Consider the following 72,089-nt stretch of genomic DNA (forward strand, 5'->3'; position numbering starts at 1 on the left):
AAGTGCAAAAAAAAGTATGTTATCCAAAACGTGTGCAGGTAGCCTAAAGGGGACTTGTTTTCTCTTTACAGGTGGAATAACGTGATTGTTATTTTATGGGGAATTCAGCAGTGTCTTTCTGTCTTCATGCACTGTTTAATGAGCAGCTGGCAGAAAAGTAATATATCCTGTCTAGGTAACGTAATTATAACCAAACTTTCAATAGTTTGAAATCTCAAACTAGATTCCAGATTAGGCCTCTTTCACACCAGTGTTATCAATTTCTGTTGTTCTGCTCCGTTAAAGGAGCAGAACAACTAAAATAGAGGAAGTGCCAGATTTGATACATGACTGATGTGAACTAAGCCAAACAGATCCCATTGACTATTATGGGGTCTGTTTGGTTTCTGTCCGGGAGTCCATTTTTTTAGTGGAGAAAAAAGTCTTGCATATAGGACTTTTCTTTCCACTGCTTTTGACGGAATCTATGTCAGAGGCCCTGAACTGAGGCTTGGATGTAGATGCAGGACCGTCTTTAATATTGATTGGACCCTGGGCAAAAATTTACTTGGGCCCCCCTGGATCCCGCCTTCCCACACTCTAGCATGCAATCACGCCCTACACCACAACACACACACACACAACCCCCCCCGCCCCCAAGTAATATATATAATATAGCTTACAGTGAAGTACTGTGAATACTTACAGTTCTGAAGACTCCAGCAGGCTCAGAATCAGTGCTCTCGACAGCTGGGCTCAGGGCTCACCCTAGCTTTGCAGTGCCTCCGTGTGACGTCATGGCACGTGGCGTATGCAAAGTGGAAGGGGAGGTCGGGAGGAGGAGCAAGCAAGTAGCGTATTTTTCGCCCTATAAGACACACCGGCCCATAAGACGCACCTAGGTTTTAGAGGAGAATAAGAAAAAAATATTTTCCATTACACCTCACGTCAGACCACCAATCAGACCCCCAATGTTAATAAGACCCTCAATCAGACCTCATATCAGCCCCCCAATGCCATATATCAGCCCCCAGCCTCATATATAAGCCCCCCAATGCCATATATCAGCCCCCCCAGCCTCATGTATCAGCCCCCCAGCCTCATACATCATCCCCCCAGCCTCATATCTCAGCCCCCCAGCCATCAGCGCAGGGGCAACTGGGCCCGGGGAAGCTACCCCTTTTGCCCCTCGTTAAAGATGGCCCTGTGTAGATGTCCACCAGCCCTTATTGGAATGCTATTGTGTGTATGGAGATATACAGCGTAGGGGTGCACAAAGGGCCCTTGTGTGGGAAGTCCCTCACTGGACTGGTGCACCAATTTGCCAGTAATGGACGTCCATGGAAATAACAGTGTAGTGTCTTGCATGTGTCTAATAAGCAGTTATTTTACTGTTTGAGTGGGCCCGAATACCAACTGGACAGCTTTATGTCTCAAATACTGTATATGGTACTGTATGCCTGCCCATGATACTGTATCTAAGATATATACCGTACAGTCCTTGTACTTCTCACAGGTACAGGTTTGCTACAATTGAAATCAGGGTAAACCACTTCAAATCTCTCTCTTGTCCTGATAATTTGTTACAATGTGATTATTAGGCTTCATTCACATCTGCATTGCTTATTTCGGTTGTTTATCTCACTCATAGGAGCAGAACCACGCAGATATTGGCAGTCCCAGATCAGTCTTATAAGGGACACCAATAGCGCCTGAAAGACCCCATTAACTACGATGTGGTTCCCTCATTGTTTCCGACAAAATAACGCAGCATGCCTAGCATTTTTATGGAATCTGACAGAAGTTCCTAATGGAGCCTCCAACACAGATGTCAATGAGGCCTTAGCTGTGAGATGTATTAGGTCCAGGCATGGGATTCAGCCAGTTCCCTCAGGTTCTCCAGATCCGGTTGTTAAAATTACAGCGCCAGCTGGAGATGAGCGCTTCCATTCCATAGTTAGTTTAGCTCCTTATGTGTGTGTAGTGTATATATGGTGTAGTTATGTATGTGTACTATGTATATAGTGTATTTATATGTATGTGTTTTGCATATACATGGTGTATGTATATGTAAACATGAGTCATGACACTGCGTGTCCGTCGTTGAGTAGGGAATCTGTTGTTAAAAATTTGAATCCCACCCCTGATTAGGTCTGTTCCGGTTTTCATCTTCTGGTTCTGTCGGTAATCGGAGTTCTTGAAAATTGTGAATTTTAAAACACTGAAGTCCTTTTGACAATGCATTTGGGCCCATTTTATTCAGTAGGATAATACCTGCATCCGAATGTCAAAAAGACAACAGTAATGGACCTGACAGGTGTGAACAGCCCCCCAGCATCACACACAAGAAGCTTTCCGCCCAATGTCTAGAGCATTTTACCTATTACCTGGTTCCTTATCTCATCAAACATGGGAGTGGTAGCTGCTCCACAAAACCAAGATCTCCAGATACCTCATCAGTATGCAATTTACACCTTCTATTCAAAGACTGTGAGGTTTCACTGCAGTACTGCCAACGAGACACACTCATGACACTTCAATTCCATTTAGACAAGAATAAAGAAAGGGGGATTTTCACTAAAGGCCCGGCAAAGATAAAGAAAATCTATGGAATCAGATCAATCCTACAATACGCAAACAAAATGCAATTACCACGTTAGTTTTCTTACATGTCAGTTTCCAGGAAATCCTCTGTAGGGGCGAGATTCATGGCAGGTTACCCATCTGCTATAATCCTACCATCGAAAGGTGCTGCCGTAATTGACGTCAATAGTGTAACACGTTTCGGAGGTTCTCAAAGAACACTACACCCCATAATACATCTTCAACAAATATACCGTAAGTCTTTGACTTGACCCTTCTGTCAAGCTGCATCAGCTAGAGATGAGCGAATTTCATATTTTGAAATTCGTTTTCGTTTTGTGATATAATGTGAATTGCGTTATGGATTCCGTTACCACGGACCATAACGCAATTCTATGACGGAATGCATAACGGAATGCCTCTAAAGGCATTCCGTTATGGTCCGTGGAAACGGAATCCATAACGCTATTCACATTATACCACAACGCGAACCGAAAACGAATTTCAAAAATATGAAATTCGCTCATCCCTAGTGACAACCATTAAAATAGTCTTTCAGGTTATGAACAACTTTCTTGCTTCCTATAAATTGCACCACCGTTGTCTGGTATTACAACTGAATAGGGCTGAGCTGCAATACCAGTCTTAACTTGGAGACAAGAGTGGCGCAGTTTCTCAAAATCAAACCAATTAAAATCCATTAAACATTTGTGGTCATCCCAAATAATATATGCGCCACTCTGGTCTGCGTATAACTCTGCAAGGACATTTCCTTGAAGAGTTAGCAGCTGCACAGTGATTGTGCAGCAGCAGGAGCGAGGAGCCCATTGTCAGTGAGAGCTGGGCTCCTCATTCAGAAGGTAAAGATGTTTTACCATTCCTGCCTTCCCCATCGCTGTACACATAGCACTCAATAAGCACAGTGTATGCAGATCACAATGATCGGCAATGCCCCTTCCTGCTCTAGTCTAGTACCTGATTCTCACACCAAAGGGGATGTGGTTGTGGGGCATGGCTTAACACAGGGTGTTAAGTCGCTGTCATACTGTGGCTCCCAATAATATTAATGCCATCATTAGTGCCGCCCAGAATTAATGCCCCCATTAGTGCCCCCCAACATTAATAATGCCCCCATTAGTACCCCAGTAATAGTAATGCCCCATTAGTACCCCCAGTAATAGTAATGCCCCCATTAGCATCCCCCATTATTAATAATGCCCCCAGTAATATTAATGCCCCTATTAGTGCCCCCTAGTAATAGTTATGGTCCCATTAGTGCCCCCCAGTAAGAATAATGCCCCCATTAGTGCTCTCATGTAAGAATAATGCCCCATTAGTACCCCTCAGTAAGAATAATTCCATTAGTGCCCCCCAGTAAAAATAATGCCCCCATTAGTGCACCCCAGTAAGAATAATGACCCCCATTAGTGCCCCTTGTAAGAATACCCACCCCATTAGTGCCCCCTTCTCTGCTTCTGCCCCCAAAAAAGCACTCATCACCTCCATTTGCTCGCGCTGCGGTGACACTCGCTGCTGACTGGAGGATAGGACCTCCAGCGTGATGATGTCATGCAGGTCCTGTCCTGCACATCCAGTCAGCAGTGAGCGTTCCCCACATCTCGAGCAAATGGATGAGGTGAGTGTTGTTTTTTTTTTTTTATTAACACAAGTGGGGGTTAAAGGCTGCATTAATGAGCGTTCCAAAATGGAAGCGCTCATTAGTAGTAGTCCTTGTAGGAAAATATAATGGCAATTAATGTTGCCGGTAAAAAATAAAATTACAAGCACCACACTAAAATACCGGCTTTGCCGGTGAGACATATTTTGGGTGGCAACCCTAGTGGCCCCCTGGGGCATCGGCCCACCGGGAAATTTCCCTGTAGGGTCTATGGCCAATACCCCCTCTCGTGTAGTGAAAAGCAGAAAACAAATTCCAAATGGGGTGGAATTGGAAAAAAGCAATTCCACTACAGTTTTACAGTTTTTTTTTATTTACGACATTCAATGTGCGATAATACTTTTATTCTGCAGGTCAATACAATCCAGCAATACCTTATATGTGTAGTTTTTCTTGCGTTTTGATACTGATAAAATAATAAAAACATGTTTTATTTTTTCATCGCCACATTCTCACCCCTGTGTGTTTATTTTTTGCGGTGCGATCTGTACTTTTCATTGATACCATTCTGGTGTGCGTCAAGACTTTTTGATCACTTTTTATTTAATTTATTGTGGGAAATGAAGCGACCAAAAATGGCAATTCGGACATTTGCCGTATGGGGAAAATATTTTTATATTACGGGTGTTTTCGCACGTGGCGATACCCATGGTGTGTATTTATTTTTTATTTTTTTGAGGAAAGGAGGGTGATTTGAATTTTTATATTTTTTAAATTTTTAAATTTTTAAAAACTATTTGTTTTACACTTTTTTCAGTTTCCATAGGAAACTATAACAAGCAAGCGTTAGATTGCTATTCTCATATACCTCAATGCATTAGTACTACAGACAGGGGCTCCATAGGAAACGCTATGCAGCAGCCTCCCGTCATTCGCTTCCGGGTTTACAAATGCTCAAATGCCATGATCAGATTTGATCATTGCATCTGAAGTGTTAGGCTACTTTCACACTAGCGTTTTTTTAGATCCGTCATGGATCTGCAAAAACGCTTCCGTTACAATAATACAACTGTATGCATCCGTCATGAACGGATCCGTTTGTACTGTGTTTTATATAGCCATATACAGCCTGTGTCTTATATAGCCATGAGTCAACGGGGGACGGATCAGTTTTCTATTGTGTAAGAGAAAACAGATTCATCTTGCTCTGCATCACATCGCGGACAGAAAAAAAGCTGCTTGCAGCGTTATTCTGTCCGTGACAGGGACGCAGCCAAACGGAACGGAATGCATTTTGAAGCATTCCGTTTCGTTTAGTTTTGTCCCCGTTGACAATGAATGGGGACAAAACTGAAGCGTTTTCTTCCACTATTGAGATCCTATGATGGATCTCAATAGCGGAATTGAAAATGCTAGTGTGAAAGTAGCCTAAAATGTCCGCGGCCGGCATTATCGCCAGTTGTAGACATGAGCCACGGGGGTCTGCTGTATGAAACAGCAGGCGCCATCTTTAAAGACCCGGCCATCACCGTACTAGTACGTCGCTGGGTTACATAAACATAAACAGAAAATCAAAGTTGTTGTGCAGATTTCAGTGCGAAAAAAAAGTGAGATTAGTCTAATCTCTCGTATACTTTGCTGGTACTATATCATGCCATGATTTTTCTACACGGAAAAAAACCTGTGTAATCTGCAACGTATGCAAGTACCCAAAATATGTGCTCCTTCCCGATAATTGAACTGATTCTCAGCCCGTGTAAAACCACTGAGGTGCAGAGGTCACTATTGAACATGGCAATTAAAGTATAACTGTCATTTTATTTTTATTTTTTTGAGTATTGGATTGTGGTGATTAATATCTCCTTGGTGGCCCTATTTAAACTTTTCACTGTGTATTCAATTACCCCGTAATTCTACAGTTTTGTTCCCTGTACTGCCTACCAGGGCCGGACTGGCCATAGGGCAGACCGGGCATTTGCCCGGTGGGCCGGGCCGCCTCAGGGCTCGAGTGGGTGTGCCTAATCACACCCCTGTCTGTCTGTGCTCCGCCTCCTGCCAGCCCCGGCCGCACATCTTAATAATCTGTCTGATCAGGGCCGGGCCGCCTCAGGGCTCGAGTGGGTGTGCCGGTATGGCCTAATCACACCCCTCCCTGTGCTCCGCCTCCTGCCAGCCCCGGCCGCACACTCATACTTACTCACTGTGTGAGTCCACCCCCACTGCTCCGCCTCCTGTGCCCGGCCTCTGTGACTCCATCTTCCGGCGGCCGGCAGCGTAACGTCACTCAGACGTCACGCGCCTGCTCCGCCTTCATTAATAAAGAGGGAGGAGCGTGCGACGTGACGTAGTGAGTGACGGCACGTTACGCTACGCGGCCGCCTAGTTTGAATGTTGAAGAGCGGGACTGAACTGGAGCCACCACCGCACCAGCCCACCAGCTTCTGCCTGCCCGCCTGCCCCAGTACTAGTGCCCAACTGGCTTTGGTAAGTTAGTGATGATAGTGATAGATTATTAGATAGTAACTTTATGTAAGTGAGAGAGCTATTGAGCTTGTAAATAAACTTGTGCAAACTGCAAAGTATATGAGTAGTTTAGTTACTAACTACTCATATACTTTGCACAAGTTTATTTACAAGCTCAATAGCTCACTTACATAAGGAACAGACGTCTTACAATAGGGAGGGACACTGTTATGGGGGGGGGGGAGATGTGATATGTGGATGATGACACATTTATATAGCACAAGATGCTTGCGCTGCCATATATGTGTGTCATCCACAGATCCCCCCGGCCACCCATAACAGTGTCATCCACAGATGCCCCCCCCCCGGTATCTGTGTCAGATTCCATCATTCCACAATCCACACAGATGCCACCATGCCAGTGTCATCCACAGATGCCCATACCAGTGTGTCATCCACAGATCCCCCATAACAGTGCGTCATCCACAGATGTCCCCATAACAGTGTCATCCACAGAAACAGTGTCATCCACAGATGCCCCATAACAGTGCGTCATCCACAGATGCCCATAACAGTGCGTCATCCACTGATGCCCATAACAGTGCGTCATCCACTGATGCCCATAACAGTGCGTCATCCACTGATGCCCATAACAGTGCGTCATCCACTGATGCCCATAACAGTGCGTCATCCACTGATGCCCATAACAGTGTCATCCACAGATGCCCCCATAACCGTGTGTCATCCACTGATGCCCATAACAGTGCGTCATCCATTGATGCCCATAACAGTGTCATCCACAGATGCCCCCATAACCGTGCGTCATCCACTGATGCCCCCATAACCGTGCGTCATCCACTGATGCCCCATAACCGTGCGTCATCCACTGATGCCCCCATAACCGTGCGTCATCCACTGATGCCCATAACAGTGTCATCCACAGATGCCCCCATAACAGTGCATCATCCACAGATGCCCATAACAGTGCATCATCCACAGATGCCCATAACAGTGCGTCATCCACAGATGCCCATAACAGTGCGTCATCCACAGATGCCCATAACAGTGCGTCATCCACTGATGCCCATAACAGTGGGTCATCCACTGATGCCCATAACAGTGCGTCATCCACTGATGCCCATAACAGTGCGTCATCCACTGATGCCCATAACAGTGCGTCATCCACTGATGCCCATAACAGTGCGTCATCCACTGATGCCCATAACAGTGCGTCATCCACTGATGCCCATAACAGTGTCATCCACAGATGCCCCCATAACCGTGTGTCATCCACTGATGCCCATAACAGTGTGTCATCCACTGATGCCCATAACAGTGTGTCATCCACTGATGCCCATAACAGTGTGTCATCCACAGATCCCCCATAACAGTGCGCCTGCGAGGAGAGACAGAAAGGAGGGCAAATAATCAGTGGAAGCAAGCAGAGGACGGCAAAGCAGACAACTTAATAGCTTCTTTTGTAAGTAAATTGTTTTATTATAAATGTAGTAAGTAAATGTAGTGGTGCTATAATGTGGACCCCAGGCCTCTCTGATGTCCTGCAGGCTGGGCTGGTGCTGTGGCAGCATACGGTTGGTCAGGCAGCAGAAAGGCTCTGGGGCAGTCATTGCGCTCTGGAACTTTTCCCTTCACAGCCACTGCTATCTCTCTCTTGTACAGTGCAGACTCTGCAAGAGGCTTTCAGTTTGCTCTCCGTCCTCATAAAAGTCTATGGGAATCAAAACAGATCCATCTGGTTCCTGTTATGCAAGTCGGAAAACAAAGTCAATTGTGCTTCCGGTTTTGGCTCCACCCCTAGACTGCAAGGGGGTGGGGCCTGTTGGGTGTCATGTGATTGGGCTGCTCAGTCAAAAATGCCCGGGCCTATTTTTTGTCCCAGTCCGGCCCTGCTGCCTACTTTTACCTGTGCTTAAAATCAGGTTGCTATGCATGGTCCGTCTATCTGTTGAAGGACGGAGCATGCAGAAGCATGCAGTCTGTAGGGTCACATTACTGACAGCCAGGGACTGTAAGTAAATGATTAAAGCCAGGTCCTTCCCAGCAGCTGATAACAGTGCCTGGGCTGTGTGCACTTCTCCCTGTCCCTGCGCTTGGCAGACGCTCCCTCACTCAGCAGACTAGGACAATGCAGAGTTGGAGCAGCGCAGAGCAGGGAAGGGAGATCTGCCGTCTGCTCAGTGTATAAATGAAAGCAACATGTGGTAAGAGGACCCCTTTGTGCTGCAGAAGATTAACCCTTTAGGGGGAGGGCTCTGGTTACTGACACTTTTGGGGGGCTATTATTACTGGCTAGTGAGGGCAGGCAGGATTAGCCTCAGGGGAAGGGCAGTGGCGGCCATCTTAACTGAATAGTAAAATTGCAGTTTTATGCAGACTGGTTGCTAAGGGCTGAATCTTATTTAATATGGGGTAAGTCAGTCTAATAGTAACTGATTCTGGAATATCATGTTATTAGTAACTACATATGTGAAAATTGAAATTAGGGTCTAAGTGTGACAGTTATCCTTTAAGAGTATACATGGCTGAGATTGGAGTTATTTCTGATCCTGGCCAATAGAGCAGGTTTCAGCTGTACAATATACACTGAACAAAAATATAAACGCGACACTTTCGGTTTTGCTCCCATTTTGCATGAGCTGAACTCAAAGATCTGAAACATTTTCTACATACACAAAAGACCCATTACTCTCAAATATTGTTCACAAATCTGTCTAAATCTGTGTTAGTGAGCACTTCTCCTTTGCCGAGATAATCCATCCCACCTCACAGGTGTGGCATAGCAAGGTGCTGATTAGACAACATGAATATTGCACAGGTGTGCCTTAAACTGCCCACAATAAAAGGACACTTCTGAAATGTGAACTGTTTTGCCTTACTGGGGGTGAGTCAGAAAACCAGTCAGTATCTGGTGTGGCCACCATTTGCCTCATGCAGTGCAACACATCTCTGTCGCATAGAGTTAATCAGGTCGTTGATTGTGGCCTGTGAAATGTTTGTCCACTGCTCTTCAATAGCTGTGTGAAGTTGCAGAATATTGGCAGGAACTGGAACACGCTGTCGTATACGCCGATCTAGAGCATCCCAAACATGCTCAATGGGTGACATGTCCGGTGAGTGTGCTGACCATGCAAGAATTGGGATGTTTTCAGCTTCCAGGAATTGTGTACAGATCCTTGCAATATGGGGCTGTGCATTATCATGCTGCAACATGAGGTGATGGTCGTGGGTGAATGGCACAACAATGGGCCTCAGGATCTCGTCATGGTATCTCTGTGCATTCAAAATGCCATCAATAAAATGCACCTGTGTTCGTTGTCCATAACATACGTCTGACCATACCATAACCCCACCGCCACCATGGGCCACTCGATCCACAACGTTGACGGCAGCAAACTGCTCACCCACATGACGCCACACACACTGTCTGCCATCTGCCCTGAACAGTGAAAACCAGGACTCATCCGTGAACAGAACGCTTCTCCAACGTGCCAGATGCCATTGAATGTGAGCATTTGCCCACTCAAGTCGGTTAAGACGACGAACTAGTCAGGTCCAGACTCAGATGAGGATTATGAGCATGCAGATGAGCTTCCCTGAGATGGTGCAGAAATTCTTTGGTTATGCAAACAGATTGTTGCTGCAGCTGTCCGAGTGGCTGGTCTCAGACAATCATGGATGTGGAGGTCCTGGTCTAGTTACACGTGGTCTCCGTTTGTGAGGCCGGTTGAATGTACTGCCAAATTTTCTGAAACGCCTTTGGAGACGGCTTATGGTAGAGAAATGAACATTAACTGAACAGGACAACAGCTCTGGTAGACATTCCTACAGTCAGCATGCCAATTGTACGCTCCCCCAAAAGTTGTGACATTGTGCTGTGTGATTAAACTGCACATTTCAGAGTGACCTTTTATTGTGAGCAGTCTAAGGCACACCTGTGCAATATTCATGCCGTCTAATCAGCACCTTGATGGTGGGATGGATTATCTCGGCAAAGGAGAAGTGCTCACTAACACAGATTTAGACAGATTTGTGAACAATATTTGAGAGTAATGGGTCTTTTGTGTATGTAGAAAATGTTTCAGATCTTTGAGTTCAGCTCATGCAAAATGGGAGCGAAAACCGAAAGTGTTGCGTTTATATTTTTGTTCAGTGTACTGCAAGTGAGGGTACGGGCATAGCTCTGTATAAGTACAGCTGTTCATAGGAGCAACCAGCAATATATTGTTAAGTGTTACTGCACAGGGTAGGAAGGGGTTATACTCCTGCACAAACCCTTTGAATTATCCATTATATATAGCTACCCATACAAGATGCGGCTCCAGCAGCAGGATCTACATGTGTCACACTGCATCTGTACATGCTATTTGTTTCAAATAGTGTGGTCCGCAATTAGAGGTGGGCTGCATACTTGGGGACCTCACTGTAGACAGATTTATCATTAAAGTTTGAAGCTAAGGGCACATGGCAAAATCAGAGGCAGAAATATCAGTAACAGATCAGTAGCAGATTACTAGCTGAAAACCAGTCGTTTTTGGTGGCAGATTTCAAATTTGGTTGAGGTTTCTCTACTTCCCAACTGATGCCTGAAATCCACAATCAAATCTGCATCTAAGTAGTAACAGGTCACTTTTTTCAAAACTGCTACTAAAAATCAAAAAAACAATTTTACACTGTGCACAAGGTGGAGTTTTGGTTGTGGATTTAGCAGCTGATAACGCTCATTTTCCGGTGCAGAATCAGTTGCAGGTTTTAGCCAAGTACACATACTGTAAAGACAGCTGTATATTTCTATACGCAGGTATAGTGGCGGCTGCTGTTAGCCAGAATTTTATCATTTTAAAACTGTCAACAGTTTTATGCAGTCCTATCTGAAGGCAGAATAAAATAGTTACAAAGACCCTGATTAAAACGCTGGGTCAATTACTTGCATTTACCCAGTTGCTTTAAAAAAATAAAAATAAATAAAGATTAATTAGTTTCAGCACCAGCATAGCGCTGGAGTCTGCTCAGCTGAGGCAGCCAGGGAGTCCTCATATTCATGAGTCTCTAGGCCAGGCATCCTCAAACTGCGGCCCTCCAGCTGTTGTAAAACTACAACTCCCACGATGCCCTGCTGTAGGCTGTTGGGGCATGCTGGGAGTTATAGTTTTGCAACAGCTGGAGGGCAGCAGGTTGAGCATGCCTTCTCTAGGCTTTCCCCGCACCCTGCTTATGATTGACGAGTTATCCTCGTATACACAGGCAGGAAGAGCTGGTAGCTTATTAACCTGTGTTCCTGCACTGTATTGAGCAGACTTTGGCGCTCAGCTCGTGCTGCAGCTGCTCAGTGGGGATTTTGAGAAAATTAGGTAAATACAAGTAACAGGTGCCCCCTGTGCTGCGGACCGCAGTAGTCACTTGAATGGGTCCGTGATCTGCAAGATTCAGTCTGCACCGCAATTTTTTTTTATATTTATATTTTTGCGGTGCAGAGGCACGGACCAAAATCTCACGGAAGCGCTCCATAGTATTTCTATGGGCTTCCACTCCCGATCTTGGGGATCCATTTAAGTGCCAGTGCACTGGGAGTGTCAGGTCCTTCCAGTTCCCTCCACTGCAGAGCAAGCGTCTGCGCAGTCAAGTGGACAAGGTTTAGCCCAGTCGTGTGAATGTGGCTTAAGTGATTTAGCGTTTATCAGGGTCACGGTCAGCAGTTTAAGCATAAAACTGATGACAGATTTGGCTATATGAGGGGAAACAGGGCTCTTTGTGTCAAGAACATGGCCGCTATGAATCCTGCAAAGACTGGAGCTTACCCTCAGATACATTAAATAGTTGATGGATCCCACTAAAACAGGGATACTCAACCTGCAGCCCTCCAAGCGGTTGTAAAACTCCAACTCCCACCATGCCCTTATGTAGGCTGTCTGAGCATGCTGGAAGTTGTAGTTTTGCAACAGCTGGAGGGCCGCAAGTTGAGCAGCCCTGCACTAAAAGAATAGGGATCTGCTGACAAATGTATAGAGGCTCAATAAAAAGGGTTGGCTTTTAGCCTTCCAGCAAGAACCACTTTTATCCATCTGGCTGCTAACGCAGATCAGCCGTATTCATATCAGTGAGGCCGAGCTGCAGTACTAGACTACCACATGGGCAGTAGTGGCAACTTATGAATCCCAATTGAAATAAAATAAAAAATAAAAAAGACCTAACTCTTCTTAGTTGTTCAAAATTTCAAACAAGACAAACCTGCCATAAATAAGAAGCAGAAAGAGTTATTAACATTTATTGTACTTTTTTCCTTTGGAGTAAACTTCCAGGTGAAAGTAAAAGTTTTACAAACAGAATAAAAACAGAGAGAAAAGCGCCTGCAAAGATTTAAAAAGAAAACATAAGTTATTGAATTAAAGCACGCAAAGCAAAAAGAAGGGAAAAAAGAAAGCTCTAACTCTTGAATCCAGTCTCTTACTAGGATGCTTTTCATGGGGTCTGATTTATAAGGCCTCAGATATGAACGACCCTGGTGCTGGGTAAATCCAGCAACATGTTGATGATGGGCCCCAAGCATTCATAGGGGGTCCGCATGCACATAATACATTCATCACTTATAAGCAACATCCAATGAATGTCAGAAATAGAAGGAAAAAAAAACAAAAACAAAAAACATAAGAGTCATTCGCAGGGTAGGGAGGTAGCAGCCAAGTTTCTAGAGCTACAGAAAATAAGTGCCATTTAGAAGAGCAAATTTCCTCGGAGTGACGGGAATGGTCAAAAATATTGCTGGTTTTAGGGAAATCTGCGAAAGTCAATGACATGAACACAAATAGTTATTACTGCCACAGTTAATGGATTGTAAAAAGTGCTTCGGTGGAAAGGAGGCAGAGACGTTCCAAGGTATGGTCATTGGCTTCCGTAAAATTTGGCTGCTGAAACTTTAAAATCAATAGCAGCTCTGTTGAGTGTGTGTTAACATTGGGAAGTGGGGGGAAAAAAAACCTCAATTTAAAGGGGACTGGTCACCATTTACAAAAGGGTATACCACATTTTACAGAAGGGTATACCACATTTTTCAAGGAGGTCTAGAGAAGGAAACCTAAAGGCAAACGGAAAGAAAGACCCACTAATTCTACAGCACATAAATGAGAATTCAGCAGGTATCACAAGACCCTTCCCTGCCTTGACCTCATGCCCGCTTAATGTGCATAAACCAATCTGATTACAAGACCTGAGCACTCTACCAGGTTTACATCATATCAAAGAAAAAAGGTGACCGGTCCTCTTTAAAACATTTCTTGGCTTGTGATTGGCTGAGGATACTGCAACTGTGCCAACTAGGTTGCCTCTAATCTCCCTGTGCAACAGGTTCTCTGGGTGTTTTAAAAGGTCATAAATATGTAATCGTGGGAGTCCGACTACTGCCCCCTCCCCCAGATCAGCTGTTTAAAGACTCTGTTGGCACTTTGTAAGTGACCCAACCTCTTCTGAGGCCAGCGACATCACATTCATTGGTCACATGGCCTAGACGCAGCTCTGTCCCATTCAGGTAAATGGGGCTGAGGTGTAATACCAAGCACAGCCGCTGTTCAATGGATGAAGCTGTGGGGCCCCCCTGGAGCTCGTCTCCTGTTCAGACCCCAACCGACCAGTTATCGGTGGCTCATCAAAGATGGCTCATCAAAATTAAAACACCCGGAAAATCCCCTTAAAATAAACTTAAATTACTCTGGTAGGCAGGGCATAATGGGTACTGCCAGGACTAGGCGCTAGTTACCTAAAATGGAATTGATATTCCATAGCTTGCATAAAATGGTACATTCCATGAATTTTAAGGGTCATACAGGTGAAACTCGAAAAATTAGAATATCATGCAAAGTTCATTTATTTCAGTAATGCAACTTAAAATGTGAAACTAATATATGAGACTCATTACATGCAAAGCGAGATATTTGTTATAATTTGGATGATTATGGTTTACAGCTCATGAAACCCCAAAGTCACAATTATGAGGTCCCCTTTTCTCAGGGGGTATGGGTTAATTAGCTGACTAGAGTGTGACACGATGAGCCCAGAATATTGAACCTTTTCACAAAATTCTAATTTTCATGATGCATTAATGCAATTCCTTTTCATTTGCATTACTGAAATAAATGGACTTTTGCACGATGTTCTAATTTTTCTAGTTTTACCTGTATATCAAGAAACAGAAACGGTAAAGAAGTGCCACATTTTGCATCATTTATCCATAGTAAGATACTGTAAATTACTACAGTCCTAATGCATTTTCAGCCCTCCCAAACCACAAAAATACACTATGAAAAGCAGTTAACAAGCGTCACCGCTAAAGTTTTAATGCACATGATAATAGTAATATGTCAGTGTAAGCAAAGGGGGAAAATAATGGAAAAGAAGTACAAAGCTAAGGTTCATGAGTAAGAAGGAAATAGCTGTTTCAGCTATACCAAGTCACATCCAAAGTGGCAGTGTAAAAAAAAAAAAAAAAATTATATATATATTTTTTAACACCGCTACTGGGGTGTCGGTGCAGTTTATCTGCCCAATGTTGTCAGACAGCTTAGCACTCGCCATGATTTGATGTTTACTGCTCTGCTTACCATATGTGACTGGGATCTTTCGGATGTGACAGGAAGCTAAAATATGATGCGTTGGATGCGAATGGAGGATAAAAAGTGATGGTTTTGAGAATAAGAGGATAAAATGTAATGATTTGGATGTGACATGTGGGTAAAACGTGAAGCTCGATACACAATGAATAAAGAAAAGTTATGCCTCATTCACAGGTCAGTGTTTTCCATCAGTGATTTTCAGCCAAAACCAGGTGCAGCTCTAAACACAGAACAGGTGCAGATCTTTCCCTTTTAACTTCTGTCCGTGGAGGCTCCAGTCCTGGTTTTGGCTCACAATCACTGATGGAAAAGCACTGACGTGTGAATGAGGCTTTATTCAGCATTGGATGTGGATTTTAACTGTGATATGGTGGCAGATGGTTTATTATTTCCAGTACAATTTGTATTTTGCCCCATTTCACTCACATACCGGAACAAAATGCATAAACTGCCCAGCGGCATCGGGCATCAAACATGGCTTATGGCTTTGGGGAGGGTTGTTAATGATATCCTCTAAATATACAAAACCTCAAACTGCGCCGGGTGAAACTTTTTATTAAACATTATAGAACATGGTTCAAAGCCCATAACCTCATGGGCCCAGTGCACACAATCCATTTGGATGTGCAATTTATAATTGTACTATATTTAACCACAGATGACTGCCATGATGGGGCTGTGCCCAAACGCCCAACACCGCTTGCGACAGTGGTACATTCGCCAATCTTCGAAAAGCTAAGCATTGTGCGACTGCTGCTCTCGGTCATTAATTTGTGTCCTCAGATGGTTGAATTAATTGGCAGAAGAAAAAAAAATTAAAATAAGAGAACAGAAAAATAAGACAGAAGTGAGAGGCAAATGTCGCAGACAAGCTCCAGTCCCATCAATGAAGCAGTTCTTTAATAGACTGGTTGTCTGTGGATTCCAAGGCACTCAGTCCGTCGGGTCCTTTTACGTTCTTGTCAGCTCCCTGCGGAAACAAGAACAGAGAAAAGTGAATAAGACAGGCAGCGAGGACGACTGAGGCAGCCTTGTAAGGCTGCTTTCACACTAGCGTTCGGGTTTCCGTTCGTGAGCTCCGTTTGAAGGAGCTCACGAGCGGACCCGAACGCAGCCGTCCAGCCCTGATGCAGTCTGAATGGAGCGGATCCGCTCAGACTGCATCAGTCTGGCGGCGTTCAGCCTCCGCTCCGCTCGCCTCCGCACGGACAGGCGGACAGCTGAACGCTGCTTGCAGCGTTCGGGTGTCCGCCTGGCCGTGCGGAGGCGTGCGGATCCGTCCAGACTTACAATGTAAGTCAATGGGGACGGATCCGTTTGAAGATGCCACAATGTGGCTCAATCTTCAAGCGGATCCGTCCCCCATTGACTTTACATTGAAAGTCTGGACGGATCCGTCCCAGGCTATTTTCACACTTAGCTTTTTTTAGCTAATATAATGCAGACGGATCCGTTCTGAACGGAGCCTCCGTCTGCATTATTATGGGCGGATCCGTTCAGAACGGATCCGCCCGAACGCTAGTGTGAAAGTAGCCTAATCAGCACGGAAAAGGAAGCTTTAGCTGAAGTAGCAAGTTTAGAAAAAAGGGGAAATAAAACCCCCCCCCAAAAAAAAAAGCTACCTAAAACAATAATATTTACAGGGATATTTCTATAGAGGATAGGACATCATTTTCTGATGATGTTCCACCTCTGGGACCCACATCTCAGCCATAAGTCCCATCTTCTAATTTCAGCCCAGCTTCTTCCATAAACCCGCCGATCCAGAGTCTAGGTCGTCAAAGCAGGCAACCCCCTTTAAGCTTCCCTAGTGTTGGCTGTAGGAAACCAGGTTTTTAATGTCTATACAAGGAATCCTGAGCTCTGCATCAGAAACATAAAAGAGCTCCGACAGCCATGAAGATCCAGAAGGTGGACATAGCCTTTAAAATCTATATTATACAGGGGGGGGGGGGGGGGGGTTCCTACAGAAGCCCTTTATGATGTGTCATAAAACATACATCAGTGAGAGTGCGACCTCTGATTCTTAGGAGGAAATATTTTTGGTCCCTTGTGCCAACAAACACCAGGCTGGGCATGAGTGGCTGCTTTCCATTGAAATGAACGTCAAACCAATTTTATGAAGCTGCGACAATGAAACAAATATCATTTTATGGGACGGATGTATTTCCCCAACTCAATTTATACCTTTGAAGGGCATTTTTTATAATAGCTCCCGGTATTTTAAGTCAGCGCTCATTAACCATTTGTAATGCAACCATTGACGGCGGATTCGGGACTAAGCAGCTTTTTTTCAACGAGTAAACGCTGTATATTAGGAAAAAGAATAGAAGCTTGCACTGGGATTTGTTACACGCTCTCGCTGCTGTATACAATATCTGTAAATGAAGCCACATATTAGTTTTTTATGGAGTTACAGGAAATCTCTTTGAGCATAAAATAAAAAATATATATAATATTAAATAAAAACGGTGGTTAACACTGTTGCTATTTTCTGGTGCCTGCGCTGGGACCTGAGTGTTTTATTGCTTTTAAAGAACAGTAATTAGTTTCCGCAGTATTTTACACTGTGGTGGGAAATTGGTTTTGCGGTAGAGAGTTGTGTGTTCTCTTAGACCTCAAAAGGGTTTTGATTGTGCTCGTAGATCTAATGTCAGCTCTCGGATGTAACAAACAGGAAAGCACACAGTTCTGCTATGTACAGCTGCATATAGGCTGTGTGTTGGGTAAAACGTACATGGGCTTTGGGCTAAAGAGCCAGCAAGTCTGGTGCAAAAATGCAACAAAAAGGGAGGGGTTGTCGGCTTTGCAGCAGCAGCAGACAGACACTGGGTCTGAGGCAGCATGAAGTAGTAATCATTGAGTTAGGCTAGTTTCACACTGTCGGGGCGGGTGCTCTGCCTGTCGGCAGGGATAGGTTTAGGCACAGGGAAGGAGAGTCCCGACTGCGTACAGGAAAAGGTCATCACCTTAGAGTTTTGGTCCCACCTATAAAGATCCTGCATTTATTATCCGCATTTATTGTAACTATTATTATCTCTTATTTTTATTAGGGGTGTTATATTTTATTGTATATCACTAAAAGTTAGATTTTATCTTATTGAAAGTATAAAGGAAGGGTTTTCAAGGATTGTTGGCTAGTTTCACAATTGCGCTAATCTGTTCCGGTAGAGGAACAGCACTTGGCATAGCCGGATACTACCTTTCCCCACCGGAGCCCATTGACTATACTGGAACCTAGTGAGGATCCAGCCCGTTTCCTTCATTAGTGCCAGGATTTGACCAGACAAAAAACGCTGCTTGCAGCACTATTTGTTAGGCCGAGTCTTGGCACCAACGCGGGAAATACAGTGCTTCAGATGTTTACCGCTATGCTGGATTCAATAAACTCCAATAGGCTGTTCCTCTACCAGAACAGTTTAGCGCGAGTGTGAAACTAGTCTTACCGCTTCGTGTGATACACTGAATTACAAAGATTAAGTTACACTACATGATTAGCCTCACAAGGAATACACAAGCCAGCACAAGACTGTCGGTGCAGAATTCAAAATGAAGCTCCATGCAAGTGGACTTTAAAATAAGACCCAGTCTTTTAAAAAGTTACTATGTTGCTTTAAAAGGCAGGACATTGTACTGGCAGCCAGACGGTATGGCCAGTATACCAAGTTCCATGATGGCCTACCCAGGCACAGGAGAGGAAGGAGGCTGCACCCAACTGCGTCCGCATGCATGTCACAGGCAGTAAGGGAACTACAGATCTCTCTAGGGTGGTGGAGCAGGGATGACTGGTTGACAGTAGCATTATATCTAAAGAAAGCGGCTGGAAGAGTGGTTGTCACTCCCATAATGCTGCTATGCAATGAAAAGAAAAAGAAAGAGGGAAATAAAACCCTAAAAACAACTACATGTTTATCACACTACTCCTAGCAAGCGGTTTAAAAAGCAGCACAAAGCTGAAGGGCCTTCCACAAGATCTGAGCCAGATTTCGAGCCTCCTCATCTTGATCTTTAAAGGGAATCGACTCTTGGAATTTCTGAAGCTTTACCACTTTGTAAATAATTCGACAGGCAATTAATTACTTTTTTTTTTTTTTTTTTTTTTTTTTTTTTTACTCGAGGCTTTGAAGGGAGAAGAAAAACAACCAGAACGGGATTTCTATGCATTTGAAGGACATTGGTGATAAAACCACAGACAAGCTGAAGTAAGATTGACAGCGACACGTCCTGAACACCACGAGATTAATCGCAAAATCAAAAAAGGAAGAGCTGAAAGACATTAATTATTTCTTGAAATTCATTAGTTCATTCTGGGGAGGCTGCGGGGACGTCACTCACATTCCTGCCGCTTCTACCATGAATACAGAGCAACCATCTGTAAAGACGACCGTTAAATTGTCACCTCGATTCCCGCACCCCAAAATACCGGGAGATATAATCCCCCAGAAATATCCTCATGTGAGATTTTCAGATGACCTGTAGAAGACCTCCATTTAATGGAAGCCAAAAGAGGGTGTCACCAAGCTTTCCACAGACACCGAGCAGCTTTAGGCTGCTTTCACACTAGCGTTCGGGTTTCCGTTCGTGAGCTCCGTTTGAAGGAGCTCACGAGCGGACCCGAACGCAGCCGTCCAGCCCTGATGCAGTCTGAATGGAGGCGGATCCGCTCAGACTGCATCAGTCTGGCGGCGTTCAGCCTCCGCTCCGCTCGCCTCCGCACGGACAGGCGGACAGCTGAACGCTGCTTGCAGCGTTCGGGTGTCCGCCTGGCCGTGCGGAGGCGTGCGGATCCGTCCAGACTTACAATGTAAGTCAATGGGGACGGATCCGTTTGAAGATGCCACAATGTGGCTCAATCTTCAAGCGGATCCGTCCCCCATTGACTTTACATTGAAAGTCTGGACGGATCCGTCCCAGGCTATTTTCACACTTAGCTTTTTTTAGCTAATATAATGCAGACGGATCCGTTCTGAACGGAGCCTCCGTCTGCATTATTATGGGCGGATCCGTTCAGAACGGATCCGCCCGAACGCTAGTGTGAAAGTAGCCTTAGCGGCATAAGGCAGTGACAAGCACTCTGATTTTAGTCCGTAAAAAACTTTTTGTGAAACCTACACTTTATTACTAGGAGCATCACAGACGTCCCCAGAATTCACCAACTGCGGGATAACCCTGCCATTTAACCGCATTCTCAAAACCCAGTGTTGAGCCCCATTCACGCGACCGTATTTTTAGTCTGCATCTATTCTGCATTTTTACCGGATCAGATGCGGACCTATTCATTTCAATGAGGCTGCAGAAAATGCACACCATGTGGTGTCCGCATCCTTAAAGGGGTAGTCCTATCACAGACAATGGGGGCATCACTAGGATACGCCCCCATTATCTGATAGTGCGGATCCCAGCGGTGGGACCCGCACCTTACATCGAGAGCAGTAGCCGGAGGACCCCGGTTTTCCCAGAGTCCGGCCACCACCAAGCCCTCCCCCCCATAGAAGTGAGCGGCAGTGCACCACGCTTGCGCAGCCACCGCTCCCATTCATTTCTATGGGGCCGACAGACCTGCACCCATCAGACAATGGGGCCATACCCTAGCGATATGCCCCGATTGTCTGTGATAGGAAAACCCCTTTAAGCTTGCAAAAAAGATATAACGTCCTATTGTCCACTTTGCAGACAAGAATAGGCATTGTTACAATGGATCCGCAAAAAAAAAAAAAAAAAAAAGCGGCACCTGTATTTTTGGTGCTCCTCATTTTGCAGGCCGCAAAATACATACGGTCATTTGAATGTGCCCTAATCAAGAGAATGCTGTCAGATTTGTTGCATTAGCTGATGAAGGACATGCTTTACACCCCAAAGTTATAAATACACAGGTATTACTAAACCTGTTCACCATCTTTCCAGTGAAAGCGCAGCCGTGGTTTTCCATTTTACCTGATGCTTGTGTAGATGTCAGTCTGCACTGTAGTTCTAACATTCTATTTATAATCCATACTGTAGGATCTATAATGTGTGCCAATCATAATTTTAAAGTTGTGGTCAGTACTGCGACTTCTAGATGACAGTGTGGCCGACCCAATAGTCCACAAAGGCCAGGACTACCGAAACATCTACTGTTCCTTACTGCTCCTGTGTAACTGAAAAGCAGTTAGTGCGTAGCTTTTACCATGATGGCAAGAGGGTAGAACAAGCATCTGCTTGGAGAAAGGGGCTAATCAGCTGTAAGGCACTGGATAAATGAGGCAGATCTCCATCATCTTCCACCGCGCAGAAAGACACCGGAGTCCATCCCTCTAGTCAGGGACCACTTGTCACGTACTGATGACGGACATTAGGATGTGTCTCACGCTCCTGCTCTGTGCAGTCCTCTCCTTATCTGGCCGGCTGCAGCTCTCTGAGCCTCAACCTTCGTCATCTGCAAAGTACAAAGTAATATCTGCCAATCAGACGCCTTCCATGAAACGCCGATCAAGAAAAGCAGGACGCTCACCCCGCTCCGCCTGGCCACTGTCGCCTTCCTGGAAAGATGAACAGCTTCCCGTGCGTTGTGATCTTATCGCTTGCCCGCAGCATCTCCGAGCTAGACACGTCGTTTGTAATGTGCTGCTAGAATGAATAGGGCTAATGTATCGACCTGCACGTGGGGGTAGATGAAGAGACTTTATCCGGCTGTAACCTCTTAATGGCTGATCAATGGCTTTCCAATGTCCATCGTGCATCCAGCGTGACTGCACATATAACCTGGGCTCTGGATGTGGTGGGGGGAGGGGCGGGCTTTCCTTCAAGTACTTCTAACATTGTACCAAAGCACTCTAAAAATAGAGGTACACATATTCCTGCTCCTGTCATATGCTAATCAGCGCTTTGTAGTCAATGAGGTGGGATTTTGTAAAGTGATGTAGGTACACTGACTCCACCAGCAGAATAGTGAGTGCAGCTCTGCAGTATAATACAGGATGTAACCCAGGATCAGTACAGGATTAGTATTGTAATGAATGTACAGAGTGAATGCACCAGCAGAATAGTGAGTGCAGCTCAGGAGTATAATACAGGATGTAACTGAGGATCAGTACAGGATAAGTAATGTATGTACACAGTGACTCCACCAGCAGAATAGTGAGTGCTGCTCTGGAATCTAATACAAGATGTAACTCAGGACCAGTATAGGATAAGTAATGTATGTACACAGCGATTCCACCAGCAGAATAGTGAGTGCAGCTCTGGAGTATAATACAGGATGTAACTCAGGACCAGTATAGGATAAGTACTATAATGTATGTACACAGTGACTTCACCAGCAGAACAGTGAATGCAGCTCCAAATTAATACAGGATGTAACTGAGAATTAGTACAGATAAGTACTGTACGTATAAATTGACTACACCAGCAGAATAGCAAGCGCAGCTCTGGAGTCTAAAACAGGATGCTTTGCGGGATAAGTGCAAGATAAGCAATGTAATTACAAATATACTCAGATTTATTCTACAATAAAAGCTATCAAAAGGGTTGACATTCATTTTAATTGTTGAGGGGAAAACACCCAAAGCCATATTTTTTAGATATTTCATCCAATGTCACAGATGACTCTGGTCTCAGTGCACTTCATCAGTAATTAATGGCAAAGTCTGTTATTGCCGATCCCTTTCTAGCGGTGTTTGTTAGCAGAACTTAAAAGGGATCATTGGCAGGTGGTCAGCAGCTGTCCGGCTGCCATCTGTCAGCGATGCGATTCTGGCAGGAGCTTCAACCAGTTAACCTACAAAAAAAACTCTGTCAAACTAGACAGCTATGATTTCCACCTGTACGATTTCCAAAATAGACTAAAACAAACAGGTGGAAATAATGTATCAAAATATCAATTTACTATAAAATATATAGTATGGGGAAAAGACAGGATGGTATACAGTATACAGAAAAGCAAAGGGTCAAAGATACCCTAACATACACCTATCAACCTATGTATCAATCAGACACAGGATAGTGTAGCACTCAAGGAACGAGGGATAAAAGCACAGGGACAACTGATACTGCATAGCATAAAAATATCCACCACAAAAGGGTTGTATGCTGTCAAATGCAAGGTATCATACCATGGTGTCCATAGGCTCTCTCTCATCCCATAAAACATATGCGGCATGACTAATTATGATAAAAGGATCTATCAGTATCCTGAAAAATAATAATCACAGTGGTAGGCCTGAGAAATCTAGGACCCACTATGGATGTAATGGAAGTGCCAGGGGGATGCCAAGCTAGGCTAAACACAGGTCGTACCTGAAGACATGGTGACTGGAAGGATGTCAGACCCTAAGCGCGAGACCTCGACGCGCGTTTCACCTCAGCGGCTTCGTCAGGTGAAACCATTAGGCATATCATCCAATCCTACCTACCCGCAACAGCTGTAAGCAATATTATTTTAAAGTAAAAGTTGGAAGTAAAGCCTATGTCCACCTGCACAAATAATCCCATATACTACTGTCAGGAATAAGGAGTAATATTTACTGTCAGCCATGTCCTCACACCCACCATTTGCTGAAAGATAACAGAGATAGTGAACTCTACAGGAGGGCCCTGCTTCAAAGCCGCAGCCAGATAGCATAAAACTCCTAGCAGGCCATATTTGGTTACATTTCATACCTCTATTCAGACAGCACGGATCCTGCAGGAAAACCTTCCTGCAGGGGGTCTAAGCCATTCCCCAGTTTAATCAAATCTAGCAGACAGCATGGAACTGGCGATTTATAAGGAATTATGAATCTTCCGTCCATTCCAGGCATAATTCGGTTATCTTTTTGCGATCCTGGGGCAAAGCCAAACAACCACATGGTCCTGGCTTGATGCTAGGATGCCAGGGAGGGGAGATATACATAACTCCCCACAGAAACCACATAGCGGCACCATGTTTGGACTCTAGTTGTAGCCGGAACCCAGGCGGATCAATTGGGCCCGGAACCACCTCCCTATGACATTCTGGTCTGGAGCTATGAACCCTAAAGTGTTTTGTGGGTCATTTAATGCAGCCCAGAAGAGGGGGGAGTAGACCCTTCCCAGAGGAAGGGACGGCTATGGTTGAAAAGGGTTGTGCCAGCAAGCGGGCATGTCTGTTTCTGAAAGGGGGGTCACATCGTGCAAATGTGTTTGGAGAGACCTGGAAACCAGCTGACAACACTGCCCTCCATGTGAATACAGCAAAGGAACATTCATCTACCTGGTAACTGACCTGTGCTCTGTGTAATCCTGTTTGTACCATATCTGCATTTGTAACCTCAGACCACTGTATATATTCTTAGTGTATATTGTGTTATCTAGTGAGCCCTTAAGGTGATTAAATATATAATTTAATCTTGTGCTGTCTTGTATCTCAATCACGAATCCCCGCGTCAGTGTTTCGGCCTAGTTATAAGCTACCGCGGGTTGGTTTCTCACCCTATATAATCCCGTTAGCGGACCGGGCTTATATCAAACGAGAAGCAGGTGGCAGATTACCCGGGCAGAGATGGCGCTGTTTCACTGCGGCAGTGGGCTCTCAGCTTGTTGCCTCTCTGTGCCCGCGTGGACAGGAGGTGTCTGTGTAAACTGTACCAAGCCGATCTTACATGCTCCTCCAGGAGGGCGCAACGTCACGTCTTGGTAACCAGGGACCATACCGCGTCTCGTGAGCTTGACGTAGTTGTTGTCAAGCGGGTACGAGGGGTGGTATCCATCACAACCACCAATGCATCTAAAACTGGAACTGAAGAAACACTGCATCAGGTTTTAAAGGGAACCGGTCACCATGAAAACGCAGTCCAGTCTGCAGGCAGCATGTCATAGAGCAGGAGATGCTGAGAAAACTGAAATATGTGGGCAATGATTCAGTATAACTCGTACTTTATTCATTTAAATGTCTGTTCATTCTGAGGAGTCATGTGGGAGGTCCCTTCAGTGACTGACAGCGATCTGTGCATGCTCACAGTAACGCCTTAGACCCACCCACAGGACTCTGCTCAGCTCCTCCTGCTCTATAATATGCAGCCTGCAGACTTCACTGCATTCTCCTGGTGACAGCTTCTTTTTGGTTAAACATTTTCTACCCTTTAGTTCCTGCATGTCCTATACAGACCTAAACGTATTAGGAAATGGGACAGAATGAGCTAAAAAAAGGGAATAAAAATAATTAAAATGTAGTGATATCTGTAGGGAGATCCTTTGCTGCTCCAGCACCTACAGGGTCCTCGCTGGTCTCTACTTCTTGGCCCCGTTTTGACAGCAGGCATTTCCTGTGTCGCAGGGACCCTTTAGATGTGGGAATAGTGTGTGTGTGTTTTTATTTTTTTTTGAATTCTGTGCCTTTTCTAAAAAGTTTTCTCTCCCCATATACCTAGTTAATATAGTGTCAGATTGTCACCCAGCTTTCCACACACTCTGAATTACATAAACCTGCACTGTTCCACATAATTACATACCACTGCTTCGCCTGTGTCATAGCAGATCTGCGCATTATATTCATGAACCAGGAGGCTCAAGGTAATGTAAACAGATCAATCAGGAGAGAGAAGAACCGCACTTAATAAAATACGTATTTATCAGAACTCTATGCTACATCAGCGACTGCAATCTATTGCGGGAACGGTGCAGGACAACAGTGTTACACTGCACCCCTCCCTCTATGCTTTTATCCAAGCATAAAATAATAAGAAAATAGGAAGGACAGATGCCAGACCGCATACGGTAAGATCCTCGAATATGCTAAGCCACAAATTCCAGCAGAGCCATTTGGAAATTAAAGACATATCTCCCTGCCGCTCTGCTGCTAACTGGCAGAAGATGCTGGCACCCCGGACGCATTATCACTTGTAGGTTACAAAGGAGCAGAGAGAATTCTAACAAGGGTCATGTTGTGCTCCACTGGCCCGCTCAGAACAGCAGCCACGTATTAAAATGCACTGGATGTGTATAGGGGAAACCACACAGCCCTGATGCCGCGGTTATGCGCCAAGTAAACATTTAATTAGATGTGGAAGTGTGCGGCATACAAAGAATACAGAGGAGCAGCTTAAGAGGGGATATTGTGTCATAGCGGAGGAGACGAGCTCCTGGGTATTAGAAAATTTTAGGAATTTAATCAGAAATGGTTAAGGCGAGACTGTATGCAGCAGAAATTAATATAAACACCCAATTCTATAAAAGACAGCTGCGTAACAAAAAAAGGGAGGGTGCAACAGTGGCGCTATTCAAGTCAGATGCCCTGTTTGTGTCACGCTCCAACAGAAGCTAATGGTTTGGCACCATACCCGATCACTATGCAGTATAATTAAAGCGCTAACGGGCACGGGCCGGTACAGATGCCAATTATGAGTAGTTTTTATGTTAATTCTTTTCAAAGTAAAACATTTTTTTTACTTTGGATTTTTATTAATCTATACAGATTTCAATATTTTTTTGTCCCTATAGGGAACTTCCTGTAATGCTCTGATCCAGTGTGTAGCACACTACAATACTGCTGTACTAATATGTATAATGTTGGTCAATCTTGCATTAAAATGGTTATCCCTATAATGTACCCCCTATTGCATGGGCCCCTCATGTAGTTTATACTTACCCCGCTCCCCAGCACCTGCCCATCACGTGGATCAAAACATCAGGCAACGGGGGTGGGGTGCAGCTAATAGCAGGACACAATGGGGATGAGCCTCCCTAGCGTCAACAACGATGCTATGGAGGTTCGTCCCTGTCGTGGCCTGCTATTTGTTGCCTTAAACCCCCCCCCCCTTCTTCCCCGGGAAATTTGATCTGGGGAGACACAGAAGCACTTTGTTTCTTTTTCCTCATTTTAGCAATTGGTGGGGGTCTTTAAATCATACCCTCACCAATCAAGACTTCTTCTCACCCCACACCATACATTTACGCCACACACCAATGTAACTTTTTTGATAAAATTCAACCACCACTAGGGGGAGCTCACAGCATACAGAATAAAAAAATAAAATAAAAGATTCAACAGGTGCAGCAGAAATTAGTATGCAGTGGGCTCCCCTTAGTGCTGAATGCAGGCATGGGGTTCTAGCGCCTATAAGCTTATATTAAGAAATTAGTCGGCACATAATTTGACTTAGTTTACATTTAAAATTTAAAAATGTGGCCTTCAGCTGCCTGTGCAGATTAACTCTGTCCTCCTTAATAGGTAATATGACTGACAGAGTTCAGCTTCCTATGACGGCTCTAAGGCCTCTTTCACACGGGTGTTGCGTGTGAGGGCTGGATAGGATGCGGGTGCATTGCAGGAAAATGCACGATTTTTCTGTGCGAGTGCAAAGCATTTTAATCCGTTTTGTACGCGCGTGAGAAAAATCGGCATATTTGGTACCCAGACCAAGTTCAGGTTTGGGTTAGGTGTTGTGTAGATTATTATTTTTCCCTTATAACATGGTTATAAAAGGGAAAATAATAGCATTCTTAATACAGAATACTAAGTAAAATGGTGATTGAGGGGTTAAAAAATATAAAATATTAGACTCACCTTAACCACTTGTTCGCGCAGCCCGGCTTCTCATCTTTCTTCTTTGATGAGCTGGTAGAAAAAGGACCTGTGGTGACATCACTAAGCTCATCACATGTTCCATCACCATGGTGATGGATCATGTGATGAGCGCAGTGACGTCACCAAAAGGTCCTTTTCCTCAAAGAAGAAGAAAGAAGAGAAGCCAGGCTGCGCGAACAAGTGGATTAGGGGGAGTTTCATTTTTTATATTTTTTTAACCCCTTCATCACTATTTGGCCTCATGCACACGACAGTTTTTTTTCACGGCCCGCAAAAACGGGGTCCGTGACCGTTTTTTCGTCCGTGGGTCTTCCTTGATTTTTGGAGGATCCACGGACATGAAAAAAAAGTCGTTTTGGCGTCCGCCTGGCCGTGCGGAGCCAAACGGATCCGTCCTGAATTACAATGCAAGTCAATGGGGACGGATCCGTTTGACGTTGACACAATATGGTGCAATTGCAAACGGATCCGTCCTCATTGACTTTCAATGTAAAGTCAGGAGTCCCTTCACTTTCACACTTGTGTTCATAATGCAGACGGTGGCTCCGTTCAGAGCGGATCCGTCTGCATTATATTGTTAAAACATTTCTAAAGTGTGAAAATAGCCTCAGACGGATCCGTCCAGACTTTACATTGAAAGTCAATGGGGGACGGATCCGTTTGAAAATTGAGCCACAGTGCGTCATCTTCAAACGGATCCGTCCCCATTGACTTACATTATAAGTCTGGACGGATCCATGTTCACCATGGGAACTCCTCTATGTTAGAATATACTGTCGGATATGAGCTACATCGTGAAACTCATCTCCGACAGTATATTCTAACACAGAGGCGTTCCCATGGTGATGGGGACGCTTCAGGTTAGAATACACTGAAAAACTGTGTACATGACTGCCCCCTGCTGCCTGGCAGCACCCGATCTCTTACAGGGGGCCGTGATCAGCACAATTAACTCCTCAGGTGCCGCACTGTAAGAGATCAGGGCTGCCAGGCAGCTGGGGGCAGCCCCCCCCCCCTCCCCAGTTTGAATATCGTTGGTGGCACAGTGTGCGCCCACCATCGCCCCCCCCCCTTCCTCCCTCTATAGTTAAAAATCGTTGGTGGCACAGTGTGCGCCCACCATCGCCCCCCCCCCCTTCCTCCCTGTATAGTTAAAAATCGTTGGTGGCACAGTGTGCGCCCACCATCGGCCCCCCCTCTCCCTATAGTAGTAACAACCATTGGTGGCAGTGTGCGGCCTCCCATTTCCCCCCCCCCCCCCCCAATCATTGGTGGCAGCGGAGTTCCGATCGGAGTCCCAGTTTAATCGCTGGGGCTCCGATCGGTAACCATGGCAACCAGGAAGCTACTGCATCCCTGGTTGCCATGGTTACTTAGCAATAGTACAATTGTAGAAGATTCATACTTACCTGCTTGCTGCTGCGATGTCTGTGACCGGCCGGGAGCTCCACCTACTGGTAAGTGAAAGGTCTGTGCGGCGCATTGCTAAAGAACTGTCACTTACCAGTAGGAGGAGCTCCCGGCCGGTCACAGACATCGCAGCAGCAAGCAGGTAAGTATGAATCTTCTACTGTGGTGGGGGGGGGAAATGGGAGGCCGCACACTGCCACCAATAGAGGGAGGAAGGGGGGGGCGATGGATGGCGCACACTGTGCCACCAACGATTTTTAACTATAGAGGGAGGAAGGGGGGGGGGGGGGGGGGCGATGGTGGGTGCACACTGTGCCACCAACGATTTTTAAGGGGATGGTGGGCGCACACTGTGCCACCAACGATATTCAAACTGGGGAGGGGGGGGGGGGGGGGGGTCTGCCCCCTGCTGCCGGGCAGCCCTGATCTCTTACAGGGGAATATGATAGTACAATTAACCCCTTTAGGTGCCGCACCTGAAGGGGTTAATTGTGCTATCATATCCCCCTGTAAGAGATCGGGTGCTGCCAGGCAGCAGGGGGCAGTCTTGTACAAAGTTTGCAGTGTATTCTAACTAGAAGCGTCCCCATCACCATGGGAACGCTTCTGTGTTAGAATATACTGTCGGAAATGAGTTTTCACGAAGTGAAAACTTAGATCAGAGAAAGCTTTTATGCAGACGGATCTTCGGATCCGTCTGTATGAAGGCAACCTACGGCCACGGATCACGGATACGGATGCCAATCTTGTGTGCATCCGTGTTCTTTCACGGACCCATTGACTTGAATGGGTCCGTGAACCGTTGTCCGTCAAAAAAATAGGACAGGTCATATTTTTTTGACGGACAGGATACACGGATCACGGCCTCGGCTGCAAAACGGTGCATTTTCCGATTTTTCCACGGACCCATTGAAAGTCAATGGGTCCGCGAAAAAAAAACGGAAAACGGCACAACGGCCACGGATGCACACAACGGTCGTGTGCATGAGGCCTTTTACTAAGCATTTTGCATTAAGAATGCTATTATTTTTCCTTATAACCATCCATGTTATAAGGGAAAATAATAAAATCTACCTAACCCAAACCCGAACTTCTGTGAAGAAGTCCGGGTTCGGGTACCAAAGTGGCAGATTTTTCTCACACGCTTGTAAAACGCATTAAAAAGCTTTGCACTTGCGCGAAAAAAAAACACGCATTTTTCCGCGACCACACATGGCCGGCACTTTAATAGAAATGCCTTTTCTTGTCCGTGTCAGCGGACAAGAATAGGACATGTTCTATTTAATGCCGAACGGAAGGGCGGATGTTTTCCAGCCCCATTAAAAATGAATGGGTCTGGATCCGTTCCAAATTTGCGGAACGGATCCGGATCTATTTTGCGGACGTGTGAATAGACCCTAAATGTCTGGACCTTGGAACTAATGCTGCACAGAGGAGACGTCTCAGAAGAAACTTAGATTGGATTTGACGAAGAAGTTGAATCCACTTGCAGCATGTGAAATGAAAAACGAACCGGGTGGGAATGTGAACAGTTTTGGGTCCTTGGGTCCAAAGAGAAACATAAAATAAAAAACTCTAAAAAGGTGGGTTCACAAGTAGTGAGTCTAAAGTGGATCAGAAAGAAAAACCACCAGTGCCAAAACCAACCGCCGGGGCATGACTTCTGGGATTACAGCAGGTACTCTCCTCCTTTCAACGCTGCATTGAAGGCTGAAAGCTGCAGGTAAAACCTGAGTACAGCGCTCAGCTATCTCTGGAAATCCCATAAACTAAAGGAGCAGATGAATGCATGCCCAATTGGCTCATCTCGGGGGGTTCCATAGGGTATGGGTCCCGTTCTCATTCTATTAGTTATCCCCTAACTTCACATAACAGGAATACCCCCTTTAAGGTCCCTTTCATGCGGGTGTAATTTCCGCGCGGGTGCAATGCGTGACATGAACGCATTGCACCCGCACTGAATCCCGACCCATTCATTTCTATGGGGCTGTGCATTTTTTCACACATCACTTGTGCGTTGCGTGAAAATCGCAGCATGTTCTATATTGTGCGTTTTCCACACAACGCAGGCCCCATAGAAGTGACTGGGGCTGCGTGAAAGTTGCAAGCATCTGCAAGCTAGTGCGGATGCGGTGCGATTTTCACGCACGTTAGCTAGGAGACCCGATCATTTTATTATTTTCCCTTATAACATGGTTATATAGCGCTGGAGGGGTTAAAAATAATAATTTAACTCACCTTAAGCCACTTGCTCGCGCAGCCGGCATCTCTCCTGTCTCTCTCTTTGCTGATTGCAGCCATCATCACATGATCCATCATCACATGATGGACCATGTGATGACTGGAGTGATGTCACCACAGGTCCTTTGACTGCAATCAGAAAAGAAAGAGATGCCGGCTGCGCGAGCAAGTGGATTAAGGAGAGTTAAAAAAAATGTTTTAACCTCTCCAGCCCTATTGTACTATGCATTCTGTATTCAGAATGCTATTATTTTCCCTTATAACCATGTTATAAGGGAAAATAATACAATCTACAGAACACCGATTCTGTGAAGAAGTTCGGGTTTGGGTACCAAACATGCAGATTTGTCTCACGCGCGTGCAAACCGCATTACAATGTTTTGCACTTGCGCGGAAAAATCGCGCATGTTCCCGCAACGCACCCGCAACGCCCGTGTGAAACCAGCCTAACAGTTACATCATCAGCAAACACTGTAGAAATTCTCACCCTCTCCAGAAGCAGCTTGACTGTTTTTAAGTGACCTTCATAGCAGGCGGACAGAAGAGGGGTGATGCCGTGTTTATCTGCAGCCTACATAGAAAAAAACAAAACAAAGACAAAACATTAGTTTTCCCAATCATTTCAGATGTTTTGCCTAGGCTTCTGGTACTTCCTTAATGAGGACCACTGTGATTAAACACGGGCGTCTCCCCAGCCATGTACTGATGCTATTGATCAGTATACAGGGCAGCAAGAGATAAGGGGGAGCGTATCTGTAAAGTAGAGATATCACATCTCCTAAACATGCCCGGTATTAATACTGTAATCTCAGAACCGGTTAAAGGTCCTCTTTAAGGCACTTTTACACAGACGAGGCGCAGGACAATAGTCGGGGATGAGCGTTCATACAAAAGCCCCTGTAAATATATAGCTGATAGTCTGATGAACAAGCAAACGCAGGCAACAGTTTTTGATGGACTTATGCTGGGAAGCAGCCAGATCCATTTAATTAACAAGCACAAACGATGATCTACCGAGACTTTTTGCTCGTTATTGTTATTTTCTTGCGTCTAGAGCACTTGCATTGCTAACGCATGGTGGATATCTGATTAGACGAGGGGATGTGGCGGTGGCTAATGATAATCTTTCAGTCACCTAGACGGGAGAACGATCGATTTATCGCTCATCATTTCATCGCTGCAAGCCATTACATGTGACAATAATTTCAGTCTTATGCTGGCACTTTCTACAGGATTAGTAAATCTTCCCATCAACCTATCCATAGCCGATTCAGATTGCGGGAGATTAACCCCCGTGTTCTCTGCAGGATTTCTGGAACATACAGAAAACCCTGCAGACCGACAGAATGGGGAATTATCATTTATCTCTAGGTGTAGTGTTCCGTCCATTTATACCGAGAGAATATGCCGCAGGAGCCATCAGATTATGTGGACATGCGACCCCATGTCACACGCCCCAAAAATCAGGTTATAGACATGCCTGTGAGATACAGGCGACCAAAAATTAGATGAGGCCCGTTTTTATAAAAATCACTTAAGGGATTGTCCAGTTTCAGGATGAAGCCAGACAACCCCTGGGATCTGCCTGCAATAAAGAACTGGTAAGTACTTACCTAAGAGATCCCACACGACCACTTTGGTTCTCTCCACTGCAGAGTTGGTGGCAATCACTTGACTCAACGGTGCACCCGATGAGGACAGCGATTGGCTGCAGTTGTCATGTGTTGTTGACATGATGCCACTGCTGTAGAACCAGAGTTCTGGTGTGGGATCTATCAGGAAAGTACTTACCAGTTCTTTATTCTAGGCAGATCCTTAGGGTTGTCCAGCTTCCTCCTGAAACTGGACGACCCCTTTAAGCAGTCCCCATACTTTAAAGTATAACTGTCATATTTTTTTTTTTTGGGAGTATTGGATTGTGGGGATTACTATCACCTTGGTGGCCCTATTTAAACTTTTCACTGTGTATTCAATTACCCCTTAATTCCAGTTTTGTTCCCTGTACTGCCTACTTTTACCTATGCTTAAAATAGGGTTGCTAGGCATGGTCCGGAGGACGCTGCGTGGAAGGTCAGATTACTGACAGCCAGGGACTGTAAGTAAATGATTAAAGCCAGGTCCTCCCCAGCAGCTGATAACAGGGCCTGGGCTGTGTGCACTTCTCCCTGTCCCTGCGCTTGGCAGACGCTCCCTCACTCAGCAGACTTGGAGAATGCAGAGTTGAACCAGCGCAGACCAGGGAAGGGAGATCTGCCGTCTGCTCAGTGTATAAATGAAAGCAATATGTTGTAAGAGGACCCCTTTGTGCTGCAGGAGATTAACCCTTTAGGGGGAGGGCTCTGGTTACTGACACTTTTGGGGGGCTATTGTTACTGGCTAGTGAGGGCAGGTGGGATTAGCCTCAGGGTGAGGGCAGTGGCGGCCATCTTAACTGAATAGTGAAATTGCAGTTTTATGCAGACTGGTTGCTAAGGGCTGAATCTTATTAAATATGGGGTAAGTCAGTCTAATCGTAACTGATTCTGGAATATCATGTTATTAGTAACTACATATATGAATATTGAAATTAGGGTCTAAGTGTGACAGTTATCCTTTAAATACAGAGATGCAACAAGGAAAACAACCTGTGATAAGCCATAATTACCCCGCACTGATGTGAACTGGTAATTTATTTTACTCACTGATATAGCGCTGACATATTCTGCAGCACTTTGCAGACATTATCATAATTTGCAGTGCCTGATAAATTTTACCAATCAGTTCTTGAAATGTTTGTGAACCAAGGAAAAAAGGTCAAGCTTTTGCCTCAACAACACGTGAAAAAGCTGTGCTGACAGGACTTTATAGGAACCTACCTTGGAAGATCACAGGTCTATGGGTCTGAAGGTTGCACTAAAGACCTCTAGGTTCTGAAGAATACTGCCCGACAGGTATTTCGCCCCTTAATGCCCGACAAAATGCATGAGAAGCAGCGGCATAAGGCAGGCTGGGAAGCAGATGGACGGCAGACGGCCAGCTTAAAAGATGCTCACGGGTTCCAGGATCTCCAACAAGCCCTCAAAGGCATTGTGACTAGGGTTGAGCGAACCCGAACTCGTAAAGTTCGGGTTCGTACCGAACTTTACGGTGTTCGGCACCTGAACATTTCCGTAAAAGTTCAGGTTCGGGTAATATTAATATACCATCGGATCGGAGTTTTCTCCAATCCGATGGTATATTTTAACTTCAAGCGTCCCCATCACCATGGGAACGCCCTTTATGTTAGAATATACCATCGGATTTGAGTTAGATCGTGAAAACTCAGATCCGAAAGTATATTCTAACACAGAGACGTTCCCATAGTAATGTTATCGCTTCAAGTTAGAATATACTGAGAACTGTGGAAATAACGGCCCCACTGCAGTCCTGGCTGCCATGGTTATTTAGCCCTTTTAGCAGCATTATACTTACATGCGCTGTCTGTGGCCGGCCGGTGCTCCTCCTACTGGCAAGTGAAAGGTCTGTGCAGCGCATTGCTTATAGCACAGACCTGTCACTTACCAGTAGGAGGAGCGCCGGCAGGCCACTGACAGCGCACGTAAGTATAATGCTGCTAAGAATGCTAAGTAACCATGGCAGTCAGGACTGCAGTAGTAACCGATGATAGCCGCACTGGACACCAATGATTTTAATGGGGGGGGGGCGCACTAACCACCAATGATTTTAATACTAAGGAGGGAGGGGGGGGGGGGCTGCACTGGCCACCAATGATTTTAATACTGGGGAGGGAGGGGGGGTCTAGCCCCTGCTGCCTGGCAGCATCGTGAAAACTCAGATCTGAAAAAGCTAATATTATTTTCCGTTATAACGGAAAATAAAGTGAAGTTCGGGTCCCCCATGACTTCAATGGGGTTCAAGTTCGGATCAAGTTCAGGTCCCAAACCCGAACTTTTTTTTTTAAAGTTCGGCCGAACTCCCCGAACATCTAGGTGTTCGCTCAACTGTAATTGTGACTTCTCAAGTTTGTGGGCCTTCTAATCTGAGGATGCGGCTCATTCACAGAAATTAACACGTCTGATTCTACCATGTTTAGTACAGTTTTTTGCACTATAGAAATATAAGCTAGATAATAAAAAATATAAAAATAAAAGTGCCAATACACATTTCAGGAGCTTTCATCTGCAACAAACATATGGGGGATATGCTGTAAGAAGAGCCATAGCTTTCATCTTCCTCACTGAAAGCAGAAATTTTAGGGAGGGGTGAAGATTTATGTTGCAGCAAGCTGCCGCAGTGCCCAAGCAATCCCCCATTTCTTCTCCTGCTCTACCATGGATACCTTTTGGGGCATATAGAAAATATTTTTTTATCCTACAATGGAACCTTTTTTTGCTGCTAAACCACCACCATTTGCTTTTACTGTGACTTGCTTTCAAGAAGTGTTCTTATATGCAATACTAGAGGCTGTATTACGTAAAATACGCAGTGCAATCGCAATGTAAATTACCTTGAAAAAGTCAGGAAGGTGGAGCTGCTCTGCAGAGCAAACACAGGGACCAGGCCCTAAACACAACCAATCTGGCTTAACTGATGTCTTTATGCATGCGCCGTTGTCTTCTAGTACCAGCGCATGCACACTCAAGCTGGGTGTACTTGCACCGACTTCAAAGGTGCACTGCACTGCACATGCCTTGAAGACACCAGCCTGTTAATAAATGACTCCCAGTGCAAACACACCCAGCTTTACTGCACTTCCAGAACTAGAAGGCAATGGCACATGCGCAGGATTTAGAACAGGTAAGCCAGACACTTTGGGGGTCATTTACTAACCGATATACACCAGCTTTCTGGCGTACATCTTTAGCAGATTTTACCGCAACCTGCGACTTTTCCCCACTCACGCCAGGCCCTCCCAAAAAAGGAGGGGGGGGGGGCCAGGTTGAGGAAAGGGGCGGGGTGGCAGGCCCATCTCATTTATCATTTTCTATGCTGGCGTAGATTTAGACCGGTGGTCGAGGCCTCTACATAACTTCGGCAGATCCACCGCTAGCAAAGGGGTTATTGAGACCAGCGTCTAAAAGCAAACGGGAGTTCAGCAACAAAAAAACTGAAAGCTTGGCTTTAAAGGGCATGTCAAGAGATTTGTACCTATGACACTGGCTGACCTGTTCCATGTGCTCTTGGCAGCTGAAGGCATCTGTGTTGGTCCCATGTTCATATGTGTTACACCTAGAGGCTCAGCTCTCTCTGCACTTTGATTTACAGGGCAAGACAAGATCACATTTACACTGCCTGGTCCTGTCAAAGTGCACAGGACGCAGCAGTTGAGAGAGCAGATCATCTAGGTGTAACAGTAACGCCCCCGTTGCCCCTAGAGGCTCATTTGCATATTGTAAAACATTATTTCTCTCAGTAATGCGGGCACATATGAACATGGAACCAACACAGATGCCCTCAGCTGCCAAGCGCACATACAACAGGTTAGCCAGATTCATAGGTACAAATCTGCTGACAGAGGCCCTTTAAGTGTTCTCAGTTTATTATTTTTTGCACCCCCTATAACATTTTTTGCACCCCCTTTGTTAAAAAAATAAAAATAAAAAATGGATCACATAAGCAGCACCTACATTTATATCGGCTCCTTTTGCCAAGAGATATTCCAAGATTTCGTCTTGTCCACAGTCAGCTGCATAATGTAGAGGCTTTCGTCCACCCTCCAGCATCCGGTTGACATCCACACCCTGTGCAAAAAATAAACTGAAATTTAGAAATCCGTTCCGGCATCGTACCTTCCCCATTATAAAGATTTGCATTGCATAGGAGTCAGTTGTTTGTGCAGTTCTCACCTTGGGTCCACACACAAAAAAGGGCACATACCCGTTTACAAGACAGGGCGAGCGGCTGCGTGAGAAGAGATAGACACAAAGCAATGCAAATATGAATACTGTAAATGTTACGGTATTTCTTGTAAAGTGCTGCGATGGAATCTCCTTCCGGAGACCGAGCTCAATTCAGGATAGTCTTCAGCGTAGACCCTGGAGTTACTTTTGGACAGCAGTAATATATTCCCTACTCCTGGTTTACTACATCCTCAGGTCACAGCCTTAGCTGCAAGATCAAGAGCAAATAGTTATATCTATATCCAGGGCGTCTGCTCTCGTCCAGCTTCCCCAGAGCAAAATAATTGGAGGTACATTGCTCCACGGTACTGCTGAGCATCAAGACAGAATTACTGTCTTTTGCCATTAAATGTGGCCACCCAACTTTCCCAGAAACAGGACAAACTGACATTTTTAACGTGAGCTTTCGCCCTTTAGCCCCACATTGTGTGCTTATATTTTTATAGCAGCTGGAGCTTGGATTCCCAATGACAAAGCCCCAAATTCTCCCGGTATAGGCTCCGGTATCTTCATATTTTCGGCTCAACTGGGTGGAGCCTGCCGGCCTCTCCTTCTCCCAGGCTGGAGTGCTGGCCAATCGCAGCGCTGAGATCATAGCCTGAGAGGGGAAAAAAAAAAAAACAGTGCTCCAGCCTGGGAGAAGGAGACGCCGGCAGGCTCCACCCAGTTGAGCCGAAAATCTGGAGATACCGGAGCCTATATCGGGAGAACGGAGCGGCGCCCAGGTATAACAGTAAGTGCAGGGAGATCCCTGGGCGCTGCTCTCCATGTCTGTATAGTTAGTCTAGATTTTCTATTGTAGTTAAAAGGTCCTCTTTAAAAATGTTGAATGCCAAGCAAAATCTGTTATGTAATCACTGATGCTGCAATAGTTTCTCATTTGCTTGTGACCCAATCCGCTCTGTTACCAGCACAGAGGGGGCAAATGGATAGGAAAAAAAGTGTCTTAGTTTAAAGGGAATGCGTCATCAGAAAATGACTCGCTGTTTAAATAACTTGTTATAAATAATTTTTGATATTTTTAATTTTCCATTTCACTTTTTAGATTTAACTAAAACCAAAAATCCTGCAGTTTTCACACTGGCCGCCATGTCTAATTATCGGTGTCACTTCTTGGTCTGTACAGATCACTTTACTGCAGTTATCTGCTCATCCTGCCTGTAATTATAATATATCACCTCTATGTATAGATAAGACAGGATCCACCAATCACAATAGGTGATTGTCAGAGCTTATCTATGCTTTCCTTGTACAATGACCTCTGCACAGGGCACAGAACATGCCTAATAGACTCTCCCATAGAAGTCAATGAGGTCCCCTCCTGGCCACTGTGTTTATGGACCATGGAGCTGCCGTAAAGCAATTTCCTTAATGCAGTTAAGAACAGCTCAGGCAACATGGCCGCCCCCATAATCATGTACAGGAAATAGAATAAAAACAAACAAAAAAAAGTGTCGCTATATCTGGTTTTAACTGGAAGATAACAATTTTGGTGACACATTTACTTTAATACAGCTTTAAGGCTCATGAACATGACCGTATGTATTCTGTGGTCCGCAAAAGTAACAATGCCTGTTCTATTTTTTTTGCAGAACGGACATTTGGAAACTGAATGCACACAGTCATTTTTATTTTTACGGACCCATTGAAGTTAATGGTTCTGCATACAGACCTGTGTGCATGAGCCTTTAGAGTCTGATAACCAGGCATCTATCAGTCTGTGAAGGTTCTCATTTATCCAGGTCATGGTATATCTGTAAAGAATAAAGTCCAGTTGCCTTGATTTATTCTTTACAGATACAGGCATCTATCAGGTCCACCGATGCCACATTCTGTTCTGTCTTTGCCTATAACATACAACTCGGAAATTTCATGTTGAGTAAATGAAAACATTTTTTGCCAACGCATCACAAACTGAACGTTACTCTTCTGTATCCAAACGCTGAATGCACAGAATGACACTGAGCCAAAGGAGGAATTAAGCTGGATTGGAGACATGGTGCAGTGGGGTGCATGAGCCAGAAGGAAAGGGGGGGGGGGGGGGGGGGGAAAGGAAAGGGCAGAACCAGCAGTGGAGAATCAACCACAGGATAACTCTCCTTAAAGGGGTTGTCCAAGTTATATTTATTGATGACCTATCCTCAGGAGAGGTCATCAATATCAGATCGCCTGGGGTCCTGACACCCGGCAACCCCGCCGAGCAGCTGTTTGAAGAGAAGGCGCGCACCGTACCAGCACTGCCTCCTTTTCACTGTTCACCTTCTCGCCATTGCATCTGCTGTGGTGAGTAGGTGTAATTACACCTAACCGTCCCATTCATTTCAATGGTACGGATCGCTTCTATACAAGTGTATGGGAACGATCCGTCCCATTGAAATGAATGGGACGGCTTGGGTGTAATTACACCTGCTCACTGCTGCAGAGGCGTTGGCGAGAAGGTGAACAGTGAAAAGGAGGCAGTGCTGGCACGGTGCGCGCCTTCTCTTCAAACAGCTGCTCGGCGGGGGTGCCGGGTGTCGGACCCCAGGCGATCTGATATTGATGACCTCTCCTGAGGATAGGTCATCAATAAATATAACTTGGACAACCCCTTTAAAAAGGGAACCTGTCACCTCCCAAAACCATCCCAAGCCGCCAGCAGTGCGTTTCTGATGATGCCTTTCTTCCTGAAGGCAGATGCGGCAAAAGTACTGAAAACGTTGTTTTATCCCCTGCCCGTGCTATTTTCTAGTCATGCTTCACTGTGACTGACAGCCGGCAGTTTGGCTGGCTTTGCCGAACTCTCTGCATAAGCGCTCTCCGTCACAGTGGGGGCAGGGAAGGGGCGTGGTTACCGGGACTTGAAGCAAGGAGGCCGTTGCCCCCTTGACACTAAGCATGACTAGAGAAGCGCGCCGGGCAGGGAATAAAACAACGTTTTCAAAGCTTTTGCCACATCTGCCTTCAGGAAGAAAGGCATCAGAAACACACTGCTGGCGGCTTGGGAGGCGACAGGATGATGATAATAATAATAATAATAGCTCCTCAAACCGTTTTCTGTACTGCACCCCCACTGCATAGGAGAGCCTGAGAGAAAACCTACAGGCTGAATAGATCAAATACATGCAGAAGAGTTTGAAACCGATTCCCATACAGATGGGTGACAAGGGCTTTACCACTCTGTGTTCCATGCAGCTGAATAATGGAGTCCCTGGATGAACAGTGCTACAGGCATGCCCTCCCTGGTGGTGCATCAGGACACAGGGAGAAACTAGTGCTAGTTTTAGGGTGGAACAAAAAGTTGCACATTCTGAAGCAGAAGTCTTTTGAGCAAAAATCTGACTTTTTAACAAGTGGGTGAGGCTCGGTGTCATCCGTGGTACAGCAGATTTACTATAATTGGGTGTAAATTACAGCTCACTGCATCTTACTCCAATGGACTTACACTGAGATTGCCATATGAAACACTAGTCTTATTAAAGGGGTTGTCCAAGGAAGACTGCCGGGAGCCTGATAAAATAATAAAAACACATAAACTCACCTTCCCAGTCCCCTGCCACTGCTCCCCGGACTGCAGCCAGTAACGTGTTGGCTGTAACGTCACGCACACTGCTGCAGCCAATCACTGGTCTGTCAGCAGGCAAATATTCTATGATTTTGTGCATCTTAAAGGGGTTCCCGGGAGGAATGACATTTTACTATGTGCCTGCAGCCTGCTGCACTAAGCTAAGGATTGATACTTAATGTACCTGCTCCCCGCTGCCTCTGGTGTCTCCATGTTCCGGTCCCTGCAGTGTCTACTGCAGCATGTGCATGGTCATATGCTCCACTGCAGCCAATACCTGGCTTCAGCAGTGGCCTGGCTGCTGTGGCAGGCATGTATGAATCCTTAGCTCAGCGGGACAGGCTGCTGGCACTTATTAAAATGTCATTTATTAACGGAAAACCCCTTTATGGGGTTGCCCCATTGTTGTTAAAGGAGTCAGGCCACAAACTGTCCTGCCTCCTCCTGACATCATTCCAGGGTACAAAGTTGATACCTAATTCTGATACACTTATGACTAGTGCAGGGCGTGCGGGGGTCCTGCTCCACTGCTCCAGTCCTCTGGCCCACACATACTAACATGAATGCACCTAAAATTTGGCATAAACTGCAGAGAAATGTGGCACATCTAAGTTTACAGAAATGAGCGGACACCAGCCCAACAAGGGGCCTGGCCAAAGATACAACATTTTGCGCCAAAATTCTATGTCTAACTAAGCGAACCAGTAGTTATAGAGTCAGAGAAAAAGTGTCTGTGCCACATTTACCATCCAGCCTGAGCCCCTGTGATAAATCTGGTGCAGGTCTAGACAGTCTAAGTATATCCACAGGATTAGATGCCCCATGTGCCTATTTTGTCTAAAGTGTCCCCATAATAAGCAGTCCGTGCAGGGAGTGATGGGCCAGCAAGGCCCCATCATAAGTTCCACTTGAGTTTGTTTTTGTGGTTTTGTGAGAGTTGTGTGTGGGGTTGGGACTAGTTTCTTCGAAGTCCTTATCTATATATCGTCATATTCAATATTCTTCTTGCTTTTATGAGCTATGTGAATGTGCACCATGTTAGGGTACGTGCACACGTTCAGGATTCATGTGCGGAGAAATCCGCAGGTGTTCGCAGGCAAATCCGGTCAGGAAAAATAAAATAATTTGACATGCTGCGGATTTAAAAATCCGCACCGCAGGTCAAAATCTGTGCAGAAAAAAATCTGCATCATGTGCATTGAGAATTTTAAATTCTCATAGAATACAATGTACATGACCTACGGTGCGGATTTTCCGCACGCAATCCTGATCGTGTGCATGTAGCCTTAGGCTGGGTTCACACTTGAGCGTTGCGCAAACGCGCGTTTAACGCGTGTTTTTGACGCGCATTTTTATGCGCGTTTTTGTAATAGTAAACGCGCGTTTGACGCGCGTTTGTGTGATTCACTACAGTGTCCTATGGCCACAAACGCCCCAAAAGTCGCTCATGTACTTTTTGGAGCGTCGGGCGTTTTACAGCGCGATCGTACGCGCTGTAAAACGCCCAAGTGTGAACCATTCCCATAGGGAATCATTGGTTTCTCCTTGTTGAGCGTTTTACAGCGCGTAGGAACGCGCTGTAAAACGCTCAGGTGTGAACCCAGCCTTAAAGTGGGCTGGGGCCGAACATGCTGTAGCCAGGAATTATGACAGCAGTAGGGGAGGAGTGTGCTGACCTTGTGGGAGCCAGTGACCTGTCCACTCATGGGATGGCGTTTGAGCATAGGGCCAAATGTGACAGTATCTTGATCTAGATGTGAGTACGTGACGGGAGACAAGAGGGAAGTCACAGACTGAGACAGCGGGTGTGGACAAAAAGAAAGAGAAGGCGCTCATAGGGTGAATATGTAAGGGATTATTTTCCTTGTTTCAGACGAGAGGTAATGCGCTCACCTGTTAAAGTTGCACCTATTGGATGCAACTACAATGAGAGCTGAGTAAATATTAGGGTTGGTTGGTGCCGCCGGCTCTGTCCTAAAAAACACCCTTTGGTCGGTGCCTAACCGCCGAAAAGGGTGAGTGTGGGAACTGTGGGTTTGGTGGACCAAGGAGGTCCAAGAGAAAGCGGACAGAGTAACGGGCGCAATTCCACAACCAGAGATCGAGAACAAATTGGTTTATTCAGGACAACGCGTTTCGGGGTGCATGACCCCTTTATCAAGTCTGGTGGAGCCGCTCGTACCACAGCACGTGTGGTGTCTGGAGCAGTGGTTTCCTCTGTGGTTATTCAGGAAACGCGTTGTCCTGAATAAACCAATTTGTTCTCGATCTCTGGTTGTGGAATTGCGCCCGTTACTCTGTCCGCTTTCTCTTGGACCTCCTTGGTCCACCAAACCCACAGTTCTCACAGACTGAGACAGAAAGGGAGGATTGGGTTCTTCAAGCAGCACAAAGTATTTCATGAGAAGCATGTGCAAGTTCTATGTGCCAATTTTGTATGGCACAGTAACTTGTTCACTTGTGGTAGTGATGGTAAGGTCTGTGGTAGTGTCATAATGTGTGGAAGGAGCTCACAGACTTGAATGAACGTGGTCTTTAGCGGCACAGAGTATTTTAGGAGGAGTATGTGCAGTTGTTGTAGGAGGTAGTGACCTAACAAGGCTGTGAATTACTGCCATCCCTTCCAGGTTCATGGGGAGTATTAGGTTATCACTCCAACTTTCTCAACACTGCCAAGTGAGTTTTATGATGCATCTGAGGGCTGCACTTGATTTGAAAGGAAACGGGGTCGTGCCATAAATAACTTTTCGCTCTAAAGTTAAATTTAAGCAATTACTCCGGCTCCCATTCCATCTTGATTTTTTTTTTCTTCACATTTACCTAATTTTCAGTTTTCTCTTATCCCCCACGCTTGAAACCTACTTCCTGGTTTGTCATGTGTCTGCTGTCCCATCAAGCCTTAGGGCAGCGAGATGTGTCCCGACATCGGCAGATCATATGACTAACCAATGACACTTCTGTGTTTGGAGCCTTGTAATGTAGGACATCGGGACGTAGCCTACAGCAGCTGCATATCAATAGGTTTACCACAGGATGCAATGGTAGGTTAATAACTTTAGAATAAGGTAGTATTGATAAATAGCGTTATTTGAGGAAAGAAATGTAACAGCCATATCTGTTGGGAGGGACGCATTTATATTAGTGCCACAATCACAAGGAATTGGACAGGTGTAGGGTGCATTAAAACCAATCTTCTGTCCTCTTGCTGTGGAATTCTGCCGTATATTGTTCCCCCGTTTGCAGAAGAAAAAAAAAAAAAAAAGGAAGAAATCTGAGGGTCAGCCAACCCCTTTAAGGCTGGTTTCAAATGGGCGTTGAGGGAACATGCGAGATTTTTCCACGCGAGTGCAAAACATTGTAATGCGTTTTGCACGCACGTGAGAAAAATCAGCATGTTTGGTACCCAAACCCGAACTTCTTCACAGAAGTTTGGGTTCGGTGTTGTGTAGATTGTATTATTTTCCCTTATAACAGAATGCATAGTACAATAGGGCTGGAAAAGGACCTGTGGTGACGTCACTATGCTCATCACATGATCCATCACCATGGTGATGGATCATGTGATGGACCATGTAATGAGCGCAGTGACGTCACCACAGGTCCTTTACCCAGGTCCTGAAGAAAGAAGAGAAGCCGGGCTGCGCGAACAAGTGGATTAAGGAGAGTTTCATTATTTTTTTTAACCCCTCCAGCCCTATTGTACTATGCATTCCGTATTAAGAACGCTATTATTTTCCCTTATAACCATGTCAAAAGATTTGGATTGCCTGATAAATCGAGCATTTGCTTGTTCATCGGGACAATACTACACTGCCAGATGATCGCTAACAAGCGTTCATGCGCCGAAAAATCATGCAGTGTAATATAGGCTTTAGGCTGCATGCACACGACTGTGTAACCTTTCTAGGCCAGTCACATCATGTTCAGGCACATGGCTAAGGTTCAGGTCGGGCCCATTAAAATGATCATCAAATCTGTGGGGGTCCAACTCCAGGCACCCCCCATGGATCAGTTGTTTGAAGGGGCTGTGGCATCAAGCTGAGCACTGTGGCTTGTAGCGCTGTGTATTGTATAGCAGGTGTGCATTCACAAAGGCTATGTGACCGCTGTATGTCACCTGTAGTGCTGTGGCCACTTCTAATACTTGATTGACAGGAGTGCCGGAATCCCACTAATCAGATATTGATTATCTAGCCCGAGGACAAATCATCTGAGCCCTGGACGACCCCTTTAATTGTAATCTGTGCTCCCACAAGGCAATGCTCCAGGAGTCCTGCAGTTCATCTTGGAAGCCCCTGTAACTTAGTAGTGACTAAACAAACATTCACAGGTGACTACTTTTCTTTTAACTTCATGGCATTCAGCCCTTTAAAACCCTGCATACAGCAGCACAGATCTCAGCTTCCTAGACTCCGGAGTTCTACAAAAAGTTGTACTTGTCTGATGACATAATAGCAGTACCCGGAGGGTAGAACGAATCTTGCGTTCTCCCGAAGCATAGGGGGAATCACCAATTAATATATAGATCTTTTCACATCACATGTGATATAAGAAACACTGTCCTCAATACCAAACCCCAGGCACCCAACAAGCAAATCAGATATAAAATATCATGTAGAAACAGATGGAAACTGCGCATTCAGCTGCTGCATCAGCACTTCAGAAGAACATAGGAGTGACAATACGGTGGGTCACAATCCATGGGAAACGGCTGAACATTGCTGAGGTCGGGTTATTCTTCCTACCATGTAGGGCGGGCACCGCAGACACTGGCTGGACCCAGATGTAGATTTAGGATCTATGTGCACATTTTTAGGTTCAATGCGTTTTATTGGTGCGGTTTATGATTTCCTATTGAGATCTACGGAGAAAACGGGCATCACAAAATCCACAACACATCAAGTTTTCTGCAGAGGAGCACAGACGTAAAAGATTTTTTCACTGGGCAAACATGGGGAACTATCGATGCTGCACGTTTCTCCGCAAACGCATTCCGCCACCTCAGGGTGATGGCAGCGGTCCTACGAGCAGGCGCACCCAGAGACTAGCCGTAGCCCACAATTACAAGTACATCCAGATTCCCTCAATTTGGATCACTGAGCTCATCCTGAGCTGTCTGGTTTATTTAACCCTTCACAGAAGCTTCTGTGTACTGCACCTCATAAATGTACCAGACGTGTATCACCACATGCCCATTCTACTGAACATGACAGCACCAGTATGGCGACCTCCCTCATCCGCGATCAACGAGCAACAGCGCAACCAAATTCAGGCCCATCATTGCGTCTCCTGTAACAGTTCCGAGATTTCTGACAATACAGTCAAAGTCATCGGATGCGGGACACACAAACCTAAGATGTCTGACAATCTAGCATGCTTCCATACCACCCTGACATGTGGAATAGAAAACAGCAGGGGGGAAAGGGGGGTGGGGGGTTAGGATATTTCTACTTCTGGCAGGGTTCGACACCCCACACCTCCACCGATCAGCCAGTCTGTGTAGCTCCGTTGATGGAAGTCAGCGCCAGAGATACACAGCACCAGCAACACTGTCATGGCAGGTGCTCACTACTACAGAGTTGCTCCCATTGACTTAGTAGCTGGTTCCCACTGAGACATTGTTGCTGGAGCTGTGTACCTACAAAGACGAGCAGAACCTTGTTGATCACATACTGATGGCCTAACCTGAGGACCTAGCACAACCCCTTGAACACGGACATCAAGCAGAGATACACACTTTTGTAGGACCTTCTAATAATTCAGCACCTATCAGGTCCCATTAACCTCAGTACTAATCGGCTCCACCACAAAAACATGCATAAAGCACCCACTTTGGGGTGAATTTGCTCCTAAGTTTAGCCCTGCCCATTTCTGTTGCACTTGAGCCTACTCTGGGACTTTTTGCAGCTAGGGACCATATATACTATAGACTATATACAGTCACTTAGGGGGCCTAAGCCAGAACATACATTTCAGGGCTGCAGGCTTAGTCCAGAACATCTTTCTCTTGTCCGGCTGTATACTGATAGTTGGGCTCTGATCCCAGCCATTTAACCCTCTTGATTCCACTGTCAATATCAACAGCTGCATCCTAGTTGTTTCGAGTAGGGAGCCTCCTTCTTTCACCCTCCCATTGACTCATCTGAAAGTGACCCTACCCCTTCGGACTTCCCCAGTAGTCACAGCAGGACTTCCTCTTCCCACAAGAGGTCCACTTGATGACTGAGGTTTTGTGAAGCCCCTGACCTGAGGATATGTTCACATGTGGCAAAACCATTGCAGAAAGTTCTGCAAAAAAAAACCCTTCCATAAATTAGCTGTTTCTGCAACATGTGATTTTTCACATCATATACTCAAGAGATTTCAGGGGCAGAAATGATTTCATCAGAAATCTGCCAAGTGTGAACATACCTAAGCTCCTTATATGGATCTGACCAGTTATGTCCCAGTGGTACAAAGTTCACAACTTCCAGATAGTCTACTGGTGGGTCCAAAGTTATTCCCCGGCCAGAGTGACTCACAGGGCGACTCTCCCATTACCTGTGGGTTTACAGTTTCAAATTAAACTAACGTATCCCGCAATGAAAAGTTCTGCAGTTGTCTACCATGCCAAAAATTAAGACGAAGGTCGTCATATTTATATTCTAAGTGTTTCCTCAAAGAGTACCTGTCACCACAAAATACTGTGCAATCTACGGGCACCATGCTATAGAGCAGGAGGAGCAGAGCAGATTGATACATGTTTATGGTCAAAGATTCAGTAAAACCTGTCATTTATACCACCTCCTGTGAACAGCTATGGGTACAGGGAGGACTCCTGCATAATGGAAACCAGGGGGATCCGTTATGTGGCCCATAGTCTTATTATAACGGAATGCAAAAAGGAATGCCTCTTAATGGCAGTCATAGAATTCTGTTATGGCCCGTGGGAACGGAATTGCAATAAAACCGGAACATCACAAGTTCGCTCATCCTTAGTCTAAGGCTGGGTTCACACCTGAGCGTTTTACAGCACATACGATTGCGCTGTAAAATGCCCGACGCCCCAAGAAGTACAGGAGCTTCTTTGGGGCATCTTTTCGCGCGTTCCCGTACATAGACTTCAGCGGGAACGCGCGACAATGGGCGTTCGCTTGTCTCTGTATGCGCGATTGCAAACGCCCGTACAATCGCGCATACAGAGTGCTCCATTGTGAACGCTCAGGTCTGAACCCAGCGTTAGTCCTAACTCTTCACTGGATCATGTTTTCACAGCATATAAAAAAAAAAAGGCAAATGTGTTTTATTTTTAGGACATGCACAAAAAATTTGACATTTAATGGTGGCACAAATCCTTTAGTTGTCCTGTATCTACAATAACTATTATATTGGTTGGATCCTACAATTGGGACCTGCCGTACCGTGCAGGGCGCCCCAAAATTAACAGAGCACAGTTTTGTTTTTTTTCTACGGTGTTCAGCTGAGGGGTTAGGTCATGTGATATTTTTAAAGAGTCGGTCGATACGGACGCGGCAATACCCAATATGTATACTTTTTTTTCCCCCTATTTTATTTTTTTTTTTACTTTATTTGGGGAAAATTATGTTTTTGTTTATTTTTACTTGAAACTACATTTTTTTGGGGGAAAAACTTTTGGGGGTCTTATCCTTTACAATGCATTCCAATACTTCTGTATTGGAATGCATTGGCTGTATGAGTAATACTGTGTGTATTACTCATACAGCTTCCGGCCTGTGAGATCCAGGGGGCTGGATCTCACAGGCTCTCCACCGGAAGGCAGCACGATGCCTTCCTTAGGCATCACGCTGCCTTCCATGCCATCGGGTCCCCCCTACAGCCGCATGGGGGCCCGATGGCCCCCGGCGTTGTGACAGGATGCCCGCTGAATGATTTCAGCCAACATCCTGTCCCTTTTAACCCCTGCCGCGCTACATCTAGTTTTAAAGTTATGACGTACAGGTACGTCATAAGTCCTTAAGGTGTTAAAGGGGTTTTGCCATCACAGACAATGTGGGCATATCGCCAGGATATGCCCCAATTGTCTGATAGGTGCGGGTTCCACATCTGGGAACTGCACCTACATAGAGAACGGAGCCGGAAAAGTTGTGGAGGGTGCACTGCGCATGCACAGCCGCACTCCATTCATTTCTATGGGGCCGCTGAAAATAGCAGAGCGGTGGCTCGGCTATTTCTGTTGACCTCATATAAATGAACAGGAGCTGCGCACGTGCAGTGTGCTCCCATTCATTTGTATGGGAGCAGCGCTTGGTGGTGAGCGGACCCGGGGTCCTCCAGCCACAACTCTCTATTCTCTTTGCAGGTGCGGGTCCAAGAGATGGGACCTGCACCTATAAGACTATGGGGGCATATCCCAGCGATATGCCACCATTGTTTGTGATGGGAATACCCCTTTAATGTTTGCTGGGGGCTAAGACACCAAAACGCACAGCTTCCTACTTCAATTAAAGGGTTATTCCACAACTCCTATAAAAGTTAGTGGAGAGAACCAGGCATGACACCTCACCCACGCATTCTCTACCAGGATTCTCCTGCTGCCTGGTCATTGGTGTCTGTTCCAAATGTAGGATCGGCATCGATCAGACATTTATGGCGCTTCTTGTGCATGTTAATAAATAACTCTGACCAATCTTACAGACACCAAGTGTGAATATGCCTCAATCCAAGGTTCTCTCGCTCCTTGCAAACGGCAACTTTCAAAACAGAAGAAAAAGAGATGCACACAATCCGCAGCTTCCTTCAGCAAAAATACTTCCACTTAGTCTAACACAAATCAAGATCTCAAAGCATGAATATGGAGGAGATCCAATGTAAAACTCACATGCTTGACAAAGGGGGTGGCGTCTCCCGAAACATAGCTTTGTGACAATTTTACACTAGAACCCCTCTGTATTCGGCTTTTGCTATTTTAATTTATAAACTAAGCCAATGTCTATGCACTTTATTGTTAAATGGCTGTCCCGTGATGATCTTTACTTCAAGGACGTGTAATAAACTAATTTTTGTAGAAGGAACCTGCGCATTTTGAAAGTATCTTGATAACATGTCAAATACCAGAAGTGGGAAAGCCCCTTAAAGGGGTTTTCTGGGAATCCAATATCGATGACCTGTCCTCAGGATAGGCCATCAAAACCAGATAGGCGGGTGTCCGACACCAGCCACCGATCACATACTGTTGTACCCCTGGAAAACTACTTTATACTCATACTGCACCATAAATATAAATAACAGTGCGACCCCCTCCCCAGTACAAAATTGATGCCAATAAACGGCTCAACTCTCCCTTAAAAAAATAAAATAAAGAGCCCTCATACAGAGACACAGAAAAAAATAAATTAAGTTATGGCTCTTGCAAAGACTCGTATAAGGCCAAAGTAGGCCATGTCCTTAAAGGGTTAATGAGATTAGCTAAATAAAGAAGAGCGTGGCCTGGAGTAATGAGGGCACACATGAGAGGTCCCCCCAGGTAGACACCAGCTTACCCCTCCTTCACACGTCCAGCAGTACAATCTACACAAGGGCTGCAGGGCACATGATATGACCAGCAGGAGAACATTTACAGGGGGGATATTAGGAAATTGCTTAAAAAGCACTTACACAACAGTCCTCCCGTTGCAAGAATTTGAAATATACGGCTGAAAGAAAATAAATGTCAAGTACAACGCAGGGACACCATAGGTTTCCGTATTACCCACTGATTACAACAAGAGGGGACAGGAGCACCGGCTCAAACATGTCCCAGAAACGTGTCACACAACAACAACGAGATTGCCTCCACAACACCTGGACCAGAACCCTGGAGTAACCCAAACCCGCATCTGCAGAACCACATTCTGCTGGTGGAGCGACTGAGTACATACATTACTTATCCTGTGTTGCACCTACACTAATCACAAAGTTAGGGATATTTGGCTTGAAGGTGAAATCTCAGGATGAACCTAAAATGCACCCTTGACAGGTGAACTAAACTTTTGAATGCACATGTCAAACTGTTTAATGGTTCAATACTTTGTGCACAACTTGCTGTTCTCTAACAAGGAGCTTAACAGCAAAATTCAGGTGTTAGATCCACGAATTGTCCTATAAATTTCCTGGTTCAGTTAGAATTGGTATTTAAACAGTCCTCCTCATCATGCTGCTCACATTTTGACATCATGAGACCATAATGAACCTTGCAATTGATCAACAGTACCTCACCATTGCAAGGCTTCAAACAGGAGCTGAGAGTGTCGCAGACTGTCATCAGCAGGTTGCAACAGAGAGACTGGAAGAGTACTTTGGCCACATCCCACACTGATGACCGCTTCATTGTGAACAATGCCCTGCAGAAACGGATAATGAATGCCACCCAACTCCAGGCACATTTAAGGGAGGTAAGAGGCGGCCAAGTGTCACGTCAGACCATTCGATACCATTTACATCAGCATGGCCTGCGTGCTAGATGACCTGCAATGGTACCTGACCACACCACCAGGCACAGGCGCCAGTCTTACATGGCCCAGGGAGCATATACGCTGGACAACGGACCAGTTGGTCTCAGCGCTGTTCACTGATGAAAGTTGATTCACACTAAGCAATAGTGATGGCCACCAATGATGCTGGAAACATCAAGGAGAGCGCTATGTATCAGCCACGGTTTGCTTTTGGTGGAGGTGGTAGTGGTGTGGGCAGGTGTGTGTCTAGGCTTTGGTTTCAATAAATAGTTTGAGAGGGAAGGGATGCAAATGAGCTCTTGACAAGCTCTGCCTCTAATGCCACCAGATGTACGGCAGCTATCCTATAAGTCAATATTCAGCTGTTAAAAGAAGCCTTGAGACATGACTTGGATATTAAATAAGCCAGCACCTCATCTGCAGACAGCTGTTTCAGGGTGATTGCCCCTCATCAGTGCAGAGCAGAGAGTACTGGCTTAACTGGGCGAGAGGCCTGTGTCCAGGTCAGGGGGGAACTAACTCTCCTTAGAGAGAGCACCTTAATTAGTGTGATTATTGTTTGAGATGAGGAAATCACCATTACTGTTTCTTAAATGAGCGGAGCGGCTGGAAACAGGAAGCGGGAGAAGTGCCGATACAGAGGTTCCAACTTTTCTTTTATTCTTCCCACTGAATGCTTCACCCTGACGGCCTCATCCCCAGCACGGGTAGGAACCTAGGCAGCAGCGCAGGCACTCCGTATGCTGGTCGGATAATACCAGCAAAGTGCAACTCTTTTGGATACCACCATTTCAATATCAAACAGCACCACACATGAGGCGCTGCCTCCCGTCTCTCTCTTCTCTTACATGCTTCTACTTAAAGGAAATCTGTCACTAGCAATGTGTGGTACATGTGACAACAATCTCCCGTATTCTTCATATGTCTGGGCTATGGGGTAGAGTGGCAAGACGAAAGCCTTTTCTGACGAAGAAAAACATCCAAGCCAGGCTACATTTTGCAAAAACACATCTGAAGTCTCCCAAAAGCATGTGGGAAAAGGTGTTATGGTCTGATGAAACCAAGGCTGAACTTTTTGGCCATAATTCCAAGAGATATGTTTGGCGCAAAAACAACACTGCACATCACCAAAAGAACACCATACCTGGGGCCTTAGTTAGGCTAGAGGGAATTATGAACAGTTCCGAATACCAGTCAATATTGTCACAAAACCTTCAGGCTTCTAGAAAGCTGAACATGAAGAGGAACTTCATCTTTCAGCATGACAACGACCCAAAGCATACATCCAAATCAACAAAGGAATGGCTTCACCAGAAGAAGATTAAAGTTTTGGAATGGCCCAGCCAGAGCCCAGAACTGAATCTGATTGGAAATCTGTGGGGTGATCTGAAGAGGGCTGTGCACAGGAGATGCCCTCGCAATCTGACAGATTTGGAGCGTTTTTGCAAAGAGTGGGCAAATCTTGTCAAGTCAAAATGTGCCATGCTGATAGAGTCCTACCCAAAAAGACTGAGTGCTGTAATAAAATCAAAAGGTGCTTCAACAAAGTATTACTTTAAGGCCTCTTTCACACGACCGTATGGCTTTTTCAGTGTTTTGCGGTCCGTTTTAAATGGATCCGTTGTTCCGTTTTTTGTTTCCGTTGCGTTTCCGTTCCGTTTTTCCGTATGGCATGTACAGTATACAGCAATTTCATAGAAAAAAATTGGGCTGGGCATAACATTTTCAATAGATGGCTCCGCAAAAAACGGAACGGATACGGAAAACATACGGATGCATTTCCGTATGTGTTCCGTTTTTTTTGCAGACCCATTGACTTGAATGGAGCCACGGAACGTGATTTGCGGGCAATAATAGGACATGTTCCATCTTTTAACGGAACGGAAAAACGGAAATGGAATGCATACGGAGTACATTCCGTTTTTTTTGCGGAACCATTGAAATTAATGGTTCCGTATACGGTACGCAAAAAACGGCCCGCAAAACGAAAAAAAAAGCAAAAAAAAAACCAGTCGTGTGAAAGAGGCCTAAGTTTATAGGTCACATTAAGGCTCCATTCACTCGTCCGTACTGTGCACAACACAGACACCGGCAATGTGCGTTCCGCATTTTGCGAACTGCACATCGCCGGCACTAATACAATATGCCTATTCCTGTCCGCAATTGCGGACATGTTCTACTCTTTGGGGGAACGGAAATGAGTCCGCAATTCCGTATCCGGGCAGCACATCGTGCGGCCTCTTAGGATTGAATGGGTCCGCAATTCCGGACGTAGGAATGGGGCCTAAAGGTGGAAAAAGTTCTGAAATTATTTATCTTTGCCTCATTTTTTTTACATCACAGAAATCTGACATTTTAACAGGGGGTGTGTAGACTTTTTATATCCACTGTAAGGGCTCCTTCACACTTGCGGCAGGACAGATCCGGCAGGCTGGTCTCCCTGTCGGATCCGTCCTTCTGCTGTTTCGCCGAGCCGCCACTCCGTCCCCATTGACTATAATGGGGACGGGGACTGAGCTCCGGCGCAGCATGGCGAAAGCCGCCGGACTAAAGTCCTGCATGTTCGCCGGAACTCAGCCCCCATCCCCATTATAGTCAATGGGGACGGAGCGGCGGTCCGGCGGCTCAGCGAAACGACGGATCCGACAGGGAGACCAGCCTGCCGGATCCATCCTGCCGCAAGTGTGAAGGAGCCCTTAGTAATGTAATGTATGTACACAGTGACTCCACCAGCAGAATAGAGAGTGCAGCTCTGGAGTGTAATACTGGATGTAACTCAGTATTAGTGATGTTATGTGTGTACACAGTGACTCCAGCAGCAGAATAGAGAGTGCAGCTCTGGAGTATAATACAGTATGCAACTCAGTATTAGTACAGAATAAGTAATGTAATGTGTGTACACAGTGACTCCACCAGCAGAATAGAGAGTGCAGCTCTGGAGTGTAATACTGGATGTAACTCAGTATTAGTGATGTTATGTGTGTACACAGTGACTCCAGCAGCAGATTAGAGAGTGCAGCTCTGGAATATAATACAGTATGCAACTCAGTATTAGTACAGAATAAGTAATGTAATGTGTGTACACAGTGACTCCACCAGCAGAATAGTGAGAACAGCTTTAGAATAAAATATGCTTTATAACTCAGGATCAGTCATATAATGTATGTACACAGTGACTCAGTGTTTTCCAGAGCCTAATATATAAACTTCCCCATCGTCCTCCCCCTGCTGATGGTTAGCTCTGATATTTACTGTCGTGACCCTAATATTGCATAATCCGCTGCCCGGTATACTGACATCAGGGGCCAATGCTCAGAGCATTATAAAGGTTTCTAAACTGGGAAGCATCGGCCTCATCCGTATGAGCTGCAGACGCCTCTCGCTGCCAGGAATCCCAGTAGTAAGTGAACACATAATCCCCCAGAGCCTCACTTACTGGTGTCATGGGTAAAGTTACCTGGGGGAGGGGATGCGCACCCCAGGAGACAGACATACACTCTAGTAACACTTTATAACTAGTAATTCCCTAATACAAACCCTGTGAGCTACCTGGATCTATAGACTACAACTCCCAGCATGCCCTGAAGACTCAGGAGGAGAAGCTGGGAGTGATAGTTTCATGAGTTCCACCTGTGGATGGCTGTCAGTCACATAAGGGTATGTGGATATCATAAGAGAAGGAGGAAGAGTGGAAAGAGCGTCCCCAATCATGAAGATCCACTGCCAGGAGGAGTTGTCTCAGAAAAGGGAAGGGGGCATCCTAAGTGGACTACCCCTAACTAGATTTTAGTGGCTTCCTGTCCACCAATTACAGGACCACCATCACCTTCCATAGAAGCTAGTGGAAAGAGGGCAGGGCCCTCAGTCACGTGACTACTCCCTATATGGAAGAGGGGGAAAAGTTCACTAGGTGGGGCAGCAGAAAAGTTGCATCATGTGACTTGTCCCACTTTTACACCGGCTCATGGGCTCTAACCTGCCCCTGTCCATACACATAAGACCTGACAGCAGCCCCACTGGCGGGGTCTCTCCTCACCCCGGCAATGAACTCCTTCACCGCGTCCAGGTCTCCGTTCTTCAGCGCCCACATCAGTTCTTTGTCACACATGGCTGACGGGGAAGGCGGCGGCGTCACAGGCGGGAGAAGAAGACACACGGCGCGGCCTGACACTGACAGCAGCCTCCAAGGCCTCTATCTATCCACTTCCCACACACTGGACCGCTAAGCCCCGCCCTCCGGCTGCGTCATGACGTCACCGCGCGCGGCTCACATGACTTCCTGACGCAGTCTAACCAGGCGTCTCCTAGCAACCGGCGGCAGCTCAGCATCTGGTGGGAAGAGAGGATGGTGCAGGACCTGTATAGCAACCTGACGGATCGAGAGTTTATTTTCCACCCCCCAATAATGGAATTTCGTTGGTTACTATGGGAAACCGATTTCTTAGCAGTAAATAAAGGCACAGTTTTTTCTGTTTTGGTTCCTTCTCATTTTAACCCCTTAACCACGTCAGCTCCCCTAGCTTAAACCCCCTTAAAGGGAACCTGTCACCAGGATTTTGTGTATAGAGCTGAGGACATGGGCTGCTAGATGGCCGCTAGCACATCCGAAATACCCAGTCCCCATAGCTCTGTGTGCTTTTATTGTGTAAAAAAAACGATTTGATACATATGCAAATTAACCTGAGATGAGTCCTGTCCCTGACTCATCTAACATACAGGACTCATCTCAGGTTAATTTGCATATGTATAAAATCAGTTTTTGGACACAATAAAAGCACACATAGCTATGGGGACTGGGTATTGCGGATGTGCTAGCGGCCATCTAGCAGCCCATGTCCTCAGCCTTATACACAAAATCCTGGTGACAGGTTCCCTTTAACCACTTCAGCCCCGCTAGCTGAAACCCCCTTCATGACCAGAGCACTTTTTACACTTCTGCACTACACTCCTTTCACCGTTTATCGCTCGGTCATGCAACTTACCACCCAAATGAATTTTACCTCCTTTTCTTCTCACTAATGGAGCTTTCATTGGGTGGTATTTTATTGCTGCTGACATTTTTACTTTTTTGTTATTAATCAAAATAACGATTTTTTTGCAAAAAAATGACATTTTTCACTTTCAGCTGTAAAATTTTGCAAACAAAACGACATCCATATATAAGTTTTTAGCCAAATTTATTGTTCTACATGTCTTTGATAAAAAAAAAATGTTTGGGCAAAAAAAAATGGTTTGGGTAAAAGTTATAGCGTTTACACACTATGGTACAAAAATGTGAATTTCCGCTTTTTGAAACAGCTCTGACTTTCTGAGCACCTGTCATGATTCCTGATGTTCTACAATGCCCAGACAGTAGAAAAACCCCACAAATGACCCCATTTCGGAAAGTAGACACCCTAAGGTATTCGCTGATGGGCATAGTGAGTTCATAGAACTTTTTATTTTTTGTCACAAGTTAGCGGAAAATGATGATGATTTTTTATTTTTTCTTACAAAGTCTCATATTCCACTAACTTGCGACAAAAAATAAAAAATTCTAGGAACTCACCGTGCCCCTCACAGAATACCTTGGGGTGTCTTCTTTCCAAAATGGGGTCACTTGTGGGGTAGTTATACTGCCCTGGCAATTTAGGGGCCCATATGTGTGAGAGGTACTTTGCAATCAAAATGTGTAAAAAATGACCGGTGAAATCCGAAAGGTGCACTTTGGAATGTGTGCCCCTTTGCCCACCTTGGCATGCAAAAAAGTGTGACACATCTGGTATCGCCGTACTCAGGAGAAGTTGGGGAATGTGTTTTGGGGTGCCATTTTACATATACCCATGCTGGGTGAGAGAAATATCTTGGCAAAAGACAACTTTTCCCATTTTTTTATACAAAGTTGGCATTTGACCAAGATATTTCTCTCACCCAGCATGGGTATATGTAAAATGACACCCCAAAACACATTCCCCAACTTCTCCTGAGTACGGCGATACCAGATGTGTCACACTTTTTTGCTGCCAAGGTGGGCAAAGGGGCACATATTTCAAAGTGCACCTTTCGGATTTTGCAGGCCATTTTTTACACATTTTGATTGCAAAGTACTTCTCACACAAATGGGCCCCTAAATTGCCAGGGCAGTATAACTACGCCACAAGTGACCCCATTTTGGAAAGAAGACACCCCAAGGTATTCCGTGAGGGGCACGGCGAGTTCCTAGAATTTTTTATTTTTTGTCACAAGTTAGCGGAAAACGATGATTATTTTTTTTTCTCTTTTTTCCTTACAAAGTCTCATATTCCACTAACTTGCGACAAAAAATAAAAAATTCTAGGAACTCGCCATGCCCCTCACGGAATACCTTGGGGTGTCTTCTTTCCAAAATGGGGTCACTTGTGGCGTAGTTATACTGCCCTGGCAATTTAGGGGCCCATATGTGTGAGAGGTACTTTGCAATCAAAATGTGTAAAAAATGACCGGTGAAATCCGAAAGGTGCACTTTGGAATGTGGGCCCCTTTGCCCACCTTGGCTGCAAAAAAGTGTCACACATCTGGTATCGCCGTACTCAGGAGAAGTTGGGCAATGTGTTTTGGGCAAACACTGCGTTTTGGGTGGAGGGCGAACTAAGGTGACACTAATACTATTATAGATCTGACCGTGATCAGTTTTGATCACTTACAGATACTATAAAAGTACAAATGCTGATTAGCGATACGCTAATCAGCGAATAACGGACTGCGGTGCGGTGGGCTGGGCGCTAACCGATCCCTAAACTACGGTACCTAACCAAGGGGCCTAAACTATACCTAAAACCTAACGGTCAATACCAGTGAAAAAAAAATGTGACAGTTTGCACTGATCACTTTTTTCCTTTCACTAGTGCTTGACAGGGGCGATCAAAGGGTTAATTGGGGTTCAGGGGGGTGATCTGGGGCTAGTATGTGATGTTTGGTGTACTCACTGTGTAGCCTGCTCCTCTGCTGGATCCAACCGACGAAAAGAACCAGCAGAGGAGCAGGCAGCCATATAACAGATCATATTTACTAATATGATCTGCTATCTGGCGCTCTGATTGCTTTTTTTAAAAAATCATCAGCTTGCCAGCCGCGATCATTGGCTGGCAAGCTGATGACGATTTACTCCCTGACGAAATGCCGGCCCGAACTGCGCATGCGCGGGCCGGCATAGCGCATCATCTCGCGTCTCGCGAGATAACGCGTATATGCGTCAGTCTGCGCAGCGATGCCGCCTCCGGACCGCACATCTGCGTTAGGCGGTCCAGAGGCGGTTAAAGAGGACCTTTCACTAGTTTAAAAACTAACTATATCAGTGGACAGAGCGGCGCCCAGGGGTCCCCCTGCACTTACTAGTATGTCTGGGCGCCGCTCCGTTCGCCCGGTATAGGCTCCGGTGTCTGCAGCTCCCTCTGTTGTACTGGACTGATTTTTTGTATTAGGCGTGTCCCTTGCTGCAGCGCTGGCCAATCGCAGCGCACAGCTCATAGCCTGGGACTCCTAATACAAAAAATCCGTCCAGTACAACAGAGGGAGGTGCAGACACCGGAGCCTATACCGGGCGAACCAAGTGGCGCCCAGACATACTAGTAAGTGCAGGGGGACCCCTGGGCGCCGCTCTGCCCACTGATATAGTTAGTTTTTAGTTTTTAAACGCGTGAAAGGTCCTCTTTAATGACCAGGCCACTTTTTACACTTCTGCACTACACTACTTTCACGGTTTATTGCTTGGTCATACAACTTACCACCCAAATGAATTTTACCTTCTTTTCTTCTCACTAATAGAGCTTTCATTTGGTGGTTCATTGCTGCTGACATTTTTACTTTTTTTGATATTAATCGAAATTGCCCGAAATTTTTGCAAAAAAAAACATTTTTCACTTTCTGTTGTAAAATTTTTCAATTAAAACTACATTTCTGTATAAATGTTTCTCTAAATTTATTGTTCTACATGTCTTTGATTAAAAAAATGCAATAAATATATTTATTGGTTTGCGCAAAAGTTATAGCGTTTACAAACTATGGTACAAAAATGTGAATTTCCGCTTTTTGAAGCAGCTCTGACTTTCTGAGCACCTGTCATGTTTCCTGAGGTTCTACAATGCCCAGACAGTAGAAAAACCCCACAAATGACCCCATTTCGGAAAGTAGACACCCTAAGGTATTCACTGATGAGCATAGTGAGTTCATGGAAGTTTTTATTTTTTGTCACAAGTTATTGTGAAATTATTTTTTTTATAATTTTTTTATTCCAAAGTCTCATATTCCACTAACTTGTGACAAAAAATACAATTTTACATGAACTCACCATACCCCTCACGGAATACCTTGGGGTGTCTTCTTTTCAAAATGGGGTCACTTGTGGGGTAGTTATACTGCCCTGGCATTTTAGGGGCCCTATAGTGTGAGAAGTAGTTTGGAATCCAAATGCGTAAAAAATGCCCTGTGAAATCCTAAAGGTGCTCCTTGGAATTTGGGCCCCTTTGCCCACCTAGGCTGCAAAAAAGTGTCACACATGTGGTATCACCGTACTCAGGAGAAGTAGAGCAATGTGTTTTGGGGTGTATTTTTACATATACCCATACTGGGTGAGATTAATATCTCTGTAAAAGACAACTTTTCCCATTTTTTTTATACAAAGTTGTCATTTTACAGAGATATTTATCTCACCCAGCATGGGTATATGTAAAAATACACCCCAAAACACATTGCCCTACTTCTCCTGAGTACGGCGATACCACATGTGTGACACTTTTTTGCAGCCTAGGTGCGCAAAGGGGCCCAAATGCCAATGAGTACCTTTTAGGAGAGCATTTTTAGGCATTTGGATTCCAGACTTCTTCTCACGCTTTAGGGCCCCTAAAATGCCAGGGCAGTATAAATACCCCACATGTGACCCCCATTTTGGAAAGAATACACCCCAAGGTATTCCGTGAGGGGCATGGCGAGTTCCTAGAATATTTTTTTTTGCCACAAGTTAGCGGAAAATGATTTGAAACATTTTCCGCTAACTTGTGCAAAGAAATATATATTCTATGAACTCGCCATGCCCCTCACGGAATACCTTGGGGTGTCTCCTTTCCAAAATGGGGTCACTTGTGGGGTATTTATACTGCCCTGGCATTTTAGGGGCCCTAAAGCGTGAAAAGAAGTCTGGAATATAAATGTCTAAAAAAATTTACGCATTTGGATTCTGTGAGGGGTATGGTGAGTTCATGTGAGATTTAATTTTTTTGTCAAAAGTTAGTAAGAAAAAACAAACAAAAAAAAAATTTCCGCTAACTTGTGCCACTTGTGCCCAAAAAAATATCTTCTATGAACTCGCCATGCCCCTCAAAAGTGATCTTTATAGCGCCGCAGCGATTTTACTGTGTTTTTGCAGTGATCTGAAAAAAAAATAATTCTGTCACTGCGGTGGCGCGGACTAAACGCAAGTGTGCGCACAAGATCAGGCCTGATCAGGCGAACACTGCGTTTTTTGTAGAGCCTATAGAACATGCCCTATTCTTAGCCTGGCTTAGCCTGATGCGCCATTGCGGACTGCTGGCATCGACTTCTTCTTGCACTGTGTGCACACGCCGAGAAGGGGACACTGCTACAGGTTGCCGGAAAAGTTTACTGCGAGTAAACCTTTCCGGGATATATTGTTTCACATGCGGGCGTCAGGGAGCCGCTATCTAATAGCGGGAGACTCCCTGAATTTCCGGGAGACTTGAGATCCCTGATATGTTCTGCTCAACTGGGTGGAACCTGCCGGCGTCTCCTTCTCCCAGGCTGGAGCGCTGGCCAATCGCATCACTCAGCTCATAGCCTAAGAGAAAAAAAACCTCTCAGGCTATGAGCTGAGCGATGCGATTGGCCAGCGCTCCAGCCTGGGAGAAGGAGACGCCGGCAGGCTCCACCCAGTTGAACCGAACATATGAAGATAACGGAGCCTATACGGGGAGAACAGAGCGGCGCCCAGGGATAATAGTAAGTGCAGGGAGATCCCTGGGCGCTGCTCTCCATGTCTGTATGCTTAGTTTAGATTTCTTATTGTAGTGAAAGGTCCTCTTTAAGGACCAGGGCATATTTTGTAAATCTGACCAGTGTCACTTTATGTGGTGATAACTTTAAACTTTGACTTATCTAGGCCATTTTGAGATAGTTTTTTCGTCACATATTGTACTTCATGACACTGGTAAAATGGAGTAAAAAAAATGCATTTTTATTTATAAAAAATACCAAATTTACCAAAAATTTGGAAAAATTTGCAAATTTCCAAGTTTCAATTTCTCTACTTCTATAATACATAGTCATACCTACAAAAAATGATTATTACTTTACATTCCCCATATGTCTACTTCATGTTTGGATCATTTTGGGAATGACATTTTATTTTTTGGGGACGTTACAAGGCTTAGAAGTTTAGAAGCAAATCTTTAAATTATTTTCAAAATTTTCAAAAACCCACTTTTTAAGAACCAGTTCAGGTCTAAAGTCACTTTGTGAGGCTTACATAATAGAAACCACCCAAAAATGACCCCATTCTAGAAACTATACCCCAAGGTATTCAAAACTGATTTTACACACTTTGTTAGCCCTTTAGGTGTTCCACAAAAATTAATGGAAAATGTAGAGAAAATTTCAAAATTTCACTTTTTTGGCAGATTTTCCATTTTAATAATTTTTTTCCAGTTACAAAGCAAGAGTTAACAGCCAAACAAAGCTCAATATTTATGGCCTTGATTCTGTAGTTTACAGAAACACCCCATATGTGGTTGTAAACTGCTGTACGAGCACACGACAGGGCACAGAAGGAAAGGAATGCTCTACGGTTTTTGGAAGGCAGATTTTGCTGGACTGGTTTTTTGACACCATGTCCCATTTGAAGCCCCCCTGATGCACCCCTAGAGTAGAAACTCCAAAAAAGTGACCCCATTTTATAAACTACGGGATAGGGTGGCAGCTTTGTTGGTACTATTTTAGGATACATATGATTTTTGGTTGCTCTATATTACACTTTTTGTGAGGCAAGGTAACAAGAAATAGCTGTTTTGGCACCGTTTTTATTTTTTGTTATTTACAACATTCATCTGACAGGTTAGATCATGTGGTATTTTTATAGAGGAGGTTGTCATGGACGCGACAATGGTTGTTTGTTTCAGTTTTACATAACAAAGCATTTTTTTATTTTATTGATTCTTTAGTGTCTCCACAATCTGAAAGCCATAGTTTTATTTTGGGCGACTGTCTTGTGTAGGGGCTCATTTTTTCGGGATGAGATGACGGTTTAATTGGCACTATTTTGGGGTGCGTATGACTTTTTGATCGCTTGCTATTACACTTTTTGTGATGTAAGGTGACAAAAAATGGCTTTTTTTACACCATTTTTATTTTTATTTTTTTACGATATTCATCTGAGGGGTTAGATCATGTGATATTTTAATAGAGCAGGCTATTACGGACACGGTGATACCTAATATGTATACTTTTTTTATTTATATAAGTTTAACACAATAATATCATTTTTGAAACTAAAAAAATCATGTTTTAGTGTCTCCGTATTCTGAGTCATAGTTTTTTTTATTTTTTGGGCGATTGTCTTAGGTAGGGGCTTTTTTGCGGGATAAGATGACGGTTTGATTGGCACTATTTTGGGGTGCATATGACTTTTTAAACACTTGCTATTACACTTTTTGTGTTGTAAGGTGACAAAAAAATGGCATTTTTTCACCTTTTATTTTTTTTTCGGTGTTCATCTGAGGTGTTAGGTCATGTGATATTTTATAGAGCATGTTATTACGGACGTGGCGATACCTAATATGTATACTTTTTTATTTATTTATGTAAGTTTTACACAATAATAACATTTTTGAAACAAAAAAAATTGTTTTAGTGTCTCCATATTCTGAGTCATATTTTTTTTAATATTTTGGGCGATTGTCTTAGGTAGGGGCTCATATTTTGCGGGATGAGGAGACGGTTAGATTGGTACTATTTTGGTGGGTATACGCCTTTTTGATCTCTTGTTGTTGTACTTTTAGTGATGTAAGGTGACCAAAAATGGTTTATTTAGCACAGTTTTTATTTTTTATTTTTTACGGTGTTCATCTGAGGGGTTAGGTCATGTGATATGTTTATAGAGCCGGTCGATACAGACCCGGTGATACCTAATATGTGAACTTTTTTTTTTCAAAATTTTTTTTACTTTATTTCAGGGAAATTACTTCTTTTTTTTTTTTTTTACTTGAAACTTTTAATTTTTGGGGGGGAAAACTTTATTTTTTTAACTTTTTTCACTTTATTTTTTGTCCCACTTTGGGACTTCAACTTTTGGGGGTCTGATCCCCTTTACAATGCATTCCAATACTTCTGTATTGGAATTCATTGGCTGTATGAGTAAGGCCTCATGTGGCCGTTGTTCCGTTTTCCGTTATTTTCTGCGGACCCATTGACTTTCAATGGGTCCGTTGAAAACTCGGACAATGCACCGTTTGTCATCCGCCTCCGTGATCCGTGTATCCTGTCCGTCAATAAAATATGACCTGTCCTATTTCTTTGACGGACAACGGTTCACGGACCCATTCAAGTCAATGGGTCCGTGAAAAAACACAGATGCACACAAGATTGGCATCCGTATCCATGATCCGTGTCCGTAGGCTACTTTCATACAGACGGATCCGAAGATCCGTCTGCATAAAAGCTTTTTCAGAGCTGAGTTTTCACTTCGTGAAAACTCATATCCGACAGTATATTCTAACACAGAGGCGTTCCCATGGTGATGGGGACGCTTCTAGTTAGAATATAATACGAACTGTGTACATGACTGCCCCCTGCTGCCTGGCAGCACCCGATCTCTTACAGGGGACTGTGATCCGCACAATTAACCCCTCCCTCTATTGTATTAATATCATTGGTCACCAGCCCTGTACCTCACATGGATCCAGAGATCTCTCCATTCATTTATCTGCTAGATTTATACCAAGCTGAAAGCTCAAAGGATGTCTTTTCTGCTGCAGCTAAGGGGGCGTGTCCATACTCACCCTATCACAGCTCAGGAAGCAGTTGAAACTGAGCATGTGTGGCCATCTCAGTAAGCAGGACAAGGAAATAAGAAAGAGAGCAGGTGGTGTTACACAGATACATCTTATTGAATAACTCAGTAGTAGAGTTGAGCGGACACCTGGATGTTCGGGTTCGAGAATTTTGGCCGAACTTCCCGGAAATGTTCGGGTTCGGGATCCGAACCCGATCCGAACTTCGTCCCGAACCCGAACCCCATTGAAGTCAATGGGGACCCGAACTTTTCGGCACTAAAAAGGCTGTAAAACAGCCCAGGAAAGAGCTAGAAGGCTGCAAAAGGCAGCAACATGTAGGTAAATCCCCTGCAAACAAATGTGGATAGGGAAATGAATAAAAATAAAATAAATAAAAATTAACCAATATCAATTGGAGAGAGGTCCCATAGCAGAGAATCAGGCTTCACGTCAGCCACCACTGCAACAGTCCATTGGCATATATTTAGGCCCAGGCACCCAGGCAGAGGAGAGAGGTCCCGTAACAGAGAATCTGGCTTCATGTCAGCAGAGAATCAGTCTGCATGTCATAGAAGAGAATCAGGCTTCACGTCAGCCACCACTGCAACAGTCCATTGTCATATATTTAGGCCCAGGCACCCAGCCAGAGGAGAGAGGTCCCGTAACAAAGAATCTGGCTTCATGTCAGCAGAGAATCAGTCTGCATGTCATAGAAGAGAATCAGGCTTCACGTCAGCCACCACTGCAACAGTCCATTGGCATATATTTAGGCCCAGGTACCCAGCCAGAGGAGAGAGGTCCCGTAACAGAGAATCTGGCTTCATGTCAGCAGAGAATCAGTCTGCATGTCATAGCAGAGAATCAGGCTTCACGTCAGCCACCACTGTAACAGTCCATTGTCATATATTTAGGCCCAGGCACTCAGCCAGAGGAGACAGGTCCCGTAACAGAGAATCTGGCTTCATGTCAGCAGAGAATCAGTCTGCATGTCATAGCAGAGAATCAGGCTTCACGTCAGCCACCACTGTAACAGTCCATTGTCATATATTTAGGCCCAGCACCCAGGCAGAGGAGAGAGGTCCCGTAACAGAGAATCTGGCTTCATGTCAGCAGAGAATCAGTCTGCATGTTATAGCAGAGAATCAGGCTTCACGTCAGCCACCACTGTAACAGTCCATTGTCATATATTTAGGCCCAGAAACCCAGCCAGAGGAGAGAGGTCCCGTAACAGAGAATCTGGCTTCATGTCAGCAGAGAATCAGTCTGCATGTCATAGAAGAGAATCAGGCTTCACGTCAGCCACCACTGCAACAGTCCATTGGCATATATTTAGGCCCAGGTACCCAGCCAGAGGAGAGAGGTCCCGTAACAGAGAATCTGGCTTCATGTCAGCAGAGAATCAGTCTGCATGTCATAGCAGAGAATCAGGCTTCACGTCAGCCACCACTGTAACAGTCCATTGTCATATATTTAGGCCCAGGCACTCAGCCAGAGGAGAGAGGTCCCGTAACAGAGAATCTGGCTTCATGTCAGCAGAGAATCAGTCTGCATGTCATAGCAGAGAATCAGGCTTCACGTCAGCCACCACTGTAACAGTCCATTGTCATATATTTAGGCCCAGCACCCAGGCAGAGGAGAGAGGTCCCGTAACAGAGAATCTGGCTTCATGTCAGCAGAGAATCAGTCTGCATGTTATAGCAGAGAATCAGGCTTCACGTCAGCCACCACTGTAACAGTCCATTGTCATATATTTAGGCCCAGAAACCCAGCCAGAGGAGAGAGGTCCCGTAACAGAGAATCTGGCTTCATGTCAGCAGAGAATCAGTCTGCATGTCATAGCAGAGAATCAGGCTTCACGTCAGCCACCACTGCAACAGTCCATTGTCATATATTTAGGCCCAGGCACCCAGCCAGAGGAGAGAGGTCCCGTAACAGAGAATCTGGCTTCATGTCAGCAGAGAATCAGTCTGCATGTCATAGCAGAGAATCAGGTTTCACGTCAGCCACCAGTGTAACAGTCCATTGGCATATATTTAGGCCCAGCACCCAGGCAGAGGAGAGAGGTCCCGTAACAGAGAATCTGGCTTCATGTCAGCAGAGAATCAGTCTGCATGTCATAGCAGAGAGTTAGGCTTCACGTCAGCCACCACTGTAACAGTCCATTGTCATATATTTAGGCCCAGGCACCCAGCCAGAGGAGAGAGGTCCCATAACAGAGAATCTGGCTTCATGTCAGCAGAGAATCAGTCTGCATGCCATAGAAGAGAATCAGGCTTCACGTCAGCCACCACTGCAACAGTCCATTGGCATATATTTAGGCCCAGGTACCCAGCCAGAGGAGAGAGGTCCCGTAACAGAGAATCTGGCTTCATGTCAGCAGAGAATCAGTCTGCATGTCATAGCAGAGAATCAGGCTTCATGTCAGCCAACATTGGAACAGTCCATTGGCATATATTTAAGCCCCGGCACCCAGACAGAGGAGATGTTCATTCAACTTTGGGTTGCCCCGCAATATAATGGTAAAATGAATATAAAAATAGGATTGAATGAGGAAGTGCCCTGGAGTACAATAATATATGGTTAAGGGGAGGTAGTTAATGTCTAATCTACACAAGGGATGGACAGGTCCTGTGGGATCCATGCCTGGTTCATTTTTATGAACGTCAGCTTGTCCACATTGGCTGTAGACAGTCGGCTGCGTTTGCCTGTAATGACGCCTCCTGCCGTGCTGAATACACGTTCAGACAAAACGCTGGCCGCCGGGCAGGCCAGCACCTCCAAGGCATAAAAGGCTAGCTCTGGCCACGTGGACAATTTGGTGACCCAGAAGTTGAATGGGGCCGAACCATCAGTCAGTACGTGGAGGGGTGTGCACACGTACTGTTCCACCATGTTAGTGAAATGTTGCCTCCTGCTAACACGTTGCGTATCAGGTGGTGGTGCAGTTAGCTGTGGCGTGTTGACAAAACTTTTCCACATCTCTGCCATGCTAACCCTTCCCCTGTGACATTTGGGAATGCTTTCAGTAGCGCGTCTACCAACGTGCGCTTGTACTCGCGCATCTTCCTATCACGCTCCAGTGAAGGAAGTAAGGTGGGCACATTGTCATTGTAGTGTGGATCCAGCAGGGTGGCAACCCAGTAGTCCGCACACGTTAAAATGTGGGCAACTCTGCTGTCGTTGCGCAGGCACTGCAGCATGTAGTCGCTCATGTGTGCCAGGCTGCCCAGAGGTAAGGACAAGCTGTCCTCTGTGGGAGGCGTATCGTCATCGTCTTGCCTTTCCCCCCAGCCACGCACCAGTGATGGACCCGAGCTGCGTTGGGTGCCACCCCGCCGTGACCATGCTTCATCCTCATCCTCCTCCACCTCCTCCTCATCCTCGTCCTCCTCGTCCTCCAGTAGTGGGCCCTGGCTGGCCACATTTGTACCTGGCCTCTGCTGTTGCAAAAAAACTCCCTCTGAGTCACTTCGATGAGACTGGCCTGAAAGTGCTAAAAATGACCCCTCTTCCTCCTCCTCCTCCTCCTGGGCCACCTCCTCTTCCATCATCGCCCTAAGTGTTTTCTCAAGGAGACATAGAAGTGGTATTGTAACGCTGATAACGGCATCATCGCCACTGGCCATGTTGGTGGAGTACTCGAAACAGCGCAACAGGGCACACAGGTCTCGCATGGAGGCCCAGTCATTGGTGGTGAAGTGGTGCTGTTCCATAGTGCGACTGACCCGTGCGTGCTGCAGCTGAAACTCCACTATGGCCTGCTGCTGCTCGCACAGTCTGTCCAGCATGTGCAAGGTGGAGTTCCACCTGGTGGGCACGTCGCATATGAGGCGGTGAGCGGGAAGGCCGAAGTTACGCTGTAGCGCAGACAGGCGAGCAGCGGCAGGATGTGAACGCCGGAAGCGCGAACAGACGGCCCGCACTTTATGCAGCAGCTCTGACATGTCGGGGTAATTGTGAATTAACTTCTGCACCACCAAATTCAGCACATGCGCCAAGCAAGGGATGTGCGTCAAACCGGCTAGTCCCAGAGCTGCAACGAGATTTCGCCCATTATCACACACCACCAGGCCGGGCTTGAGGCTCACCGGCAGCAACCACTCGTCGGTCTGTTGTTCTATACCCCGCCACAACTCCTGTGCGGTGTGGGGCCTGTCCCCCAAACATATGAGTTTCAGAATGGCCTGCTGACGTTTACCCCGGGCTGTGCTGAAGTTGGTGGTGAAGGTGTGTGGCTGACTGGATGAGCAGGTGGAAGAAGAGGAGGAGGAAGCCGAGAAGGAGGAGATGGCAACAGGAGGCAAAGAATGTTGCCCTGCGATCCTTGGCGGCGGAAGGACGTGCGCCAAACAGCTCTCCGCCTGGGGCCCAGCTGCCACTACATTTACCCAGTGTGCAGTTAGGGAGATATAGCGTCCCTGGCTGTGCTTACTGGTCCACGTATCTGTGGTTAGGTGGACCTTGCCACAGATGGCGTTGCGCAGTGCACACTTGATTTTATCGGATACTTGGTTGTGCAGGGAAGGCACGGCTCTCTTGGAGAAGTAGTGCCGGCTAGGAACAACATACTGTGGGACAGCAAGCGGCATGAGCTGTTTGAAGCTGTCTGTGTCCACCAGCCTAAATGACAGCATTTCATAGGCCAGTAGTTTAGAAATGCTGGCATTCAGGGCCAGGGATCGAGGGAATGTTTGTGAGATGGAGAGCTGAACGCTGCCGTGTGACATGGTTGAGATGCTTGGTGACGGAGGTGGTGGTGGTGTTGGTGGTACATCCCCTGTTTGCTGGGCGGCAGGTGCCAACGTTCCTCCAGAGGCGGAGGAAGAGGCCGAGGCGGCAGCAGCAGAAGAGGCCGAGGCGGCAGCAGCAGAAGAGGTAGCAGGGGGAGCCTGAGTGACTTCCTTGGTTTTAAGGTGTTTACTCCACTGCAGTTCATGCTTTGCATGCAGGTGCCTGGTCATGCAGGTTGTGCTAAGGTTCAGAACGTTAATGCCTCGCTTCAGGCTCTGATGGCATAGCGTGCAAACCACTCGGGTCTTGTCATCAGCACATTGTTTGAAGAAGTGCCATGCCAGGGAACTCCTTGAAGCTGCCTTTGGGGTGCTCGGTCCCAGATGGCGGCGGTCAGTAGCAGGTGGAGTCTCTTGGCGGCGGGTGTTCTGCTTTTGCCCACTGCTCCCTCTTTTGCTACGCTGTTGGCTCGGTCTCACCACTGCCTCTTCCTCTGAACTGTGAAAGTCAGTGGCACGACCTTCATTCCATGTGGGGTCTAGGACCTCATCGTCCTCTGCATCGTCTTCCACCCAGTCTTGATCCCTGACCTCCTGTTCAGTCTGCACACTGCAGAAAGACGCAGCAGTTGGCACCTGTGTTTCGTCATCATCAGAGACATGCTGAGGTGGTATTCCCATGTCCTCATCATCTGGAAACATAAGTGGTTGCATTCTATGTCTTCCACCGCTGGGGAAGGGCTGGGTGGATGCCCTTGGGAAACCCTGCCAGCGGAGTCTTCAAACAGCATAAGAGACTGCTGCATAACTTGAGGCTCAGACAGTTTCCCTGGTATGCATGGGGGTGATGTGACAGACTGATGGGCTTGGTTTTCAGGCGCCATCTGTGCGGTTTCTGCAGAAGACGGGGGAGATAATGTGAACGTGCTGGATCCACTGTCGGCCACCCAATTGACTAATGCCTGTACCTGCTCAGGCCTTACCATCCTTAGAACGGCATTGGGCCCCACCAAATATCGCTGTAAATTATGGCGGCTACTGGGACCTGAGGTAGTTGGTACACTAGGACGTGTGGCTGTGGCAGAACGGCCACGTCCTCTCCCAGCACCAGAGGGTCCACTAACACCACCACGACCATGTCCGCGTCCGCGTCCTTTACTAGATGTTTTCCTCATTGTTATCGTTCACCACAACAACAAAAATATTATTTGACCTAATGTATTGAATTCAAATTCAGGCCTTTTTTTAAAGACAACTAACACTATCTGGCTATCTATTTAGGTACCGTATTACACTAATACAGGCACAGCAGTAACCACAGATTTAGCTGACTATAAATTTGAGGACTATTATTTAGGCGCTGGGTGACAGGTATAGGTTTACTGACAGAATTAGACTTGGAAATGCACAGTAGCGTGTTTGTGAAGTTATTCAGAATGACCCTATGTGCACCTTGAATCTGATATACCCTTTTAGGGATACATTTAAAGTAGGCCTGATACAGCAGAAACCACTAAATTAGGAAATTGCTAAATTGGGAATTGTATTTCAACCCAGAACAAAAACTGTGCTTTGACGGACACTAAATAACTTGACCAGCCACACCAGTAACGACAGATTTAGCCGGATATAAATTTGAGGCCTAGTATTTAGGCGCTGGGTGACAGGTATAGGTTTACTGACAGAATTAGACTTGGAAATGCACAGTAGCGTGTGTGTGAAGTTATTCAGAATGACCCTATGTGCACCTTGAATCTGATATACCCTTTTAGGGATAAATTTAAAGTAGGCCTGATACAGCAGAAACCACTAAATTAGGAAATTGCTAAATTGGGAATTGTATTTCAACCCAGAACAAAAACTGTGCTTTGACGGACACTAAATAACTTGACATGCCACACCAGTAACGACAGATTTAGCTGGATATAAATTTGAGGCCTAGTATTTAGGCGCTGGGTGACAGGTATAGGTTTACTGACAGAATTAGACTTGGAAATGCACAGTAGCGTGTGTGTGAAGTTATTCAGAATGACCCTATGTGCACCTTGAATCTGATATACCCTTTTAGGGATAAATTTAAAGTAGGCCTGATACAGCAGAAACCACTAAATTAGGAAATTGCTAAATTGGGAATTGTATTTCAACCCAGAACAAAAACTGTGCTTTGACGGACACTAAATAACTTGACCAGCCACACCAGTAACGACAGATTTAGCTGGATATAAATTTGAGGCCTAGTATTTAGGCGCTGGGTGACAGGTATAGGTTTACTGACAGAATTAGACTTGGAAATGCACAGTAGCGTGTGTGTGAAGTTATTCAGAATGACCCTATGTGCACCTTGAATCTGATATACCCTTTTAGGGATCAATTTAAAGTAGGCCTGATACAGCAGAAACCACTAAATTAGGAAATTGCTAAATTGGGAATTGTATTTCAACCCAGAACAAAAACTGTGCTTTGACGGACACTAAATAACTTGACCAGCCACACCAGTAACGACAGATTTAGCTGGATATAAATTTGAGGCCTAGTATTTAGGCGCTGGGTGACAGGTATAGGTTTACTGACAGAATTAGACTTGGAAATGCACAGTAGCGTGTGTGTGAAGTTATTCAGAATGACCCTATGTGCACCTTGAATCTGATATACCCTTTTAGGGATAAATTTAAAGTAGGCCTGATACAGCAGAAACCACTAAATTAGGAAATTGCTAAATTGGGAATTGTATTTCAACCCAGAACAAAAAATGTGCTTTGACGGACACTAAATAACTTGACCAGCCACACCAGTAACGACAGATTTAGCTGGATATAAATTTGAGGCCTAGTATTTAGGCGCTGGGTGACAGGTATAGGTTTACTGACAGAATTAGACTTGGAAATGCACAGTAGCGTGTGTGTGAAGTTATTCAGAATGACCCTATGTGCACCTTGAATCTGATATACCCTTTTAGGGATAAATTTAAAGTAGGCCTGATACAGCAGAAACCACTAAATTAGGAAATTGCTAAATTGGGAATTGTATTTCAACC

General features: G+C 45.4%; 1 protein-coding gene across 1 annotated transcript; it reads right to left on the reverse strand.

Annotated features, from left to right (window-relative positions):
• Positions 1-12,912: 12,912 nt before the first annotated feature.
• On the reverse strand, positions 12,913-55,562 carry MTPN (myotrophin). The gene is made up of 4 exons (XM_044281232.1): positions 55,346-55,562; positions 37,042-37,155; positions 31,923-32,006; positions 12,913-16,234 (listed from the first exon to the last, which is right to left on the reverse strand). The coding sequence occupies exons 1-4, from the start codon at positions 55,415-55,417 to the stop codon at positions 16,148-16,150; spliced, it is 357 nt and encodes a 118-aa protein (XP_044137167.1). The 5' UTR covers positions 55,418-55,562; the 3' UTR covers positions 12,913-16,147.
• Positions 55,563-72,089: the final 16,527 nt, after the last annotated feature.

Source organism: Bufo gargarizans, chromosome 2 (assembly GCF_014858855.1).
Source record: "Bufo gargarizans isolate SCDJY-AF-19 chromosome 2, ASM1485885v1, whole genome shotgun sequence".
NCBI classification, from domain to species: domain Eukaryota; kingdom Metazoa; phylum Chordata; class Amphibia; order Anura; family Bufonidae; genus Bufo; species Bufo gargarizans.

Bases quoted from the DNA above. Each gene is read 5' to 3' on its own strand.
- MTPN (XM_044281232.1), bottom strand. From the start codon at position 55,417: ATGTGTGACAAAGAACTGATGTGGGCGCTGAAGAACGGAGACCTGGAC. The intron at 37,156-55,345 runs GTGAGGAGAGAC...TTTTTTGCACAG, and splicing joins TGAAGGAGTTCATTGCCGGG to GGTGTGGATGTCAACCGGAT. The intron at 32,007-37,041 runs GTAGGTGCTGCT...TTTTCTATGTAG, and splicing joins CAAAAGGAGCCGATATAAAT to GCTGCAGATAAACACGGCAT.